General features: G+C 40.3%; 5 protein-coding genes and 2 pseudogenes across 7 annotated transcripts in view; 5 read left to right on the top strand and 2 right to left on the bottom strand.

Annotated features, from left to right (window-relative positions):
* The window catches only part of LOC111339164 (uncharacterized), a 4,637-nt gene extending 4,029 nt beyond the window's left edge, over positions 1 to 608 (top strand). The window contains exon 5 of the mRNA XM_088729270.1: positions 125 to 608. Coding sequence (XP_088585396.1) covers positions 125 to 313 — 189 coding nt within the window. The 3' untranslated portion in view covers positions 314 to 608. The remainder of the gene's footprint in view (positions 1 to 124) is intronic.
* An 11,412-nt stretch (positions 609 to 12,020) lies between these two features.
* Positions 12,021 to 16,264, bottom strand: LOC148724406 (uncharacterized; annotated as a pseudogene).
* A 1,707-nt stretch (positions 16,265 to 17,971) lies between these two features.
* Positions 17,972 to 28,659, top strand: LOC111339163 (uncharacterized). Of its 2 annotated transcripts, none has more exons than XM_088729254.1 (5): positions 17,972 to 18,298; positions 18,847 to 19,103; positions 19,311 to 19,425; positions 19,543 to 19,865; positions 27,465 to 28,659. In XM_088729254.1, the coding sequence occupies exons 1-5, from the start codon at positions 18,199 to 18,201 to the stop codon at positions 27,651 to 27,653; spliced, it is 984 nt and encodes a 327-aa protein (XP_088585380.1). In that variant the 5' UTR covers positions 17,972 to 18,198; the 3' UTR covers positions 27,654 to 28,659. The 2 variants fall into 2 exon arrangements, with proteins under 2 accessions (XP_088585380.1, XP_088585381.1); XM_088729255.1 differs by having other exon boundaries at positions 18,877 to 19,103; positions 27,465 to 28,658.
* Positions 28,660 to 34,221: 5,562 nt separating this feature from the next.
* LOC111339166 (uncharacterized) lies at positions 34,222 to 35,995 on the top strand. The gene is made up of 3 exons (XM_088730323.1): positions 34,222 to 34,528; positions 34,853 to 35,187; positions 35,662 to 35,995. The coding sequence occupies exons 1-3, from the start codon at positions 34,222 to 34,224 to the stop codon at positions 35,869 to 35,871; spliced, it is 852 nt and encodes a 283-aa protein (XP_088586449.1). The 3' UTR covers positions 35,872 to 35,995.
* Positions 35,996 to 36,011: 16 nt separating this feature from the next.
* Positions 36,012 to 38,384, bottom strand: LOC148724407 (histamine H2 receptor-like). Its single transcript, XM_088730324.1, has 2 exons — positions 38,227 to 38,384; positions 36,012 to 36,997 (listed from the first exon to the last, which is right to left on the bottom strand). The coding sequence occupies exons 1-2, from the start codon at positions 38,382 to 38,384 to the stop codon at positions 36,022 to 36,024; spliced, it is 1,134 nt and encodes a 377-aa protein (XP_088586450.1). The 3' UTR covers positions 36,012 to 36,021.
* A 65-nt stretch (positions 38,385 to 38,449) lies between these two features.
* Positions 38,450 to 39,503, top strand: LOC111339168 (histamine H2 receptor-like; annotated as a pseudogene).
* Positions 39,504 to 54,055: 14,552 nt separating this feature from the next.
* Positions 54,056 to 58,807, top strand: LOC111339165 (uncharacterized). 2 transcript variants are annotated; one of them, XM_088729252.1, is made up of 6 exons: positions 54,056 to 54,518; positions 54,883 to 55,268; positions 55,819 to 56,081; positions 56,289 to 56,403; positions 56,518 to 56,840; positions 57,374 to 58,807. In XM_088729252.1, exons 2-6 carry the CDS (start codon positions 55,169 to 55,171, stop codon positions 57,560 to 57,562), a joined length of 990 nt encoding a protein of 329 aa, XP_088585378.1. In that variant the 5' UTR covers positions 54,056 to 54,518; positions 54,883 to 55,168; the 3' UTR covers positions 57,563 to 58,807. The 2 variants fall into 2 exon arrangements, with proteins under 2 accessions (XP_088585378.1, XP_088585379.1); XM_088729253.1 differs by having other exon boundaries at positions 54,056 to 54,494.
* Positions 58,808 to 71,609: the final 12,802 nt, after the last annotated feature.

The raw sequence follows: 71,609 nt of genomic DNA on the forward strand, positions 1-71,609 counted from the left end.
GTTTTTTTTCCCCCTAAGTTTAAAGCATTGCAAGTGAATTAATGTACGATATAGTCATGTTAGATATGTCAGCAATCGTCGATACAAAGGTTTAAAAACTGTTTATGTTTGTCTTTACGTTCAGATCGTTAGAACTGAGACAGGAAACTGTAGGGAGAAAATGTACCGTAAGAGCTGGGACGTGGAGGAGTTTAGTGGTCAATATGCGCAAGTCAGACTAATAGATGAGTCTTCTGGTAGTTGGGGTCACATCAACTTTGATGACCTTAAAGGAGATATCATTTGTCCTCACGATTTTGACGGGAAAAACTGAAGAGGCACTGACTTTAAAAGTTTAACTTATCAGCTCAAGCCACCTTAAAAGTATGGTGAAGCAGCCCTTGACGTAGTATAGTACTTTCATTGTGCTAGCATAGATAGGCACAATCACTGTGTTTTTGGTCAACAGTAGAATAGCATTATAAAACAACTTTATGATCGTGATTGAGAAGGCTATAAATAGTCGGACGACCGACTATAGGTTTACCACCGGATTTCTCCACAAAACTCCGTCACGTGCAATGGGCAATACCGCAGACACGTAATAATAAAGGCGATACAACAAATAATCATTGGTACAAGCTATTTCTAACATTGTTACAAAGAAACTTAAAACAGGTATTATTCACTGCGAAAAGCAATTTTTGTCTTGCACATCTAACATGGACCTTCAGCAAATCAGACACATGCAAAAACACAGACGAAAATATAGTTATGGTAATTTGGAACCCACTCCAAAAATGAAAAGACTGCAACAGATATATTTTAGAAAAATAATCAAATTCAAAGTTAGACAGCAGCAAAAGAGTGAGACAATCCCAACTATTGATATATCTGCATTAATTAATTCAAAGAGAAAATCAGGGAAGGTCCTTACTGGTATGCTGCGTATACAATGTTTTCACGATGAAATATACTTCCTTGCTCTCAGACCATTACGATTACAATTTCATAATATATCTTTTTCAACACAAGCATCAATTGGAATGTACTAATCACCCTTGGGAAGGGGGACTCCTTAAATAAAAAGGACTGGGGTGCTTGTTGTACCCTTTAGGGGTTAAAAAAAGTGAGCTTGGTATCCCCTAGGCTGTTTAGCTTCAAAAGGTCCCCAGCAGCAGCTCCTACGATACATTTTAGGGTATTGCACCAAAAATATGTGACAGGGCGTTGTTGTAGAATTGGTGTCTTTCAGGGATGAAAAAAAAAATTTTGCTACGCCCACAAACCAGGGCTCTGGTACCTCTAAGTATTTCTTTTAGAACCTCTGCGCATCACGAATGGTCAACACTCATAACAGCACGTCGACATCTACTTGTAGCCCGACTTACGATCTTGGATCGTCTTGTTAGACAATACAATCGTTACATCGCGTTACTACTATAACGAGGATAGTCGTTTGCTTTAGATGCCAGCAATCGCATCATATTTACTTTTCTTAATATTTGCTTTACAAAATCCATATCTGTAAAAAATCTTCGCAGATTTTGCTCAGGATTAGGTACTGAAGTCATTTGTGAGTAACGGCATCCAAAACAGGTTCCAAAATAGCGGAATATTAGTGTTTTATTTGACTCTGGCAATGCTTAATCTTCGGTTATTATGCAGAAGCACCTTAAATTTATTAATACATATTATTTAGCTTAATAAACCCTCTCTCGTACTGAGAGATATCCAATAACTCTCTTTTGATATAAATATCATTTTACATTGTGGACAAAATAGTTTGATTTTAACCCTCAAATACCACATTAAAATTTGCAATTTAAATGGTCTTCAGAAATATTTACTCTGAACCTGTGGACACAGTGTCTGTTGTAAGAGAGAAAAGGTTCATTAGAATAGAGAAAATCACACACGACACCATTCACAAATTAAACTTAATTTATTTTCATTCGTGAAGTAATGCCTCATTCATTTTCCTTCTGCCGCGTGTTAGCAAGCATTTTTTCTTGAGCTCGAAATTTGAAATTCTCATATTTGTAATCTGAATTCCAGCTGTTCGTAAAGTAGCTCTTTATTCAGTTTCTACGTGTGCACACCATCTAAATGCGATTATTTCAAATTTTGAAGCTCATTTTTTTATCTTTTTAAAGAGTCAAAAAGCTTTTTTTAAAGTTTTAACATAGCTACCTATCGCCCAATCAGAGGAATTTATAAACAACCTTTAGACGTGGTCTTGGCGCCAACAAAATGTTGCTCCGGGATACATTCAAGAACAATAGCTTGAAACTTAACTTCGAAGAGTTTTACGTAAATATGGGCTAAATTAAAAAATATTTATAACTTCAATCTAACGGAACAAAACATGCGACTTGCCGCACGAAACGATGTCAAATGACAGGTTATGTGTTAATAAGGTTGATAGACATTCAAGAGGTTTATGTAAATTGAAGTTGTCTATGAAATCGTTGGCTTGTTCCTCCATGATATGTGCTCTTAGCCTTTATCTTGCGCCAAAATTTCTCAGATATACAAAATTTCTCGATGTTTCTGAAATAGAACAAAGTACTTCTAAACGCCAAAAGTTGGTTAAAAGTTGCCGAGCACAATCGGGACGGACCTTACAGGCATTGAATTTTACAAATGAACGTGCTAATAAAGGTCATGGGAAAAAAAAAGAAATGTATTACTCTTCTACAAATGTGACTCGATCTCCCAGAGGAAATGCCAAATATAAGAATATGTTATTTTTTGCGCACATCTCTCAGATATATAATAATTTCACGATATTGGTAGACTCACAAAAATTTCTTAAAAGTTGCCGGCACAGTCAGGAAAGGTAAAAATTTTACTAATGAAGACGCCCATAAAGGTCGTGGTCGTTCATTGATATTTTTTTTGGGTTCCTTGGAAAATCAGATCTCGAACTCCTATTGTAATGCAGAATAGTGAAAGCTAATATTGTTTTCGGTTTACAAAGGGGCTTCAGGTGATCTTTTTATGAGCCTGTTAACAGCTTATGATTTCATAGCATTACATTATCGTCAATCTAAACTGATCACGAGCGAATCATGCAACTAACTAAGAATCATTTAGCTTAAATATTTGGAGGATTGAAGCCAAGACAGCGATATTGTCCTGAGAAGTTAAGAAATTCCAGTGGAAGTGTAACAGGGCTGGCAAGTTTAGCGTCTACTGTTGAGCGGGTTTATGTAAATTGTTCATCATCTTTTCATTAATCAAGGCAGTATTGTCCCACACATTCTAGAAAAATTGTATGAATATGCAAAATTGCAATCATGCTGGATTAAAGCCATTTCTGCCAACTTCTAAAGGAATAAACAATGACAAAACAAAGTTTATGCATCACACTGATAATCGTAAACTATTTAAGGAGGCCTTAACCGAGTGTTCATCATTTTGGCTCCGTACTTTTGCCGAAATACAAAAAAATATCAGAGTACGTTCTGTAATTTAAAATACAGTCAAGGAAAAGTAATGATAATTTGTAGCGAGAAAAACGTTGGAGTTAACCAAACCTTGGTGAAGGAAATATTTATTAACTGTTCTAAATTTCTCAATGAATTTCTCTTTGAATTGAAACTATAACGCAGTACGTCTGTGAAGAATGAAGTAACAAAAAATGTTTCCAGATGCGTCCCAAGAGTAGAAAAAAATAAAGCCTCTCGAAAAGAAACATCTTTTTTTGCCGTCTAAAGTCATAAGGGATGTCAAACATCTAGTGGAAAGGCATGATATTTCAAGTTCGCGGGGTTCCGGGTTTCTGTCAAATTGTCATTCACCTGGTATTATCTTTTACAGTTAATTCACAATCATATTAGTATTAATCGAAGCTATATTGTATTCATTACACTTTTCCAAAAAGCAGAGGCTCAAGCTATCAGTCTAGCCTTTTAATAAAGCAGGGGGAAATAATTCAAATATAGGTTCGTAGTTCTTTTAGATTTAAACCATAGCTGTATAACGACAGCCAACAACTTTGAGATATGAACTTACCGGATGGTAGTCAGCATTAAAGAACACTCCAAAAGGCTGAGTGTTAGTATCCTCTTTAAAGGTAGGAGACCTCTCTTGTCTTCAGTTTTGATGTGAAGTCGAGGAAAAACTCTGGGAAACCCGGACATGATTTTATTATGAGCCATTCATGTGCTTCAATCTCACGACAATCTCTGCACAACAATGGATTCGAATAATTAAAAATGTTAACAACCGACAAATAAAGAGAAAAAGTAGATTCTCCCAATCTGTGACACCCATTTTTTGTTTTACCAGTAATTGTTTTGTAGTGTAGCAATTACTTGCATAGAACATTCTTAATTTTTCATACAATGCAACAGCTAGACAAGAAGCTTGAGCCAAAGGGCACTCTGATCTATCTTTCGTTTTCTCTAAACTCACAGTATACTTGATCTCTTAATAGACGTATACTGACGCACGAAGCAATTATTATTCTTACAGGAAAGATGCTACGGCCCAATTTTTGTTTCTTCATCTTACTTTTTATCGCGGACTGCGTATCTGCTAATGAACAGTGCAGGATAGAGATCAACATTTAAGGGAGGAGACTTGAAAAGTTCCTTTTAAAAAGGATGTAAGCATCAACTCCCCATATCTGTGATATCCAATATAAAAAATAAATCATCTGCCAAAGCTACAACTACAATAGAAAGGAGAAGATCTGCGAACTAAACAACCGCACCAAAGAGGCGAGGCCTGAGAACTTTCGCTCGGCCCCCAGTTGGTTTTATATCAAGCGTTTGAACGGAAGAGGTATGATTTTATTTGGAAAAATGTTGAAAAGAGGGATTTACGGACATTGTATTTTTAAGAGCGTTGTATCTAGTTGATGATGTAGTGAGAAGGCCTTACTTGTGCTACACATTTTTTTCGTCGAAAGCCCTCAAATGAGAATTTCTTGGAAGAAAATAGCGCGCGGGACCTATACACTCGGAAGTTTATGTATTTTCATAGGGAGCAACTTTCACAGGAGCATCTTTACGTAATCCAGAGTTTTTTTGGACAACTTCCATATTCAAGTTGCCAGATATGTGAGAATTTTTTAAACAAACCTAAGGTTAGGGATAGGGTTTGTCGGTGATATTATATAGAGTATTCTTTCAATGTTTTTCATAATGATGTAATTACCACTATACCTTTAGCTATCCATCATCAATCAATCAATCCTTTATTTAAACACGTGACACCTAGGAGTACAGAAGTTCTCGTTAAAACGTGTACGTGTATGTACAATTAGAAAGAAAACATAATTTCTGTATGAATACAAATTATAAGTTGGTCTATTAAATAACTAAATAGATCCGAGGAAGGTAATGGAAGAATTCAAAGGAAATAGTCCAGCACATTTAAGCTGATCCTCTTAAGTTTCTCACCTTTTCCGAGTAAAGATTTTAGGAAATGAACGAAGTAGTCATCTTCAGAATTTATTCTTTAACCTACTATCTACTGCAGCACCCTTGGGTTCCATTCTGCAATTACCAGCACTTTCTTGCTAAGGAATAAAGGCAAGTGAGGGAACAGATGCTAATAGCAACAAATACTGGTTAAATCCAACTGGTTATGGAAAGACACAGTCGATGTGCTGTGATATGATATTTGGAGCTGGAGGTTAGCCTACTTCATTTGATCTCAGCCTATTTCTATCAAATAAATAAAGGCTGAAAGTTTCTAAAGAACTGTGTTGCTGTGTCGGTAGGGGTAACAAGGTAATTTGGTTACATCAACTAAGTTGAAATTGTAAATTGGCCACCGTAACGAATAAAAAAGCTGATGTTTCGAGCGTTAGCCCTTCGTCAGACCAGATGTTTGAAGTGGTTACATCCTTTTTCAAACACGATCGGCCGTCGAGGAAATGAGAGATTAGGAAGAGTGAAACGAACGATTTCAAACGATACTAACCTACGAGCACCCGTGAATACAACAAAAGTAAAAATTTATTCCAATGGTCATTTGTAATTACATTTATTTTGGACTTTGGCGAACTGATATATAAACGTTGGCGGACTGACATTATACGTGGACGACTCAACCTCATACGGTGGCGAACTGACGTTTGTGAACTGACGTTTGTGAACTGACACGTTGGCGAAACGACTGTCATTCCTTTCAATAGTTCTTTCCATTGGGATCGGCTTTTAAAGGGATGTAAATCAATCGCTTTCCTCTTTGACGGGTAACTCACTTCTGGTTTTCCCAACTTGATTCAGTGGACTTTCAAATTCTAAGGGTAAAATCACAGAGATACCTGCTGAGACAAGTTCTTTCTTTCGTAAAAAAAACAAGCAGAAGTTTCAATCTCCTGGGACACCTTAGCAGGGAAAACTCACAGAGTACAGAACGGCAGCAACAAAACATCATCCAAAGTCTCTAGAGGCAAATCAATTTCTTGGGGATATTACCCTGCCATTATTATCTTATTCTAAATCAAAACTGTGCATGAACTTGTTTTGTTATTCGAAAACCAAATAGGTGAAGAACGCTGAATCATTGTTTTCAAAGAACCCATACAGGACAAAGTCATGAAAGTCCACCTGATGAGGCTTGTAGAGGTGCCCCATCAAGGCAGCTGTAGTATGCTGTGTTATTGACCACTTTCAAAAATGGCTGCCGGATTAATATCCTTTTGTTTAAATTTAAATTAGCCTTTCTGGCCTCGCTTGAGATAATGTATTCTTTTGAATTTTGTACTGGAGAACGAGGCCAGAAAGGCTAATTTAAATTTAAGCAAAAGAATATTAATCCGGCAGCCATTTATGAAAGTGGTCTATACGGAGCCCAATTGTGTGTCCATAAATGTTGGGCTTTCACAAAAAGGTAACTACATTTGTGACTTGAGCAATGCTTCGGATGAAAGTCCGGCTTGTCGACCGACCTTCAGAGTAAACAAGATTACACTCATCTCAGTATCGAGGTAAAGTGACCTATTTCAAACGATGAACAATTATTCTGGGCTATCAGTTTGACAGATTACTTCTTAAACTAGCTTTAAAATTCTTGTACAAGTATTGAATTGAAGTGATCTCTCAGTATTGCATTGCGCATCCTAAGGAACGTTTTGACCCGATTTCCGAAATCAAGTCAAAACGTTCCTCAGGATGTTCCTCATACTGTATGAGATGTTCTGAGCACCATTTCCGTTCTAGATTTTTTACTAATCTACCAAATGTTTTTCATTTTTAAGTATTACACAATGCACCAGATAAAACTATCGACAAGTACGTTGTGAAACGATGAAATAACTCTCGTGATTAGTATTAGTACGGGCATAAATAGTGCAAGATTGGCCTATCTATCTCTTTGGTGACCTTTCCTTTGTATGGTAGTTCTAGAAACAGAGATTGTTGGAAATGACTAAGATGAAGGGACCCATTCAATACTCAACAAACTCAATATTAAGTACCGCGATTGGTAGATTTTCCAGTTTAATGACAGATAAAGCGTAATTATTTCTTGCTTGCTCTTACTTTATCAAAAAGCCTCGGGGAGTTATAGTTCCAGCAAGAATGTGTGTCTTTGAGATTACGCGATAACCTGGAAAAGTAAATTAACCATGGATGCTTATGATACGCAGTCATTTTATCTTGAACAGAATCCCTGCGGCAGCAGCCCCTGTTTCAACAATGACACATGTCAAGTTGGATACACCGATAAAGGATTACGTTGTAAATGTCCCCTAGGATTCACTGGTGTATAATGCGAGAAAGGTACTCAAAGACAAAACTGTAAAGTGGAATCCATACCGAATGATAATTAAAGAGTATTAAGGGGGATAAAAACTTCGGTGTTTTTTTTTTTTTTTTTAATGTAGCCTGCAGCTTTGACTTTAAAGATTGAATCAGTGCGTGGGAAAAGACAGGAAGAGCTTTCATTTACCAACCAACATTTGGTGACAATTCGGTCGCGCGCAAAAGAAAAAGCGCCCAGCTGCAAGGGTACTGGTGGGTGGGGGAGCTGAGAAACGGCCCAAAGAGAGCGATCCCGCAGGATGGCAGCATCCAGATAGAGCCGACGTACCCCTAGGAACTCTCACCTCACCTTGTTTTGGTACCGTCGGCAAGAATATCTCGTTTCTCATTGGTGGGGGATGTAAAGTAAATGAAGTTCGTGCGGAGCTTATTACCAACAACCAGGTGAGGTTATATAGCACTTTGACCATTATATTTCTTTTAATTCTCGTAAAACAGCCTAAGTAGATGAGAGTATCAGAGACTTGTTCTTTGAAAATCGCGAAACCATTTTGAGCTTCGTGATGTCCATAAAGTTTGCTTATTTTGAGCTTCTTTAATGGAGGGTTCAACTATGCGTTTGCCACACTATATTTATTTTACTTTATTTGTATTTGGCTTACCCTCGTTCGAAACGACAGTGTTTTTATCCTAAGTTCAAAGCATTGCCAGTCAATGCATGATATAGTCATGTTAGATATATCAGCAATCGTCGAAACAAAGGTTTAAAAACTTTTTGTGTTTGTTGTTACGCTTAGGTCGTCATAAAAGAGACAGGAAACTGTTCTGAGACAATGTACCCCAGGAGCTGGGACGTAGAGGAGTTTATTGGTCAATACGCGAAAGTCAGACTCGTTGACGAGAAGAGCTGCTGTTAGGGTCACATTAACTTTGATGACCTTAAAGGAGATATGATTTGTCCTCACGATTTGGAAGAGCTAAACTGACGAAACAGCGGCTTTTAAAAGTAGCTTACCACCTCAAGTCAGCTTTTTTGCAAACAGTCACCTTGAAATTAGGATTCAACAGCTTTTGGCGTGGTATAGTACTTGCTTTGTGCTGGTATAAATAGGCACAAATCACTCTGTTTTCGTAGACAGCAGCAAAGCATTTTGAAACAATTTTATGCATATGTCTGTGAAGGCTATGGTCATATCATCCAACCGGTACATCTGTTTACAGCGATAGTTAGGAGGGTCTATTGCTTTAGATGCCCGCCATCACATATTAAAGTGCTTTTTCTCGCTGAAACGTCTGTTTAAAGCATTAAAGGACACACGATATTTACTTTCTAAAATCCATATCTAAAAGCTCCAAGCAGATTCTGTTCGGGATCAGATCGGTTGAATTAAGTCATTTGTCGGTTGACGGTAAATTTTTTTAATCGTCGTTTAGAAAACGAAATAAACGCGCGAATTTGGCTGTAGTTTTGCATAACCGGCTACAATTTTCCAATAATCTTCAGTCGAGTTAATCCTATAATTTGTGCGTTAAATACTACGTTTTTGGTCTTCAGCAATGTGTCTTATTAGCGTAATTACATTATATTTGCTATCGCTGGGCGTATTAATAGCCCGCTCAACCAAGTGGTGTACTTGTGTGAGGAATCGCATGAGGATCTCAAAATCCTTGCTTATCAGAGATCAAATCTCATTAATGCTTTTATCGGTCTCCCCGATTTTCTTCTGGCACTTTTTCATTCTTGTTCCCAGCTGACGGAAGAGCGCCTGCTTTGTCTTTCGTAGTCTTGCTTCGAACGGTTCTCTGCCTCCCTGGTCTGTAACTTTTTACCCATTCTTTCCGATTACCACCTCTTCTGGAATATTCTCTACTGTCAAAGAGGTCATAAATGTAGTGGCACTGAATGGCATACTAGAGGAACAGGGTAGTACGCCACAGGATGTGTAAAATAACTGGCTGTCCACTCTTTAATCCGTTTAAAGGACTCCTTTGAGATAGTTTCAAAGTCCTTAGGATACTGAAGTACACTAAACATCTTATGTTTGAAAATTGTGGATTTATGGTATTGATGTTTTCTATGAGACGATTAATGCCTCTAAGAAGAAGCTGAACAGACTGTTGCGTCTTTTGTGACACTATCCCCTGAGGACCATTTTTTTCTGCCATTTCTTCAGATTGTATTTCTTTGGAAATTGTTGATTTGAAATGTCCTTTTTTTTACTCATATTTTCCCGAATTTCTGTGCTCAGCAATGCGTTGATGAAGGTGTCGGGCTGTGTATCTGACATAATCTGCATCATACAGGTCACATGAAAAAAGATAAACAACACCCTGCCTATTCAGTAACAATTGAAGGCTTATTAATTTCTTTGGGTTTAAGATTTTGCCCAATTTCTTGCTGCGGAACGCCATATTGCGGATCATTCTTTATAGTATTATTGGACCAATCTATGTCAGAAACATTCATGTCACCAGCAATGATAATTCTAGGAAAGGATACATTAGCATGCAAACAATCCAATGGATGGTTGAGAGCATGAAGTGGTTGTACGTCGCTTCCTGGTGGACGATAAAAAGAAGCTATAGACAGAGGCTTCTGATTATCCATTTCAATTTTGATCCATAGAGCTTCAGCTTGACAATCAAGTTGGGTTTGACCTGCTGCAATAGAGACCTGTAGATTCGACGACGACTTCGAGGACGAGTATGAGATTTTCCGCGCGCGCATACTGAGCATGCGCACTAGCCATCATGCCGTCACGCAAATCTGTCAACTCGTCGCCGGCTTGTCGTCGACTACGAGATTTCTTGCAGAAGTCGTTCTCTCTAGGACGAGTTTCCAAAGGTGAGTTTTACATAACTCTTCAACCTTAGTTTTTATGAACAGCTTAGAGATAACCTAGTCTGTGATGTCCTTGGAAAAAAAGGTATTTTGTTAAGGTCAAAACAGGCTCAGGAGACCTAATTTTCTCCGTCTTGTTACCCAAACCCAAAACAAGTTTTGAGTGTAGTTTTTGGCTCCAAGCCAAACCTTAGCCAAAACCTTAGTACAATTAGCTTCACCTTTCGTTCTTATTTTCGTCACTTCATCTTAAATTTCTAATTTCCGATTTACCGATTACAAGCATAGTACATTAAAGCTGGAGGAAAGATAAAGATAATTCCTGTTTGTCCTCTCAATTTAGGCTTTGTGAGTAGCTCAATTCTTGGGTATTTACTTTCTCCAAAAGAGATGTTGTCTTTATTCAACTTAAGTTAGTCACCAAGGTTGTTGTTGTTGCCAGGAATTTCTTAAAATGGAGGGAATATAAGCTCAAGCTCAAGTTATATCAAAGCAACATTGTTAATCTTTTTCAAAATGATCTTTCAAATTTCTAACTTGAACCCATCCAAACCTGGAAAATTAAGCTTACATTATTGTATCTCTACAATATTTATGATGATAGGATTAGGTAGAAAGTTGGCAAATAACATGCATAAGATAGACCATGGAACACATTGCTGTTCAGAAGTTGAGAATAAAAGCTAGATAATCAAGTTAGCTTTCCTAGCACTGACAAGCTCCTTTTCAATTTATGAACCAAAATGTTTATTGTTATGCTTGAATAAGTGCCCCAGGAACTTTACAGAATTTCATTTGTTTGTTTTTAATAAGGAAAGGCCTCATATAAAGGGATGGGTGTTAAGGACCTTAATTACCAGATCTGAGCAATGTTTTAGTCAAGCACTGTGAGAGTAGGATCTTACCTAAAGAAATGACACCATGACCCCAGCCAGGGCTTTTATTTGTAGAAACCACTTAAAATTAATCTGTAAATAGCTTTCTTATGATAAGTTGTTGACCTGCAACAAATGGGAATGAAGTTTTACAAGTTTTCTTTGTTCGTCCAGATATGTCTACTAATCACTTAAAGCGAGAGATTTTCATCTGGAAAAAAGATGACTTGAAATTACTTAGAGAAGTCATCCATGAGGAGCCATACAAACTTCCTGTCGAGGACGAGCCATACAAATTTTCCTGTCCTAAGAGGGGAGCAGCATGGACCAATATTGCTGATAATCTGGTTCAACGTGGTCTTGTGAAAGCTACTCAAAGATCTGTTCGCGGTCGGGTTAATTCTTTAATGGAGGAGTACCATGCTAGAGAGAAAGAAGAAAAGAAAGCAAGTGGGGTTGAGGTAGAGTTTTATGAAGCATATCAAGCTCTAGCAGAGATAGATGAGCGAATGTCAGAGAAGGAGGAAATAATCACAGGAAAAAGAAGCAACATAAAAGGAGACTGCAGAGCATATGAGGAGGAAAGCTGTTGAAAGGCTGAGCAGTACAAAGAAGAGAAAGAGAGTTGGTACATATGATGCACGATCCTCGCAGTAGAAATATATGAATTTCATATATTTCATTGTATCTCAAAGAGAGTTGGTGTTGCAGGTGAAGGTGACAATAATTCTGATAATGGAGTATCGCCAATTAAGAAGAAATCAAGTCACACCAATTTGGTTTCAATGATGGAAGCCTCCACTGCAATGAAAAAAAATGAGCGAGAAGAGCATCGGCAGGTTCGCAACAGAAAGTTGGAGCTGAGAGCTGCTGAAATGCAGCAACAGCGACAATTCCAGACAATGTTACTTCATCAGCAACAGCATTATGAACAACAGCAAGAAGCCTTGAATATGGCTATGTTGAACACTATGAATGAACTTTTAAAACGTATCAAGAACCCCTAAAAACTGACATTGCCTGAAAGTAATTTTTGCAGGATTTTTGTGATAAGCGGTGTGTGTTATTTAATGAAATTTGACATGGTACATGTTTTTCCACAATGATTTTAAGACCATAATATACCTCTTACTAACTGAGTTGTAAACTTTTACTTGTTATGAACTTTGTAAATTAGTTTTAACCATGATACAGAGTATAAAACTGCTCATTACTTCAAGCCCATAAATATTTCTACAATACTAATACATGCACACATCCTTTTGTACATCTACAGTATTATATATCTTCGACTCTCAGAATTCCACAAGCTAGTGCCATAACCATGGGAATTACTGGAAACGAGCAAAGTTGTCATAGCAGACTGTTTTACAATTTAAGGAATTTTTCTAAGGTTTCCAATAAACCTTTTTACCAATGTCACGCAATCCCAAAGTTTTCACTCAAAGGAAAGATATGGCTCACTGCTTGGTTTATCATGCCAAATATAGTAAATATATGCCAATGTTCATAAGAATCTGTTGCAAACTCATGAAAATATGATGGCTCAAACTTGCCAATTTTTAAAAAGAACTGTATGCTGGCTACTTTAAATACTACTACTACTTTAAAACTGAAAGTATTCTTGGATAGTGGGTGGCAGCAAATCAAACAAAGCACTGGTGCTGGAGCCATAAAAACGGGTAAGGGCATTTCTCAACAGACCACTTGTTGAATACATGGTACCAACTGGACTAAGTCCAGTTTTAAGGTTTTTCTTAAAGTCTAGAAAGGCAAAATAGGATGTTATGTCATTAAACACCCACTCCACTGATGACCTCACTTTGCTCATGGAGGAATTAAATGCCTCTTCATCCGCAGTAAGGTGGCCTTTCTTAATAGGGGCCTGTAAGTGCATCCTCAAAGGGTAGGCTAGATTGCCATAAATGCATGATGGTTGGCCTGTTTGGTTAAAGGAGTACTGTTCCAGTTGACACAGCAGTCCTAACATCCATAACATTGCAGAGTCATGTCTTTTTCCTTCTGTTAACAAACCCAAATAATTAAAATCAACGTCAGAAAAGCAGATCTATTTGGTTAATAACTTGCCATAGTTTGATTTTGATTGAACATTATTCATGAACAGTCAACTTTTTAAGTATGGTATTGAATAAAGCATATTGAAATTGATTCAAACATTTTCAAAAGTAGTGCACACCGGGCTTCACAAAGACAAAGATGAACTCGCAAAGACAATGTTTGCAGAGCAAACTCATTGAAAGAAGGCTGATCCCTTCAAAGAAAAATATGATCCGTTTTTGTTATAAAAATGTCAAGAACTTACTTTCAAAGGTTTGTATTAAACCTTCTATGTCCTTTTGTCTTAACCAATAACCTACACCATACTCACTTCCAGCCTCGATTCTCTCACACATAAAAGACCAACATGAATTTTTAGGAGCAGGGGAGGGGTATATGAGCTAGTCTTCAATGGGTGAAATCTCAGGAAGAGAATTTACATCTCTCTTCTTTACACAGGGTTAATCCTTCTGATATTTAATAAAGCGGGCTTTTGTTTCTTTTCTTTAAAAAAGAACAGATATATAATTCTCTGTTTTTGATTACATTTTTAAATGCCCCACCTCAGCCAACCCTCTCTGATCAAATGCCCCATGGCGGGGACCTACAATATAATTTCTCCTGAGCTTTTAACAGTAATGTGACCATAAACTAATTCAGTAGTTCACGTTAGCTACTTCACAACATACCTATGGGAAAGTTAAGAAATAACACTTTATCCTGTGAATGGACACTTAGTCAATTGCAATTGTTACGCTTGAATGTTGAACCTGAATTTAAGAAATGTAGAACTCACCAAAGAGCTGTTTCCTCAGCGGTCCGCATAACTCCGATGACCGCACTCTGAAAATACCTTCACCACCCAGAGAAAATTGTACATTTAGACTGAAAACAGAGCTCCAAACTTCTACTATTCCCTTCAAGAAATACGCCTCGATCCCCATTTTCGCCCAGCGCACATTACTAATAGTTAGCACATTTCTCAGGTAGCATTTTCTTTGCATTTTCGATACCGTGATGATGTAATGAAACCAAAATATACGTACAGTACATGCATGAGCTTACCTACAGGACCAAACAAATTGGCGATCATGCCATTCGGAGCCACAACAGACTGGAACTTTAAGCAGTGCACTCGTTTGTGGCCATTATACATGACGCACTGGTTTTCTCTGGGCCGGCAGATCGGTCTAATCGTCCCATCGACGAAGCCCCAGCAGTTGCCTAAGGCTGCGCCTTTCTGGTTGATGGCTCGGGAAAATTCGTCCAGATGATGCGGCTGTAACCAAGGCTGGTTGAGATCTTGAAGAAGATGGCCTTGAGTATTGACAACGTGGTCAGTTACTTCTGCTAAAATTAAGCTGATTTCGGGAACCGAGCGACCGAAACGAAGAACAATGTCACTCAGTCGACACGGATACGCAAATCTCTTCAAAAGCATAAGAAGACCTTCCTCTCCAGAAACCACAGTTCCATTTGGGCAGGTGAATGTTTCTAGTATTCTGAGAGCTTGACTAAGAAGATGTATTTCAGAGGGAGAAAACCTGAATTCAGCTTTCACCTCAGCTTCTGACATGTTTTCCATTTGCAACTCAATTTTATCATATTTCTAATACGGAAACGGCGGGTTTTTTCTGGTGAGATCACTGAAAATACTTATTACTTGCTCTTCATCGAGTACGTCGTCGAGGTACAGCATCTGACATGCTGCTAACATATTTTTCCTCGAAAGCATTGCGCACGAAACTAAGTAAACAAAAAACTCGCACTCGTTGCGACATCTAAATGTTGCAATTTGACAAGAGCGCGTACGAGTGCCAGTCAATAGTGCCAATTCCGCACGGCCAAAACTTGCACTCGTCCTCGAAGTCGTCGTCGAATCTAAAGGTCTCTAATAATAGAATTATGTACAGCGATAAAAGCCCCACCTCCAGGATTGGCATCGATTCGATATTTACGAAATATATCGTAGTCGCTGGGGAAGACCTCAGAGTTTTTGATTGACTCATCAAGTTTAGATTAAGTTCCTATCATAATATGAAGTTTCTAGTTCTCGACCTTAGCTTTGAAGAGGCCACTTTTTGTTGACTCTTGATACTGTTGCAATTGAGATTTAAAACTTTCAGGTTTTTCAAGTTTTGTTTTCTCCCTCATTCTTCGAGTTGGGAGTGAAATGATCTGACAGGTTTGAATCAATGGATGAAAGCGAAGAGAAGGAGTTATTATTAAGGTTACTTTCCATGGACGAGTTAAATAGTGAATCAGAGAAGTTCGGTAGCCCGCAGTCGCAACATATCCACGAACACGACGAATTTGCCAGGATATCGTACATACGATCGCCAATTATACAGCAACGAGTGTGATACCATCGATCGCACGAATCACAGTAAATGCCCCTCTGGTTTATCTTAACAGGTTTGCTACAAATTCCACAAGGGAACTTTATCGGGCCAGGGTTTTGATGAATATCTCCGCCTAGGAGAAGGAGGAAGAAAAATACTCTTGTCGTCGTGACCTTTCTTGGCGAGCCCAAAATGGCGGCCAGGCAGCGAGTTGGACTTGTACTAGAGTAAAACGCTTCCAGGCCAGATTCAGGTGGCGGCTTGATGTTGTTTTCCAAGAACGAGTAACGTGGAAACTAATCATCTCCCAGTTCAGGTTAGCATGAGAGCCAAGAGTGAAAAAGGGAAGCAAACAGGAGAGGAAAAACTAGAGCATAATAAAAACGTGACCGCCATTACATGCATCTCAGGATGTAGTATTTCGAAAAAGAAAATTGTTGATAGCAGAACCAACGAGACTCATCGGAGAGCCAAGGTGGCTAAATATAGAGCGCAACGTAGCACATTCTGCATTGAAAGCTTCTGTTGTGGACGACAAGGCATAGGCACGATGTATCATCGTCTTTAATGAAGAGTCTTTATAGCGTTTATCAGTGTGACTTTGTTAATAGGCAGTGTGTTGTTTATCTTTTTTCAAGTGATCTGTGCGATGCAGATTATGTCGGATACACAGCCCGACACCTTCATCGACGCATTGCTGTTTACACAAAATTCGGCAATCGGTATACATTTCATAGAAACTCACGGCAACAAAAACCTCTTGAAAGAAAACCAATTCAAAGTTATAAGAAAGTGCCAGGGCAAATTCGATTCATTTGTATTTGAAATGCTCTTCGTGAAGAATCTTAATGAAGCCTAATTTAATTATCCAGGCAGACCCCATACCTGCGAAACTTTTTGTTTAATACTTTTAATCATCTTTTACTCACGTTACAGCTTTTGATCAGCTATTGTTTTGTAAGTATTTATAGACTGGAACTCACAAACATATTTTGACTTGATAATGACGTTTAGCTAACGTCGAAACGTCGTCTTTTAGCAATTTTTTTTAATTTTAAAATGTTTTTAAGAAATTTTTTATCGCAATTTGTTAGTGTCAGATTTCAAAAAAGGCTAAAAAGTGGAAATTCTCAAAGAACATGTTAATTGTTAACTCGGGTAACATAACGTGCCACGGTCACCCAATTATTCGTGTCTCAACAGTTACCTTAAAGAGAAACGACGCTAACTTTCAAGTGCGTGTTGAAGCGCGGAGCTGCAGAACTGGTATAGTGCTAAACTAGAAAATATTTGCCTTGTTAACAAGGGACATTTCTTTATTGGAAGTTGTTTTTTAGCTGCTTTATTGCCCCATGCAAATGAAACTCCTGTAAAACCAATAGAAAGCGACTCTCTTACGCTAGACTATACAAGCATCTATGCAAATTAATCTACCTGATCATGAGGGTTTGAGAGGCAACACTTCGATTTAATACGCTTCTTAGGCTTCTCAATATGGCTCGTTCATGCACAGAAGTTTAGTCGCTTGATAATAGTCAACAGCTCCTGTAAAAGTAACGTTTGCTTTAGTTGCATTATCATTTCGGATTCTAAATCTAGCCTCAAGTAAAACGCCGCAAGACACCTGCTCTCGCTAATTTTTATTTTGTGGACTCGACAAATTCGTGATCGTGAAAGCCTTGCTGTCAATGATATGTCATCATACTAACTTAATGATGCATCATTAATTAGATACGGCAGTATATCCAAGAAGTTTGGAATATTGTTAGCCTTTGCTAAAATTGCCCGTCAAAATAAAGAGTTCTTGTTTTACATTGGGCAATCTTCGTCATTCAATCGGAATAATAGCTTGGAACTTCATTAAGAATTAAGCCGCTAGTTAACTTTGGTACGTGACGCTATACCATAAGGTTATATGTTTTGTGAAATGATACTGTATTTAGAGAAACAGCCGCAGTTGAGCTTAACATCCTACCTCTCATGCGATAAAATAACAGAAAATGGTGTTCACGAATCCTCAAATAGAGCTATTTTGAAGGCAATAAAAATTTTTTACTCATTGCTTTCGTCTGATTGGCTAAATAGCTACTGGATATTCCCCGCTGGCATCTTTGTGACCAGAATCGTACGTACATAATCCATAATCTTTGAAGCAGCACCTGTCTTAGCCACGAACAACAGCACGAATATCTCCTTGAAAACATTTTGTTGAACAAGCCAACTGCAGTCAGTTCAAGTTTTCGAACATTTCGTAAACACATTGGCATGTACAGCAATTTTCCACCTTAAGCAGGACAGAGATGGCTGTTGTTAAAATAATACAAACTGCTCTTTCAAGTCTTGGCTGGTAACTTCTTATCCTAGGAAACAAACGAATGGCAGAAACGTGCAGAACGAAACTCGAAGCTGCCGTAATAATTTTAAGCTTCTTCTTTCAAAGCGGTATCATTATTCCGATTTCCTCTGAATGTTCCGGTAAGTCAATTTTGCAATTTGTAAACGATGGATTTGCTTTGTCTAGTTTTAGGAGAGTTCTGTGAAAATTAATGTCAATTATAATTGGTACATCTTCTCACTGAAAAATACCCATTAGTGCCGCTGTTGGCAAAACCCGACGCAGTGATTAAATTTCCAGTAGACTTATGAACCGACATATAGAGCATAGCATAGTTCTTTCTGCCAAGATCGACTATAGAAGGGATGTAGTTTAATTGCTTTCTTCTTTGTCGAATAGCTCCCCTCTGGTTTTTACAACTTGATTCAGTGTACACTCAATCTAACGGTAAAATCACAGAGATACCTGCTGAGACAAGTTCTTTCTTTAGTAAAAAGCCGACATGCAGAAGTTTCAAACTCCTAGGATGACGCTGCAGGGAAACCTCTCAGAGTACAATAAGGCAGCAACAAACCACTATCCAGTGTCTCTCGAGGCAAACTAATTTGTTAAGGATATTACCCTGCCATTATCTTATTCTAAACCAAAACTATACTTGAAGTTGTTTTGTCATTTGCAAACCAAAGAGGTGAAGAATGCCGATCCATTGTTTTCAAAGAACCCATAAAGGACAAAGTGATGATAGGCCACCTAATCAGGCTTGAAGAGGTGCCCCATCAAGGCAGCTGTAATGTACTGTGTTATATGGAGCCCAATTGTGTGTCCATAAATATTGGGCCTTCACAAGGAGGAAACTACATTTGTGAGTTGAACAATGCTTCGGACGAGAGTCCAGGCTTGTCCTATCCTCAGAGCAAAGAAGATTATAGCCATCTCAGTATCGAGGTAAAGTGACTTATTTAGACGATGAACAATTGTTATTGGTCTAATGAAAGATGAAGTGTAATTATTTCTTGCCCGCTCTTACTTTATCAAAAAACCACGAGAAGTTATCGTTCCAGCAAGAATGTGTCCCTTTGAGATTACATGATAACCCGAGAAGGTAAATTAGCCATGGGTGTTTATAATACGAGGTCATTTTGTCTTCACCAGAATCCCTGTAGTAGCAGTCCCTGTTTCAACAATGGCACATGTCGAGCTGGATACACTGATAAAGGATTTCGTTGTAAATGTCCTTTAGGATTCACTGGTATATACTGCGAGAAAGGTAATTAAACACAAAACTGTAAAGTGGAATGAATACCGAATGATAATCATCGGCAGGATGAAAATTTCTGTGTTTTTTGTTGTTGTTGTTGTTGTTTTTTTTTTTTTTTTAATGTAGCCTGCAGCCTTGACTTTGAAGATGGAATCGGCGGTTGGGAAATGACAGGCAGAGCTTTCATTTACCAGCCAACATTTGGTGACAATCCGGTCGCGCGCTATAGAGAAAGCGCCCAGCTGCAAGGGAACTGGTGGGTGGGAGGAGCTGAAAAACGGCCCAAAGAGAACGATCCCGCAGGATGGCAGCATCCAGATGGACCCGACGTACCCCAAGGAACTCTCACCTCACCTTGTTTTCGTATCGTTGGCAAGAGTATCTCGTTTCTCGTTGGTGGGGGATGTAAAGTAGATAAAGTTCGTGCGGAGCTTATTGTCAACAACCAGGTGAGATTATATGATAATAATAATAATAATAATAATAATAATAATAATAATAATAATAGTAACAACGACAAAGCTTTTTAGGATTAGTTAATGTACATTTAATTTTTACTCCATGGGTCACAGGTTACGGTTTTCGCCCTGTGCTACCTGATTAGAATGTAGCATTCAGTTGTTTTCTCGCGATAATAATAAAATATTTATATAGCGCCTATCCTTTTCAGTGCCAAGCACGTTACAATGCCTTAAAGAGGACTAAAATCGTAAACCTATATATATATATACTAACAAAATTACAAAATGCAGAAACTAGGATAGTTCATAAACTTGCTTAAAAAGAAAGGTCTTCAATCTAGATTTCAACTTGTTTACATCGTCGATTGATCTAATGTCAATAGGTAAATCGTTCCAAAGTATAGGGGCAATAACTGAGAAAGCCCTTAAACCATAAGTCTTTAAGTTATAGGGTTTGATAATAAGACGCCACTTGTCTGAAGATGAGCGAAGGTACCTCGTAGGTTCATAAACATGAATTAGGTCAACCAAATAATCAGGAGCTATATTGTTGAGTATTTTAAAACAAATAAAGATTACTCTTTGCTCCACCGGCAGCCAGTTCAGCTCCTTTAGAGTATCGCTTATGTTATCAAACTTACTTAAGCAAGCAATCGCACGTGCTGCAGCATTTTGGACACATTGCAGTTTGTTAATTTCATACTTGGGAAGACCATACTAAAGTGGGTTGCATAGATCCAGCTTCGAATTTACAAATTCGTGTACAAGAACTTTAGCTGTTATGACATTGATATATTTACGAATCTTAGCTATATTTCTTAGGTGGTGGAATGCCCCTTTAACTATGTTGTTAATATGAAAAGACATCATTACGGTGTTATCGAAAATGACGCCGATATTACGCGCCTTATTTGTAGGCTCCATGATATCAGTTCCTATTTTAATAGAAGGTAGTCGCGGGGGCTGTCTGAACTTAGAATGGAGAATAAGAAGTTCGGTTTTATCAGTATAGAGTTTCAGTTTGTTAGTAGTCATCCAGTTGGTGATATCAATAAGACAGCTTTCAATCCGGGAAATTGTAGTGGTAAGGTCATTCTTATCATCCCAACTGAAGGTGGTATATAATTGAGTGTTATCAGCATATAGATGGAAGTCTATGTTATGGCATCTTATTAGGTCACCTAGTGGGGTCGTGTACAAGAGATACAGTAACGGACCCAACACGGACCCTTGGGGCACGCCAAATCTGAGCGGACGAATTGAGGAAGTAAATCCATCAATCTGAGCAAACTGGGAACGATCCGTAATATAAGACTGAAACCACGAAAGTCCTTTACCTTTTATACCAAACCTGGAACGCAGTGTGTGTAATAGGATCTTATGGTCGACAGTGTCGAAGGCTGCTGATAGGTCTAACAGCAAGACAACAACACATTGTTTACCATAGATTGATCTCAGAATATCATTTTTAACACGTAGAAGCGCTGTTTCACAACTATGATGTTTCTTGTAAGCAGACTGGAGACTTTCATCCAGATCATTGTCAGACAGATAATTCGTCAGACGTCTGGCTGCAACTTTTTCAATAACTACGACAACTACACGACCAACTGAAACAACTGATACCAACTGACCTACTTGACACCGTTACGACAATTACCGACAAACGAGCCAACATGACGACTGAACGCGCCCGCACTGGACATCAACGACAAAGAAGAGAAACGAAGGAAACCAGACGACAACTGCGTAAGTAACATTTCTTCTCGTTCCTTAGACAAGACTGAAACTCAGGTAATATCATACAGACTAAAACACTCAGTAACACCTAAACGTATATCGACCGAGGCTATTGTATCTAGTGTTGAGGCGGCTCTGTCTCGGCAACAAGAACTATCTGAGCCGACCAAGGATAACATCAGAAGCAGAATTGCCTCCACCATACGATCAACGTCACTACATAACACCAACTTGACTAAACACGAACAACGCGCACTGAAACGACTGAGAAACGACGAGAACATAGTCATCCTACCAGCCGACAAAGGACGAGTTACTGTTGTAATGGACAAAACTGACTATCACAACAAAATGGACGCACTAGTTAGCGACAAACGAACCTACGAAGAACTCAAACGTGACCCAACTCCTGCACTTCAAAGTAAACTCAACAGTAAACTACTGACACTCAAGAAAACGAACGCCTTTGACACCCAACGATACTATCGACTGAAGTGCTCGGTACCACAGCCACCGAAACTATACGGTTTGCCGAAACTACACAAACCTGGTCTCCCGATGCGACCTATTGTTTCTTTCTGTGGCTCTCCCACATATCAACTATCCAAGTACCTGACGACAATACTACAACCGCTAACCCACAAATCCAGACATAAACTACAATCCACTGAAGACTTCATTAACGCTACCAAGACTGTTCAGATACCTGACGACTACAAATTAGTGTCATTTGATGTGAAATCACTGTTCACAAGTATTCCACTTCAATTGGCATTACAATGTACTGAGACTGCAATCCGGCAATCTACCGACCCCCTACCGCTACCGACAGACGACATCATGGACTTGCTAAACATTTTCCTAACGTCTACTTACTTTCAGTACAACGGTAAACACTACAATCAGTTAAACGGCACTGCCATGGGGTCTCCAGTTTCTGTTGTTATAGCAGATATTGTGATGCAGAACATCGAGGAACGCGCCCTCTCGACTTGCCGAAAAACGATACCGCTTTGGTTACGTTACGTTAACAACACATTCACCACCGTTCGACACGACGAAATCGACGCATTCCACAACCACCTTAACGAAAAAAACACTGACATACCGTTTATCAGAGAAGTCGAAGAAAATGGCAAACTTCCTTTTTTAGACTGCCTGGTAAGCCACAACGACAACTCATTACGGACGACAGTTTACAGGAAACCGACACACACCGACCGATTACTGGACGAGTCATCCTACAGCCCTACATCACACAAAGCCACAACTATCAGAACTCTAACATGACGCGCACAACTAGTATGCGACTCGACAGACAGCTTAGCCGACGAGAACAGATACCTTCACCGCGTTTTTTCGAAGAACAACTACAGGAACGACTTCATCCGACGAAACACTCACCGATCCACTACCATTACAGAAACAGACGACACCGCAACCCTTACGACTACAGCAACCATACCGTACATAAAAGGCATGTCTGAAAACATCTCGCGCACCTTACTACCCTTCAATATCCGCGTCGCCCACAAACATATCACCACACTACGTCAGTTACTAACCAGCGTTAAAGACAAAGAACCAAAGAACCAGCCTAAGAACCAGAGAACCAAAGAACCAGCGTTAAAGACGAACCTCGGAACAGACAGGGAACGATTTATAAGATCAATTGTTCCGACTGCCAAGCCTCCTACATCGGTGACACTGGCAGAAACCTCACAACAAGACTGACTGAACACAGACGGGCGACGAGGAAAGGTGATGTCAGTAATCACATTGCTGAACACCCTCGACTTATCAACCACAACATTGACTGGGACTCTGCGCAATGCCCAACCTACAGCACTGACTATTTTCAACGACTGACTCTGGAAAGCTGGTTTACTAACTTAGAACAGACTCCCCTAAACAGATGTCAACAACTACCCGCTCCATACAAACGACTCATTCACGACATAAACATCACAAACGACCGAAAAATAACGACCTAACTTTACTGACAGATGTAAACAGACCAATCACGACCGACTTACGTCACTTGAGTCTTACAGCCAATAACATCACGGCAAAACCAACCGATCATTTTACACGAACTGGAATAAGAACATTCTACTGGCAACAATCATTCACTTGACTCTGATGATGACTTCCGCACAGGTTGTCGAAACGTCAGTCACTACCACCGACAACAGTCCTTCTTAGGACTACAATCACCCGGACGATCAGACTACACCTTCACATTTTTCAATAACCTTAGACAAAAACTTCAGGCAGGTCGAAAGTTAAAAAAGAGTTCGAAGTCTAGGGACGGTTTCTTCAGCAGAGGAGACAACACTGCATTTTTTATGGAACTTGGCATTGAGGCTGAATTAAATGAAAGGTTTACGACATTTTTATTAATAGGTAGTAGATTTTCAATACAGTAACGTAAAATAGAAGCCGGTACAGGATCAAGAGAACACGATTTAGCGGCAATTTTTTCACGAGACCAGAAAGTTCATCCTCTGTGGTGGGAGAAAATTCGCTTAGACTATTATTTCCTTTGACTATTATTTATCTTTTGATTCTTTTAAAACAACTTACTTGATTGATCAAGGTATCACAGATTTGGCTTGCAAAATTGCGAAACCATTTTGAGCTTCGTGATATCCATAAAGTTCGCTTAGGTTTAAAATGATATATTTACAGGGAAAAAATATATTTAAAAAGTAAAATCTGAACATTTTCGACCCTTGGTCATCAGCTACGTAAGTGATGATGACCCTGATCACAACCAAGTGTCGAAAGCGTCTGATTTTACTTTCCAAATATTTTTTGACCTAGAGATGGCTTAATTTGAACTAAATTAAGGGAAATAATTTGGATATATCAACAAAGTTGAAATGATAAATTGGCCACCGTAACGATTACAAAAGCTGACGTTTGGAGCGTTAGCCCTTCGTCGGAGCGAATGGAGGAATTGTGGGTTGTGTGTGCTTTTAAATGCAGAAAATGGAGCTACGTTATTGGTGGGAACATGGCAACGAGAAAAACATGAATAAATTAGTGGAATGAAAAGCGTTCGTCGATCCCTGTGGGATTTAGACTGCCGGTTTGAAAGATGAGCTTTCGTTCAAGAGTTTTACGGCTTTCCGTGCTACCTAAGTGTAAGGAAAGACCGCAGACTGCCATATGTTGCTTAAAATGATTAGGTAAATTAAAATGTCCAGCGACTGGTTTTAATGTGTCCTTGTTATTCCATTCCACGTCTCGAAGGTGTTCTCGGAATCGGTCAACTAGTCTTCTGCCTGTTTCGCCGATGTATATATTTTTGCAAGAGGTGCAAGTTATGCAATATATTACATTGGCGGAGGTGCACGTGAAGTGATCGGTGATCTTAATGGATCGTTTGGGTCCCGATATTTTATCAGTGTTGTGAATGAAAGGAAACGTTTTGCATCGTGCACGAGCGCATTTAAAAGAGCCTGGCTGGTCATTAGTCTGAAAAGAACTTCTGACCAAAAATTTGCCTATGTTTTTGTCGCGTTTGAATGAAATGAGAGGAGGCTGCGAAAAGATACTGCTTGCCTCTGGATCGTTTTTAAGTAATTTAAACTTTTTAAGAATGATGGATTTAACTGAGTGGTTGTGAGGGTGAAACGTGAGAGTGAATGGAATGCGGTCGGAATCTTCCTTATGCGACGTTTGTGGTGCTGAAACTTTAATGTCTATTCTATTCTTGAATACGATCAACCAACTCATAACTAAACAAGAATTGCCGGCCACAGCAAAAAATCTAATCATAACCACTCCTAGAACTTCTTGTATTTACTTTTTATCTAAAATTCACAAACCTAACAACCCAGGTCGATCGGCCCGTTGTCTCGGCTTGCAGTTGCCCTACCGAACTTATCTCCAGCTATCTAGACAAAATTATGGCTCCCATCGACAAAACTTTACAATCATATATTAAAGACAGCCAACACGCTCTTCAAATATTTCGAGACTTTAATTTCCTTGGCCAAAACAAACTTCTTTTCACCATGGATATTACGTCTCTTTACACTGTCATTCCTAATGGCGAAGGCCTTCTGGCCCTTAAACATTTTTTTGATCAACGTACTGTTAAGGAACCTAAATCTGAAACACTACTACGCTTAGCCGAACTAGTGCTCACACTCAATTCTTTTTTTTATGCGGAAACAAGTTCTTCAAACAAACCAATGGTGTAGCCATGGACACCGAAATGGGACCTAGCTATACCAATCTATTTGTCGGTTTTGTCGAACATCAATTTTTCAGCCAATACAACGGCTCCAAACCTGAACTCTATGGTCGCTACATCGACGAATGTATCGGCGCTACCTCCTCTACCAGAGAGGAGCTCACTCAATTCATAACCGCAGTCAATTTTTTTCACCCGGCTCTGAAATATACCCCGGAAATTTCTGACAATTCTTTATCCTTTTTAGACATTAAAGTTTCAAATGAAGGCAACGGTTTATGCCCTAGTGTGTATTACAAACCTACAGACTCGCATAATTACTTGTTCTATTAGTCTTCGCATCCAACTCACGTTAAGAATTCCATTCCTTTTTCTCAGTTTCAAAGACTTCGTCGGTTATGTAGTGATGACTCTGATTTCCACCACAAATCAGAGTCAATGTGCTAGTTTTTCGATAAACGTGGTTACCCTGTTTCTGTCGTTCAAGCGGGTTACCACCGCGCCCAACTTATTGATCGACAATCAGCACTACAAACGCCACATAAGGAAGATTCCGACCGCATTCCATTCACTCTCACGTTTCACCCTCACAACCACTCAGTTAAATCCACCATTCTTAAAAAGTTTAAATTACTTCAAAACAATCCATAGTCAAGCATTGTCTTTTCGCAGCCTCTGTTAATTTCATTCAAACGCGACAAAAACATAGGCAATTTTTTTGTTCAGAAGTCCTTTTCAGACTAATGACCAACCAGGCACTTTTAAATGCGCTCGTGCACGATGTAAAACGTGTCCTTTCATTCACAACACTGATAAAATATCGGGACCCAAACGATCCATTAAGATCACCGATCACTTCACGTGCACCTCCGCCAATGTTATCTATTGCATAACTTGCACTTATTGCAAAAAGATATACATCGGCGAAACAGGCAGAAGACTAGGTGATCGATTCCGAGAACACCATCGCGACGTGGAAAGGAAAGTCAAGGCTAGGACACATCGAAACCAGTCGCTAGACATTTTAATTTACCTAATCATTCTAAGCAACATATGGCAATCTGCGGTCTTTCCTTACACTTAGGTAGCACGGAAAGCCGTAAAACTCTTGAACGAAAGCTCATCTTTCAAACCGGCAGTCTAAATCCCACAGGGATCAACGAACGCTTTTCATTCCACTAATTTATTCATGTTTTTCTCGTTGCCATGTTCCCACCAATAAGGTAGCTCCATTTTCTGCCTTTTAAAGCACACACAACCCACAATTCCTCTATTCGCTCCAACGAAGGGCTAACGCTCGAAACGTCAGCTTTTGTAATCGTTACGGTGGCCAATTTACTATTTCAACTTTGTTGATATATCCAAATTACTTCGTTACCCCCACCGACGAAGCCCCAAACAGTTTCTTTCGAAACTATCAGCCTTTATCAACTTAAGGGAGAGTCCGCGAGATAACCAATTTGGCGTCTGGCTCTCCACGTTTCACTTTATTAGTTTTTGGCTTACCCTCCTTCGAAATAGCATTTTCCCCCTAAGAAAAGCATTGCAAGTAAATTAATGTATGGTCAAGTCATGTTAGAGATGTCAGCAATCGTCGAAACAAAGGTTTAACAGCTGTTTATGTTTTTCGTTACGTTTAGGTCGTCAGAAATGAGACAGGAAACTGTTTGGAGATAATGCACCCCAAGAGCTGGGGCGTAGAGGAGTTCATTGGTCACTACGCGCAAGTCAGACTTGTAGATGAGAGTTCTGGTGGTTATGGTCACATCAACTTTGATGACCTTAAAGGAGATATCATTTGTCCTCACGATTTAGAAGAGAAAAACTGAAGAGAAAGCGGCTTTTAAAACTAACATATCAAGTCAAGACACCTCGAAAGTACGGTGAAACAGCTTTTGACGTAGCATAGTACCTGTTTTGTGCTATCGTAGATGGGCAAAATCACTGTTTTTTTTTTTTTTTGTCGAAAATCCGCATATGAAACAGTTTTATGCACGTGACTGAGAAGGCCTTAACCATATAATACAATCGTTAGGTCGGTTTAATGCGATGATGAGGATAGTCGATTGCTTTAGATGCTAGCAATCGCATCATATTTACTTTTCTTAATATTTGCTTTACAAAATCCATATCTGTAAAAACTCTTAGTAGATTCTGTTCGGGATTATATATTGAAATAATTTTTGAGTAACTGCTTCCAAACAGGTTCCAGAATGGAGGAATATTGATGTTTTATTTGACTCTTGCAATGCTTAATCTTTAGTTATTATACAGAAGGACTTTAAAATTTATTAATACATATTATTTAGCGTAATAAACGTTCTCGCGCACAGAGATATCCAATAATTCTCTTTTGATATAAATATCACTTTACGTTGCGGACAAAATAGTTTGGTTTTAACCCTTAAATACCACATTAAACTACCGCCAAACCCAAGGTCGTCTACAGAAAATAAAATGTTTCCAAGGCTCCTTCAACTAGGCAAACACAAACACTTGACTGATCATAAATCCCACAAATTCACTTTCGGTTTTAAAGCAAATCAAGTGATGAAGCCTGAGCTCTTCCCTATAAAATCTTACAGTAACTAGTGAATTGTATTGATGTAAGAGGCTAGTTGTGGCAGGTTGAAGATTTTTTGCGTAACTGTTGACGTTTGTGTAGAAGTAAGAAGTTTGCAAAGGTTTTTGATAATTCTTCTTTGCTCGAAAAGTCACTTTGAATTGAAAGTTTATATGTTTGCACGAATAAAGGCAGTTGTTCACCTCCAATGAATAATAAAGTGCCAAAAAATATTTTTAAGCTATGTTTAATCTCTTGGTGCTTGATAGAGAGGAGATTAAATAACGTTTGTTTGGAAAATTTTAATGTAGCCTCGTTAATGCTTATAATAAGTGAATGAAGCACTCGATTTGAAAAGCCACAGTGATGGGCTTGCAAAAGGAAGACAGTTGCAAGAAATACGAACAAAACGTTTTTGCTCAAATATATTTGGTTAACCAGCACAAGCAGGTTGGGAAAGAAAGATGTCTATCACCCTTTCTGTGACTCGATCTCCCAGGGAAACGCCAATTATTAGACATCCTTACAAGTAAACAGTGTACTCGGTTATTCATGCATTTATGTGTGTCTATCTGGGTGTAATCAGACGCTAATTCAAAGTAGAGTTTATTATTTCCTCGAAAATATTCATAATCGTGGGAATTATGACCATTTAGTATAGTGGTACATGAGAAAAACGAAAAATTTTAGAGGTCTGTTGACCATTTTTGCTTGAGCTCAAGTTATGCATTACTTATTTGTGATCTGAATTCCACCTTTTCTTAAAGTAGCTCTATATTTAGATTTATACGTGTGCACACCACCTGAATGCAAAATTTTCAAAGTCAAAACAAAAGAAAACCGTCAGACTCGTTGATGAGAAGAGCTGTTGTTGGGATCACATCAACTTTGATGACCTTAAAGGAGACATCATTTGTCCTCACGATTTAGACAAGAAAAACAGAAGACACAGCGGCTTTGGTAAGTAGCTTAAGTTAGTAAACCAGCTTTCCAGAGTCAGTCGTTGAAAATAGTCAGTGCTGTAGGTTAGGCATTGCGCAGGGTCCCAGTCAATGTTGTGGTTGGTAAGTCGATGGTTTTCAGCAATGTGATTGCTGACATAACCTTTCCTCGTCGCCCGTCTGTGTTCAGTCAGTCTTGTTGTGAGGTTTCTGCCAGTCTCACCGGTGTAGGAGGCTTGGCAGTCGGAACAATTGATCTTATAAATCGTTCCCTGTCTGTTCCTCGGTTCGTCTTTGTCTTTAACGTTGGTTAGTAACTGACGTAGTGTGGTGATGGGTTTGTAAGCGACGTCGATATTGAAGGGTAGTAAGATGCGCGAGATGTTTTCAGACATGCCTTTTATGTACGGTATGGTTGCTGTAGTCGTAGGGGTTGCGGTGTCGTTTGTTTCGGTAGTGGTAGTGGGTCGGTGAGTGTTTCGTCGGATGAAGTCGTTGTCGTAGTTGTTCTTCGTAAAAACACGGTGAAGGTATTTGTTCTCGTCGGATAAGCTGTCTGTCGAGTCACATATTAGTTGTGCGCCTCGTGTTAGAGTTCTGATAGTTGTGGCTTTGTGTGATGTAGGGTTGTAGGATGACTCGTCTAGTAATCTGTCGGTGTGTGTCGGTTTCCTGTAAACTGTCGTTCGTAATGAGTTGTCGTTGTGGCTTACCAGGTAGTCTAGAAAAGGAAGTTTCCCATTTTCTTCGACTCCTCTGGTAAACTGTATGTCAGTGTTTTGTTCGTATAGGTGGTTGTGGAATGCGTCAATTTCGTCGTGTCGAACGGCGTTGAATGTGTCGTCAACGTAACGTAACCAAAGCGATATAGTTTGTCGGCAAGTCGAAAGGGCGCGTTCCTCGATGTTCTGCATCACAATATCTGCTATAACAACAGAAACTGGAGACCCCATGGCAGTGCCGTGTAACTGTTTGTAGTGTTTACCGTTGTACTGAAAGGAAGTAGACGTTAGGCAAATGTTTAGGGTCGGTAGATTGTCGGATTGCAGTCTCAGTGCATTGTAATGCTAATTGAAGTGGAATACTTGTGAACAGTGATTTCACATCAAATGACACTAGTTTGTAGTCGTCAGGTATCTGAACAGTCTTGGTAGCGTCAATGAAGTCTTCAGTGGATTGTAGTTTATGTCTGGATTTGTCGGTTAGCGGTTGTGGTATCGTCGTCAGGTACTTGGATAGTTGGTATGTGGGAAAGCAACAGAAATGAAACAATAGGTCGCATCGGGAAACCAGGTTTGTGTAGTTTCGGCAAACCGTAGAGTTTCGGTGGCTGTGGTACCGAGCACCTCAGTCGATAGTACCGTTGGGTGTCAAAGGCGTTCGTTTTCTTGAGTGTCAGTAGTTTACTGTTGAGTTTACGTTGAAGTGCAGTTTACTAACTTAGAACAGACTCCCCTAAACAGATGTCAACAACTACCCGCTCCATACAAACGACTCATTCACGACATAAACATCACAAACGACCGAAAAAGAACGACATAACTTTATCGACAGATCGAAACAGACCAATCACGACCGACCTACGTCACTTGAGTCTTACAGCCAATAACATCACGGCAAAACCAACCGATCATTTCACACGAACTGGAATAAGAACATTCTACTGACAACAATCATTCACTTGACTCTGATGATGACTTCCGCACAGGTTGTCGAAACATCAGTCACTACCACCGACAACAGTCCTTCTCAGGACTACACTCACCCGGACGATCAGGCTACAACTTCACATGTTACCCCCGGGTTCAAGCCATTTACTGCAGTAGTATGTTATGTAGTATGTAACCGCCTCCCAGTTAGCTCAATGGATAGAGCGCTGGACTGTTGTGCGGGGGGTCGAGGATTCGAGCCCCGGCCGGAGCAATACTCAAGGTCTTAAAACAAGTGAGAAGAATATGCTACCTTTCTTCAACGTAAAAAAATGGTTAGATATTCTAGTCTTCTCGGATAGGGAAGAATAAATGAAGGTCCTGTCTCCTGCAGGGTTAGGGGTAGGAGACGTTAATTTCCCACACACGAGATCACTGTGTGATGGGTGTCCTCCCCTGGGGTGGTTGCTGGGTGGGAGCCGGCCATGAAAAGCCCCCATGGGGAGTGGTCAATTAATATATGTATGTATGTTATAAGAGGTTCTTTCATATTAGAATATAGATTCTCCCTCATTGTTCTTAACCTCGAAACTTCATCAGGTAATTTCTCGAAAGATTTTTAGAACTAGTGGAGAGTCTTACAATTATAGGTTTATTGCGGTTGGAGATCTCCTCTTTGTAAGAAAAATACTTAAGCTTAAAGTTGGAAAATTCTTAAAACTACTTTTGTAAAATTTTCAAAGGGATAAGTGCCTAGCAGTAGCTAGTTAGATCAACGAAAAGTGATTATGAAAATGACTGGCGTGGGTAAAAAAGGCCTTTTACAAATGTGGTGGAGGAGAACGATGAAGAACAAATGGTGTTTTAGTCTACAGAGGGAGAAATGAACTCGTGATTTGCAGAATGAAGTAAATCTGATTAGAGCGCCTCTAAAAACTTACATAGAAAACTTTATCCCATCCCATTGTTTGCCTCCTTGTCAGTGTCACATATATATCACAGATGTATTAGGAGCTATTGGCCATATCTTACTTGTACTTCCTAAGTTGCGCAAGCAATATACATATACTTAATTCATTTTCGTAACAGCGGCAACTCTGTAATACTCTTATACCCTTGAATCGAGGAAATACATGATTAGATAAAAATTTAAACATTTTTAACAGAATTTCACCTGCTCCACAAGTAGCTTTATTTTGAGGGGTATGGCTGGTTTTGCCTGCCAACTGTATGCAAATGCTTTAAATATTCCATAAAAGAGAGCGACTAGCCAAAAGGGTAAAAAACGTTTTGGTTTTTGTTTGTAGTCATTACAGAAAGCCAAACTCCAAAATAAGGGGTTCACTTTTGGCGGGCTCGTCAAGTTATCATTCACCTGGTAGGATCAATCATTGACAATGATGATAATGATAAAAACATACAAATTGTCTGCATTATCTTCTGATTATTTGATGTTGAATACTGCTATTTCAATACTTTTTGTTTAAAATTTACCTTTAAGCCATGATTAAAGCAGTGAATTTCTGCTTGTTCAGCATTTGAGGCAGGAGAAAGGAATTGAAGTGCACCTCAATGGGGAAAGAATTTTTTTTTCTCCAAGTACGTGATAATTTCTCAGAAAGGTAATTTAACTACAGCGGAAATTCAAACATTGATTTATTGCGTCAGCTAACGATTAAACAAAAAAAAAAAAAGGGGGAAAATATCTTTCGACATGCAGCTGCTCCATGCAAAACAGCACATGTGGAATGTGGGTTGCCTTTCATATGGTAAGAACCTCTTTTTCTTATTATGAAATAATATTCGAGCAACAGTGTTTTTTATCATGCACCGGTGAGCTTTAAATCCTTATAATTATTGTGGTTTAGCCGACAATTGAACAGTGGCTGGGCAAGAGAAAAATCAAGAAAAGGGCTTCAAATGCCAATCACTCGGGGTTTTGAAAATTTCTTCGACTCCGTTGATCTGTGCAACAAATTATTTCCCTGAGAAGTGCATAATAAGGTGGAATTGCTCGTATAATAAAGATTTCTATAACTACTCTTGCAAAGGAAATGAGAGCATGATTGCCCTAATTTTAGGATTTTTGCAATTCCCTGGCCTTCCCCATGACAAATGCCATCCTCCATGGCAAATGCCATCCTCTCCAGCCATAAATCAACGATTTCAGTTTTTCAAACGTACACGCTTTGGTAGTTCCTCGAGGTAACATGGAAAATTGATCGATGATTTTTTAGACAATAATTTACCAATCCAACTCCTTTCAAGTCCGTGAAATGTACCGTAGATTTAAAACGTTAGAAGCCTTGAAAATCAAATCATAAAGCAACTTGAACTTCCATTGGAAAGAGGAGAGAAAGTGCTAGTCAGGAATCAGCCAACTTCGAAGCAATGTACGTGAGTAATATCGAAATCACCAAATGGAAAGCGTCACCAGCTTTCACATGAAGACGGCCATGACAAGATGAAGGACGTCATGTTTACATAAAATTTCACATTTCCCCGACTTCTTTCAAAGATGTAAATTTTTTGAGTGAAAGTAAATTCTCTATTCCTTGACGTCCATGGGGTAATTCGTTTTTCCTTGTCATATTACTGATCTGTGGAAACCATGGAGGGACTAGAAATTTTTAAAAATGCTGCAAGGGAACGCAATGCAGATTTACGGTTTTATATAGTTGAAACTGCACGAATTGTATAGAGTCAAACATCTTAACCAATGGAGGTGTTTTTAAAGTGAAATGTTCATTCTTAAGTGTATTTTAATGCACGAAAATAATCGAATGATCTAAAGTTTGATATCGAGTTATGCACAAGTAGCCTTTTATCTCAGATTTGTAACACACAAACGGTAAATGGTGTCACTAAACTCAGAGACTAACCAAAATTCAAGTGCAAAAGAAGGAGCGAGTGGGGGGGACTCGCATTTTCTTTTAAATCTTCTTTTCTTTTTTTAATCGAATAAAGCTGGCCGGGAATTACTACAAGACTAAAACGATCTTACTTTTTTCAGAAAACAGCTCAACTATATAATTGGCAGATACAAGTCCTTCGTTAATCCTTTAATTTCAAAGGGTGACTAGTTTCTAATTTCTTTCCGAAGGTATCGCTACGTTGTTGCCGGACCAAACGCATAAGGAACAGCAAGGAGCAGATACATACTGATGCTGAGTTGTAAAGGGTTAAAAGAAAGCATATCTCATCATTTCGTTGAGTATTCTTAAAATTTTTTTCCTCAGAAAAAATGCAGGGTGACATGATTCGTCTCGTAATCTTCGCTTCAATTCTGGACTACGCATCTGCCAATGGCCAGTGCAGGACAGCGATCAACATTCAAGGTATGAGACTTGAAGGATTCGTGTTTTCAAGGATGTCCGCATCAGCTCCCCATATCTGTGATGTCCGATGCGAACGAGAAATCGCCTGCCAAAGCTATAACTACAACAGGAAGGAGAAGATCTGCGAATTGAACAACCGCACCAAAGAGGCCAGGTCTGGACGTTTACGCTTAGATCCTGCTTGGTTCTATATTAAGCGTTTGAACGAAAGAGGTTTGTAGTCATTTGGGAGTGGAATTTTTTGTTGAGATTTCTTTTATTCTTTCTTGCACAAGCACCCACGAAAGCTGCTGTCTAATTATATCCAAAAAAAGTGAAGAAAGTTTTAACCAGCCTAATAATCCTTCTTTTATTTTTTGAGGTGTTCTTGCAGCTTTAACTAGATCAAAAGTTTTCATCGAAGTGTGTTCGTTGAAGTTTTAAGTTATAAAACCAGCAGTTAATAGCATGATTAAAAAATTCGATTTAGTTTGATTTTGGCTTTTTCCTTCTAATTGTTTTCGTTTATTTTTAATTACTGTAATTGTTTTTTCTTTTTATATCCCGCAGCCTGCAACTTTGACTTTGAAGATGGAATCGGCGGATGGGAAACGACAGGCACAGCTTTCATTTACCAGCCAACATTTGGTGACAATCCCATCGCACGAGGTAGAGAAAGCGCCAAGCTGCAAGGGGACTGGTGGGTAGGTGGAGCTGAGAATCGGCCCAGGAAAGGTTCTCCTCCAGGAGGACAACACCCAGACGGAAGCGACCCACCTCGGGGAACTCTGACTTCTCCTTGTTTCCGTATCGTTGGCAAAAATATCTCGTTTCTCATTGGTGGGGGCTGTAACGTAAGCGTTATTCGGGTGGAGCTTATTGTCAACAACCAGGTGAGTACGATTAGATTATGTAGAAGTAGTTCTTTCCACCTCTTTTAGCTTTGTTTTCTTCGTTTTGTTGTTGCTGTTTTCTTAACTTTTGGCCTTCTTTGGCCTTCACTGCAAATCCTTTAAGATCAAAACTTTGTTTGTGTTCTTTATAGGTGTGGCCTATATGGACTAAAATTAATTTAAGAAGAAGTGATCTTTTCGTCTCGTCCAAAAAAAGCATGAAGATACCGTATATCCTCGAATAAACGTCCATATTCTGATAAGCGACATTTCTTGACTAAGTGCCCATCCCATGGGCCGTAATGTCAAACAACCGCCCCTCTTTTTCCCTCACTCTCTTAAATAGCAAGTATACAAGGAAAACCTATATATTTTACTACTTTATTTGTACATTTTTAAGCTTCGGTTTCACAGTAGCTGAAACAAGATTAATTCCCTGCTTTCACCTTTGAAGCTGCTTGTGTTTTTTGCTAGACCGTCAGAAAAGAGACAGGCAACTGTGAGGAGACAATGCACCGCAAGAGCTGGCACGTGGAAGAATATATTGGTCAAATAGCTCGCGTCAGACTATTGGACGAGACGGCTTGTTGTTGGGGCCACATCAACTTTGATGACCTTAAAGGAGATATTATTTGTCCGCATGATTTAGACAAAGAAAAGTGTGAAGAGGTAGAAAGAGCATGAAGGATCATCGGCTCTTAAAACCTAACTTCCCTCTGGTTGTTCTCCAACGTTTCTGTAGCAAATCCTTTCCAAATAAACCATGGAGATTCGAATCTATTTAATGACGTCACAATTGACTGCGGGGAGCTCAGGGACCGCGTACCTGTAAGATCAATTGTGACGATGTTCATTTTTCGTCGAGCTCCAGTTGAAAGTTATAACAGCGAACCAATCAGGGCTGCTATGTTTCTTTTGGAAGGCGAACAAAAACGAATTAAGCGCCGAGTTAAGATAGCCAAGCATCAGCAGCACCAGGAAAACTTCGTAAGAAATTGGATTCAAAGCACCCAAGGTGACCACCATGCTGAAATACGCGTATGGCTGCCAGCAGAAGAAAATGGCCAAGACGAACATCGAAGTACTCTTGGTTGCTTTGATATTCTTCAAATAGATCTTGTGTCCTTCTTTAGTAGTCTGTTTGGTTGACGGCGAGCTAGCGCCGTTGTTACCCTTGGTTCCATGGTTGCGGGCAATGTGATAAATCAGGATATAAAACAAACATGTGACCAGCAATGGGAGTATACAATTTAAGAGAGAAATGAGCATGAAGTAAACCATAGTGTATGGTATCATACATGCTTCCTGGAAGATCGGCCCTTCAGTTCTATCTCGCCACCCAATGATGGGAAGCAGAGACCATAAAATACAGTAAATCCACACAAGGAAGGGGATTGTTGCAGCTCTTTTCTTGGTCATGAAATGTGAACGTCGAAACCGAGCGAGAGGACCACGAAGGGTATTGTATCGATCCATGCTGATGACTAAAAGCGTAAAAACCGAGCTAGTTAAAGTGATGAGGTACATTGTAAGCCAAGTTAGGCAGAAGGCTTCTCCGTGTTTCCACAGTCCATGTCGAAAAAGCGATTCGATATCAAATGGCACGACAAGGGTTACTGTGAGAAGGTCCGAGATGGCCAAAAACAACAACAACAAGAGGTTTGTAGGATTGTCGCGGAGTTTTCTGTCCGTGACGATAGCGTAACAGACAGAGAAGTTGCCTACGATAGCTACTAGTGTGATAACAATGTAGCAAGTGGCAACTGGATACAAAAAGGTGGGTTCCAATTCAAATGGAGTCGCCTTATTCCTGGAATTGTTTATTATCCGCACTGCTCGGCTCTATCTACTTCAAACTTTCCTTGATGATTTTTTGCGACCCTCTGCAACTTACATGGGCTGACCTCAACCTGTCTAAGAGGATTGAGGGTTTGGGCAGGCACACAATAATTATACTCGAAAATATACTAATTTACCTAACCGATCTAGCAGGAATTGTCCAAATCAAATCAATCACGAGATTAAATCGAAAATGATGGGAAACGTTTTCTATAGTGCATATTGCCTTCTAAGTAAAAGATGAAATACCCCACTGATATTTCTACCCCTCTAATATTACAAGTATCATCACTCTAGTAAATTGTTTTCGTCACGGACCCTCCTCGACAAGATTGTCTTCAGAACAACCAAAGTCAGGGTCGAATGCTTCAGCCAACTTGTCAAAATCTAGAAATCGAATTGAAGTTTAATTCAAATTGGCAACAGCTTTTACTTCTCATAAATTCTCCGAGCTTATGGTAGAAGAACGGAATAAATTAATTTAGTGAGTTGTATATGAGTAGTATGTTGCAGTTGGCAACTTCACCTTGGCTGATGAGCAGTATTACAATGCCAGCGACAAATAAGAATTTAACACCTTTGTATTGTATAAGGGTCAACAAAAGATAAATATTACAATAATTTACTCATTTAAAATAACCTCCTCATCTGTTTAGTTTTTTATCATCTAATGGAACATCGTCCGTTTTGGGCTTTTCCGTGATTTAACCGAAATGCTAAGATAAAAAAACTACGTCATTTGATATTGACCTGCAAAACGCGATGACAATATGACCGAGTGCGACGTCAATTCTGAAATACTGCCTTAGTAGGTGCTTCTAAAAATCGAAAGTTGAAAATCAAAACCGCTAAAAATTCACCCTTGACGAAGAATTTGTGCCCCGAGGGAAACACCTCAAGGTTACTTAGCAGTGTTCTAAATGTAGTTACTTTCCGTGAGGTGATGTGGAAGGAACATTCGGTTACCAGCTTTTTCACTGAAAAAGAGCCTGAAATAAGTAACTTGTGATGAATTAGGTTAGATAAGGTATTTTAATTACAATTACCACAATTAATATAATGTCATGCATTAACCCGTTTTGATATTCGAATACGTATTCCTTTGTGACTACCTGAGGCTGAAACATATTCAAAAACAATCAGTTTGTCCTTTAGAAAGGTTGGTAAGACCGAGAAGCATTAATAATGAACAATTCCAACCTTGGAGCGACTCCACTTGATTTAGAACCCACATTTTCGTATCCAGTTGCCACCCGCTCTATACATGGACTGTGGAAACACGGAGAAGCTTTGTGCATAACTTGACATACATTGTATCTTATCACTGTACCTACCTCGGTTTTGACGCGTTTAGCCATCAGTGTGGATCGATCATAGTAACACCCTTCGTGATCCTCTCGCTCGGTTTCGTCGTTAACATTTCATGACCAAGAAGAGAGCTGTAACAAAATTAATCTCCCTTCTTGTGTGGGCTCAGGGAGGCGCGGTGGCCTCATGGTTGGTGCGCTCGACTCCAGATCGAGTGGTCCGGGTTCGAGCCCCAGCCGGGACATCGTGTTGCGTTCTAAGGCAAGACACTTTACTCTCAGAGTGCCTCTCTCTACCCAGGTGTTTAAATGGGTACCGGAAAATTAATGCTGGGGATAACCCTGCGATGGACTGGCATCCCGTCAAGGGGGAAGTACAAATACTCCTAGTGGCTTCATGCTACAGAAACCGGAATTAAGCACCGGCCTGATGGGCTACTAGGCTCGTAAACAGACTTTACCTTTACCTTGTGTGGGTTTATTGCATTTTATGGTCTCTGCTTCCCATCCTTGGGTGGCGAGATAGAACTGAAGAGCCGATCTTCGAGGGAGCATGTATGATACTATACACTAAGGTTTACTCCATGCTCAGTTCTCATACTCCAATTGCTGGTCATTTGTTTGTTTTATATCCTGATTTATCGCATCGCCCGTAAGCATGGGCTGAAGGTGAGCAACAGTGGTGGCCTGCCGTCAACCAAAAAGCCTACTACAGAAGAAAACAAGATGTACTTGAAGAACATAAAAGCAGCCAAGACTACTTCCATGTTCGTCGTGGCCATTTGCTTCTGCTGACAGCTATTCTCGTGTTTCAGCACTGTCACAACTCGATCGGTTAGAGGCCATATTCTTACGAACTTTCTATGGTACTGTTTATGCTACGCTACCTTAACTCAGCGCTAAATCCGTTTTTGTTCGCCTTCCGAAACAAGCACTTTAAATCTGTATTTTCAAAGCTGTGTACATCCCCAGAACTTGTGTAGTCCGTATGCTTGCCGCGGCTCGACTATCTCAGTGTTGTATCTTTGTTTTCTTGAGCGAAATGTGTTCCAGAAAGGCTTAAGAATTCTGTGTTCATTGTGAGTATTTCTGTTACAGCTGGGCAGTCTTCGAAAGCAAAGGTGAAGACAAATGTAGTATCTAATGCAATAAATTGTGAATTTCGACAATACCCCAGACCGTGTATCTATTGAAAGTTTTTTTTATCCCAAATTCCAGAATCAGTCTGATTTCAAGTTCGAATTGTACACCTGGGTCTGGAGCAATAGTGTTTGTTTTGGGTTTTTGAAGAACGAAATCTCTTCTAACATAAGGTTAACTGCACATCAAAATAAATAAAGACATAGATATGAGAACTGTACCGCGCGAGATTGACTCTGACGAGTGTTGACGCAAGTAAAGAATCGCCAATACTCCCTGAAAATTACAGCTAAAAAAAACTACTAGATATCGAACTTTGCAGGAAATTTATACAAGTTGGCAGATATGCACTGTAAGCTTTCCGTCACAATCACACAATGTTGCATCAAGCAAGCTGATAATAAGTTTAAAGGCTGATAGTTTCTAAAGAAACTGTTAGGGGCTGCGTCGGTGGGAGTAACGAAATAATTTGGATATATCAACAAAGTTGAAATGGTAAATTGGCCACCGTAACGATTACAAAAGCTGACGTTTCGAGCGTTAGCCCTTTGTCGGAGCCAATAGAGGAATTGTGGGTTGTGTGTGCTTTTAATGGCAGAAAATGGAGCTACGTTATTGGTGGGAACATGGCAACGAGAAAAACAGGAATAAATTAGTGGAATGAAAAGCGTTCGTTGATCCCTGTGGGATTTATACTGCCGGTTTGAAAGATGAGCTTTTGCTCAAGAGTTTTACGGCTTTCCGTGCTACCTAAGTGTAAGGAAAGACCGCAGATTGCCATATGTTACCATATGGCAATCTGCGGTCTTTCCTTTGTAGTGATGCAGGAAAACCAGCCTGGACAGCTCAACAGATTCACGGCATAATGAACATTCAGACTAGAAACAAAGAATAAATAAAGAAAAGAAATTCAAGCAGGAGTTTTCTTTGCTTCTTCTTCTTTCGACTTCTTGTCCAGTATATTACTTGGCATCTTCAAAGGTTTCAGTCACGTTTCCCGGCCACAAGCGGCTGCCGATGGTGTCATGCGCAGCTACGCCATAAGGCGAAACCAAAACACCAGAGCCAGTTCGCTGGCTCAACAGACGGCAGTGAATAGTCTTATTGGCAGCGGTAGACCGACCGCGTTCGGATTTGAATGAAACCCCTATATTTTCATTGTCAGGTGGATCAAACCAGTGGGGTAGCGCCTCGATCAGCAAAGAAGGATTAAATTTGACTTGAAGGAAATTTTTGGGCGAAATATCGAACGCAAAGCAGAATTCTCTCTATAGAAAAGTTTGCAAAAAATCAACTCCAGAACTTTTTGCTAGTTTACATAAAATAGCCAACAATAGGATAAATTCGGGCCGAAGGATTTGACAGTAGATCATTTCTGATAGTATTGCTTGCCATCATCTCTTGTATTCAAGATAATATTATCTCTTGTTGCTGGTTTAAGATCGTATTGGTAGTCAGCGAAATCGACGTTTTGATACGAACCTTGCTAGCGTACCATTCTGTTATGCATTTCCAAGAGAACAGATGACCACATGGAGTCGCCGTCTTATCTCGGAGTCTCTCCAAACACAGAGCACACTTCATACTGCTACTGGAAGTGATGTTTGTGGACGCTGACTTTTCCTGTGACATAAGGCGTTCTAATTTTTGCCAGATTTCAGATGCTGTTCAGACAGAGATGATCCAATGTTTAGTGCGCGTGACTCATCAACAAAGTAATGAAAGACACTGCAATTCACTCAAGGATAAGGATTTCATGCAACCAGAAGAATTCTACTTCCGATGTGCTTAACTCTTTGAACACTAAGAGTGACCAGCATCTAATTTCTCCTGACAATATCACCCCTGAATCAAACATTAAGGACACGAGATTAAAGGAAACGATCATTAACGAAAGAAGCCCTTAATTGTTAAACAAACTATCCTTGCCAGCACCTTAGATAATGTATAGAGAACACTACGGACAATATGCAAGATGATGTAAGGGTGTAAAGGGGGGCAACGTAACCAGATACACTGTACTAATATTCATGACGGAGCTTTTTAGTCTCCAGTTTACAGTGTGGCAATTTCGTTCGGTGCAATTGCTACCCCAATGTGACCATTGATGTCAAGAGGCTTTTACACAATCCAGTGACACATCCTTTGTGCAATAGGACCCCTTCCTGTATGCAATAGGACCCTCCACCTCTGTGCAGTAGGCCCCCCCCCACCCCCTCCCCCCCAAAAAGAGGAGCATCCAGAGGTGGTCGCGGTAGAGTGACAAATGACGCGCTGACCTCCTACAGCTCTTCTTTTGCTTTTACTTCCCTTTCTTGCAACGCAATCGCTAGAAAAAGTTTGACATTGAGAATAATATCCTGACACACATCCTCAGGTGTTTTCACTCTCAACACCCCCCTAGGAGAAACAATTCAGCTAAGATTGCAGTTGTAACTACCCAGACCATTTTTGTCTCGTTTTTGGTAACCTTTTCTATGCGACATTTGGATCATTTTTTTTCAAAAAGAGGATCACAATTGTGTAAGTGGAACACACAGCTGTGTCATGATATTACCTGATACATTGTCAGAATAAGGGTGATAATCAGTTTTACGACGGACAGATAGCCAAGAAAGCGATAAGTTGGTCTGGAAGCGTCATTTCGGAGACTGTTTCGAACAAGCAGCTGCAGGATATTAATGGTCGAAATGACATCACAACTATTTCAACTATTACACCGATCAGTGGTCAGTGCGCAGAGTGGATGTTCTTTTTGACTTGCAGTGGTAATTTCAACCTTTGCATGCCAGTTTTTTCTCAAGTAGTTTACTTGTTATTGTTGTTGTTGTTTTAATCGTTTACCTCTCAGTAAATTTCCTAACAGTAAACCGGTATCCATTCATACGCCGATGTAGACAAAGGAACTGCTAGAGTAAAGTGTCTTACGCAAGAGCACAAAAAACGAACTTTAGCAGGCTTGGAACCCAAACTTTCCAATTTAAATTTCAGCTCGCCGTATACAACTTTTTGCTTTCGAACGAACGATAAAGAAAAATTGCATGAAAAAATCTTAGTTCCTGTGATCATTTGACTTCCATGACTTTGAAGCGGGAATCGACTGATGGGAAATGACAGACACAGCTATTATCTACCAGGCAACCTTTGGTGACAGTCCAGTCGCGCGCGGTAGAGAAAGCGCCCAGCAGCAAGGGAACTGGCGGGTAGGTGGAGCTGAGAATCGACCCAGCAAAAGCTTTCCTCCAGGAGAGCAGCACACAGACTGAACGGAAGCCACTCACCCCGTGGAACTCGAGGAACTCTCCTTGTTTCCATACGGCTTGGCAAAAGTATCTCGTTTCTTATTGTTGATGGCTGTGATGTAAACGATATTCGGGAGGAGCTTATTGTCAACAACCGGGTGAGTACAATCAAAGTCGTCACTTCCTTTCTTTTCTAATATTCCCTTTTTTTCTTTTTTTAACAGCCTGTCATAATTAGTTTTGATCTGATTTTTTACAAGTAATTATTTCCGCCTTTTTTGGCTTTGTTTTCTTTCTTTATTGTTATTGTTTTCTCTGCTGTTGTTTTTAAGATCAAAATTTTTGTTTACCACCTTTACAAACGTGGCCCGAGACTAAAATTAATCTAGGAAAAAGTAGTACTTTCGTCTCGTGTAAAATCATGAAGATATCGTATTTCTTCGAGTATAAGCGCCCGCGCTCTGATTATAAGCGCCCTTCCCCGATTAAGCCCCTACCCCATCAGCCATAATGTCAAACACCTCCCCCCCCCGTTCTCCCTCACTCTCTTAAATAGCAAGGAAAACCTGTTTCTGTTGCTATTTTATTTGTAAACTTTAAGCTTCGATTAGAGGAGGATCAGTGTAGTAGTTCCAAGAATCAGGTTTCACAGTAGCTGAGACAAGATGAATCCCCTGCTTTAACCTTTGAAACTGTTTGTGTTTGTTAATAGACCGTCAGAAAAGGGACAGGTAATTAACTGTGAGGAGACGATGTACCATAAGAGTTGGGACATGGAAGGATATATTGGTGAAAAGGCTCGTGTCAGACTAGACGGCTTGTTGTTGGGGCCACATCTACTTAGATGACCTCAAAGAAGATATAAATTGTCCTCATGATCTAGACAAAGGAAAGCGTGAGAAGATAGACAGAACATGAAGGATCATCGGCTCTTGAAACCTAAATTCCTTCTAGTTCTACTCCCATGTTTCTACGGCAAACCCTTTTCAAATAAACCATGGAGATTCGAATTTATTTAATGACATGATTGCGGGGAGTTCAGTGACCGCGTATCTATAAGATCAATAGTGACGTTGTTCAATCCTTGAGTTCTAGTTGAACGCACTTGGGGAGAGCTCCAAACAAAACATCAGCATATAGAGCAGCGAACCAATCCCGACGACTTTGATGAAGAAAACGGCTTTAGCATTACAGCTTTGAAGTTTTTGCTTTGGAAGGCGAACAAAAACGGATTTAGTGCCGAGTTGAGATAGCCAAGCATTAGCAACACCAGGTAAATTCGTAAGGGGTGGATTCAAAGCACCCATATTCATTAGAGTGCTGCAAAAGGAAGATGGTTGCCAACAGAGGAAAATGACCACGACGAACATCGAAGTATTCTTTGCTGCTTTGACATTCTTCAAATACATCTTGTTTTCGTCTTTAGAAGGTTGCTTGGTTGACAGCGAGCCACCCCTGTTGCTAACCCTCGGCCCATGGTTCCGGGCAATTCGATAGATTAGGATATAAAACAAACATGTGACCAGCAATAGGAGTATAAAATTTAAGAGAGACTGAGCATACGGCAAACCTTAGTGTATGGTATTATTCATGCTGCCTTCAAGATCGGCTCTCTAGTTCGATCTCGCCACCCAATGGTGGGAAGCAGAGACGATAAAAAGCAGCAAATCCAGTTAATAGCCTGCTCAACCAAGTGGTGTACTTGTGTTAGGAGTCGCATGAGGATCTCAAACTCCTTGCTTATCAGAGATCAAATCTCATCGATGCTTTTATCGGTCTTCCCGATCTTGTTATGGAACTTTTTCATTCTTGTACCCAGCTGACGGAAAAGCGCCTGCTTTGTCTTTCGTAGTCTTGCTTCGAACGGCTCTCTGCCTCTCTGGTCTGTAATTTTTTACCCATTCATTCCGATTTCCACCTATTTTGGAATATTCTCTACTGTCAAAGAGGTCAAAAATTTAGCGGCACTAAATGGCATACTAGAGGAACAGGGTAGTATGCCACAGGATGTGTAAAATAACTGGCTGTCCACTTTGTAATCCGTTTAAAGGACTCCTTTGAGATATTTTCAAAGTCCATAGCATACTGAGGTACACTAAACATCTTATGTTTAAAAATTCTGGATTTATGATATTGATGTTTTCTATAAGATAATTAATTCTTCTAAAAAGAAGCTGAACAGATTGTTGCGTCTTTTGTGACACTATCCCCTGAGGACTATTTGTGTTTGCCATTTCCTCAGATTGTACTTCTTTGGAAACTGTTGATTTGAAATTTTTTTTTTTTTACTCATATTTTCCCGAATTTCTGTGCTCAGCAATGCGTTGATGGAGGTGTCGAGCTGTGTATCTGATATAATCTGCATCATACAGATCACATGATTAAAGACAAACAACACACTGCCTATTAACAATTGACGGCTTATTAATTTCTTTGGGTTTAAGATCTTGCCCCAATTTCTTGCTCACGAAAACTGGCTGCAAAGTAGGGCCAATCTTATACCTAAGATCGCGTAGCTGCTTCCGAAGCGCATTAGTGGCCGCTTGATCTTTAAATGGAAGACTAATTCTTACTATGCTACTTTCGTCATTGTTTCTTTCTGCTTTGTTCGCTGAAGTCTACGTCTACATCTACTTTATTACTCTTCAACGCTATTACACATCAAGAAGAGATAACAGAATAGAAATATAAACATAGCTAATAAAAATAATAAATAAATAAATAAATAAATAAAATATGTAATTAACAATATCGCTATACTTAGAAATAAAAAAATTTTGTACTGCAAAGAGCTGAATAATTAAGTGATCTAGTTCCAGGTTATAAACAGTTCCAGTCCCTTATAGTTCTCGGAAAGAAACTATACTTGTAGTAATCATGATGTACAGGTGGTTGAATAAATGAATTCGTCGAGTAATTTCGAGTTTTCCTAAAACAATAAGACGGGATAGGCAACGCAATACTATTGTTCACAGATTTATGGAAAATTTGTAGACGATAGGATTTTCTTCTCTCGCTTAATAAATCCAAAGATAGGAATCTCTTCAAATTGGACAGGCTGGTGTTATAACTATAATCATGTTTCATAAATCTCGCTGCGCGATTTTGGATAGCTTCTAGTTTCTCCACTTGATTTTGTCTATAAGGATCCCATACTGCTGACGCATACTCTAAATTTGGCCTGACAAGTGATACATAAGCTGAACGTTTAGTTTCTTCAGAGCAGGCATACAAGTTCCTTTCCACAAACGCAAGTGAAGAGTTCCCCTTTTTAGCAATCTTGTCCACACGAGAGTTCCACCGCAGATCACTAGACAGCAAAACACCTAAATAAGGATGTTGTCGATCAGATACCAGGGTTTGGTTGTAAAGGGTGTAATCTTTAACTACCGGGGATCTACTACGGAAAACAGACATTTTGTAGCATTTAGAAGGATTGAACACCATGTGCCACCTATTAGCTCATTGGCCTAGCTTGTCAAGGTCTCGCTGTAAAGCCAAGGTGTCATCATGATGAGTGATTTTATGATACAATAAAGCATCATCAGAAAACAATCTTAGTGTACATCCTAGCCCATTTTGCATATCATTAATGCATAATAAAAACATTAATGGACCAAGTACTGTGCCTTGAGGTACCCCTGAAGTCAAATCAACAGATTTTGAACACACGCCATCAACTATGACACTCTGAGATCTACTAGTGAGCCTAGATTTAATCCAAGTAAGGGTACTTCCCTGAATGCCATAAAACTGCAATTTGCTGACGAGGCGTTGATGGGGAACTTTCTCAAAAGCTTTACTGAAATCCAAAATGATCATATCTATTTGATCTCCATGATCTAAGTTCTTGGCCAGGTATTCAACAGTCAGAATCAATTGAGATTCACATGAATGATTTTTTTCGAAATCCATGTTAGTTCGCAAATAAGATGTCATTGTCTTCAAGATGGTGCATAGTGTGCCTATAGATAATGTGTTCCATGATTTTACATAATACAGTAGTAAGGGAAACAGGTCTATAATTAAATGGGTCCTGTTTTTCACCTTTCTTAAAAACTGGCACTACATGAACATTTTTCCAGTCATTAGGGAGTTGACCTGACTCATATGACTGGAAGAAAAGGAAAGAAACAGCTTCAGCTATTTCTGATGCTGATTTGCATGTTCGGTGGAGCGCGTAGTAAAAGAACTAGAATTAATTATCGTAATTACGAATTCGCCTAGACTACGCGCGGCGGGAAAATTAGGTCATGTGACATAATTTAAAAAGAACAATTTATGCTGTAACAACATTCGAAGCTGGTCATCAACGGTCGTAAAAACGCAAACCTCAAGATAAAGCATCGAGATAGCGAATCAAGGGATCCGACCACGCAGAAACACAAATTGTAAGTTACGAAACCGTTTATCGCTTGGACTAAGAATATTGTAGATAATAATGTATCCCGAAATTATTTAATTTTCAGTTGACTACGACGTAACCACGGATGTAGTGAGCCGTGTCTCACTCTAGTACAAATAAAACCTGAAAACGTTGATCCCTGGTGTGCTAATCTTCAGAATAAGTAGCCCCTTCAACCATAGGAGCGAATCAGATGCAGTTATCTTAAGTAGAGTAGTGGGCGATTTATCTGGGCCATTGGCTTTCTTGCTATCTAAGTTCCTAAGAAAATTATTTATACCCTCTCTGTTAAAAATTATTGACTCCCTACCTGGAATGTCACTGCAGCCTATGTTCAGCATGGAGGGAGAATCCTCTTCAGTGAAAATCTGTTGAAAATGTTTGATTAAAGCTTCAGCTTTACTTGTACTGTCAGTCAACACTTTACCATTAGCATATAATGGAGGAATGCCAATTTGATCCTGTTTTTTAGATTTAACATAGGACCAAAATTTCTTTGGTTTCTCCTTCATGGCACTATGAAGAGTATTTGCTATGTATTGATCTGGCGCTGATCTAAATAGGTTTATAATGCTTTATGGAAACTCCGATATTTCAGCTTATCATTAGCTTTCCCTGATTTCTTATAGATGTTATAAATTAAGCCTCTTCTTTTTTCTCAATAGTTTCTTGGGATCCCTAGTAATCCAAGGGGAATCATTCATGATCCGATCTTTTTTTTTTTGGGACTCTACTATGGAGAATTGACAATAATCCTGACTTGAAGAACTGCCAGTTATCCTCGACGCTTATATTCTCTGGGTCTCTTTTGAAGAAGTTCTTACAGAGGGTTTCTGCATCATGGCGTATATCCTCAAGATTTGCTTAACAAACTTGTATACTGTTCTAGGTTTCTTCTTGCTAATTTTGACTGTAAGATTAAACTCAATGGTCACAGCGACGTGATCATTAATACCATTGATGCCATCAGAACTCATTAAGTTGCTCACCAGATCTGGATGGCTGGTAACCACTAAGTCAAGCACGGATGCCTGCCTTGTAGGAAAGGACACAAGTTGAGTGAGACCATGATCGTCAATAATGTCGAGGAATGTCTAACTCACTAAAACACCATATTGTGCATCATTCTTTACAGTATTATTGGACCAATCTATGTCAGGAACATTCATGTCACCAGCAATGATAATTCTAGGAAAGGATCCATTAGCATGCAAACAATCCAATGGATGGTTGAGAGCATGAAGTGGTTGTGCGTCGCTTCCTGGTGGACGATTAAAAGAAGCTATATACAGGGCTTCTGATTAGCCATTTCAATCTTGATCCATAGACCTTCAGCTTGACAATCAAGTTGGGCTTGACGTGTTGTAATAATAGAATTATGGTCAGCGATAAAAACCCCACCTCCAGGATTGACATCGATTCGTTACGAAATATATCGTAGTCGCAGGGGAGGACCTCAGAGTTTTTGATTGACTCATCAAGTTTAGATTCCGCAGTTCCTATGATAATATGAAGTTTCTCGTCCTCGACCTTAGCTTTGAAGAGGCCACTTTTTGTTGACTCTTGTTACTTTTGCAATTGAGATTTAAAACTTTCAGTTTTCTCAAGTTAGTTCTCTCCCTCGTCGAGAAGAGATATAATCATTCTTCGAGTTGGGAGTGAAATGATCTGACAGGTTTGAATCGATGGATGAAAGCGAAGAGAAGGAGTTATTATTAAGGTTACTTTCCATGGACGAGTTAAATAGTGAATCAGAGAAGTTCGGTAGCCCGCATCCGCAACATATCCACAAACACGACGAATTTGCCAGGATATCGTACATATGATCGCCAATTAGACAACAACGAGTGTGATACCATCGCTCGCACGAATCACAGCAAATGCCCTGTTGAATTCGAACCTTTAATAGGCCTTACTTCACTTAGAACCTAACTAAAGACTAAATACAAGATGGCGGTTACGATAATAAATAGCCATAAAGTGAAACCGCTGGTCATGCAAAATGCGGGCAGGGCACAGGGAGCCCAGCCTTAACAACAGAACGGCAATATTACAACATTCTCCCTCCCTTAAAACGTAGCTAACTAACAGGGGGAGACAGTGTTCAATGTTCCAAGCTTATAGTCGGCAGTGTTCTACCATCCATACCGGGATGGTGGCTTAATCACACGAGTAGAGCGTCTTACAGCAGGTGGCGTGACCGAATCATGATTAACTGCTCCATCTTGGCACTCAGTTGGCAAATCTTTGCTTTCGGTTGGTTGTTGGTCCAAAGGTATCGGAGCAGGGCACTGTGGTTCATTAACAGTTGGCACGATGACTGGAGGGCTTTGTGCCGAGGCTTGTGGGCACGGTGCTAAATCTCTGATGGATACAGTTGACTCTGACCATCCATGTATTTTACGCGTGCATATGTAGGGTTTGCTTCTTTTAGTTCCACTTGGTCAACGATGGGATCATTCTTGCTTGTCCTCACATATCGACGAAGCAGCACTGGTCCAGCTGATTGTAGCCAGGTAGGAAGTGAGGTGCCATGTGACGAACGACGCTGGAAGTTGAAGAACCTGTCATGTGGAGTTGAGTTGGTAGCAGTGGAGAGGAGGGATCTTATTGAATGAAGTACGTCTGGGAGTATCATCTCCCATTTGCTGTCAGGCAGGTTTGCTGACTTTAGGGACAGACGGACGGCCTTCCATATTATGCCGTTATAGCGTTCTTCTTGGCCATTACCTATTGGGTGGTAAGGTGTTGTCCTGCTCGTAGCAATGCCTCGCTGTGATAGGTATTCTTTGAGTTCCTGGGACATAAAAGAGGGACCTCTGTCTGAGTGGATAAACCCTGGTGTTCCACAAAGAGTAAATATCTGGTCCAGGCACTTGATGACAGTTGATGAATTCATGTTTGGGCAGGAAAAAGCAAAAGGGAAGCGTGAATATTCGTCCACAACTGTCAGCATGTAGGGGTTATTAGTGGTTGTGGGTAGTGGGTCCTTGAAGTCAATGCTCAGTCTCTCCATTGGTTGGGTAGCCTTAATGAGGACTCCTTGCTCTGGTCGATAAAATTGTGGTTTAAGCTCAGCACAGGCTTTACAGTTAGAGCACACCTTCTTGACATCCACAGTAGAGTAAGGTAGGTTCTTTGACCTTATAAAGTGCAACATCCGTGTGACACCAGGATGGCATAGTGCAACATGAATTTCGCTGAGGCTCGTTGTCGGCATAGAAGCTGTGAATGCTCGGGTAAATGAATCCGGAGCAACATTGTCCTTCCCAGGTCTGTACTCCACTGTATAACTAAAGGAGGCCAGCTCAAGTCTCCAGTCCTGAATCTTATTGTTCTTTACTTTGGTACGTTTTCGATTGTCAAACATGAATGCTACTGACTGTTGATCTGTCTTTAGTGTAAAGTGTCTACCTGCAAGGAAATGGCGCCATTTTCGGACCGCCTCGATAATGGCCATGGTTTCTTTCTCCACAGCAGGATAGTGTAGTTCACTTCCTTGGAGTGTCCGGGACATGAACGCAACAGGTCGGCCACCTTGATTTAGTGTAGCTGACAGAGCGGTTTCTGATGCGTCGGTCTCCACTATGAAGGGCAGACTTTCATCAATTGAGTGAAGGGAAGCTTTCTCCAGCTCCTTTTTCAGTGTTGTGAATGCACTTAGGGCATTGCCATCAAGGGGAAATGTAGTTGCTTGCGACAAAGGCTGTATCTTTTCAGAAAAGTTTGGTACCCATTTTGCGTAATATGCAAACATCCCAACAACTCTTTTGAGAGATTGGAGGTTTTCTGGATGAGGAAATTCTCTAAGGGGACGAAGTCTTTCTTGGTCTGGGGCGATGAGGCCATTGCCAACGCAGTAACCGAGTAGGTTGATGGACGTCTTAGACTCTACTGTCTTGCTCTTATTCAAAGTGAGCTGTCGTCGTTGTACAGCTTCTCTGAATTTCTTGACATTCTCATCATGCTCTCGCTGGTCATGCCCTGCAACAGTTATGTTCTCCAGGTATGGGAATGTATCCTTCAAGCTTTCTTCCTCTACAAACTTGTCCATTGCTCTCTGGAAGACTGCAAGGCCATTTGTGACCCCAAATTGAATGCGGCAGAACTGATAGAGTCTACCATTGGCCTCAAACCCAGTATATTTCCGATCGGCATCTTTGATTGGCACCTGGTAATAAGCGCTTTTTAGATCAAAAGTTGAAAACACCTTATACAAAGCCAAATTGTTGACCATGTCGTCGATACGGGGCAGGGGATAAGCATCAAGTTCTGTGTACAGGTTAACAGTTTGTGAATAATCAATGCACAGGCGTTTCTTATGGCGCTGTAGGGGGTCTTTTGAGATGACAACTTGAGCCCTCCACGGAGAGGTGCTAGGTTCAATAATGCCTTCGGAGAGTAGGCGGTTAGTTTCTTGATGTATGAATTCTTGGTCCTCCTTGCTGAACCGACGTGACTTACTTGCGATTGGTTTGCATCCTGGAAGGAGATTTGCAAAAAGGGATGCTTCCTCAATTGAAGCTTTCGCGAAAGCACACACTGGTGTTGAGTTGGGAATTTTGAGTTCAGGTTTTTTACCTCCATACTCTATGACAACACTTTTATGCTTCTTTTGGAAATCCTGGCCGAGGATGATATCACTGCAGAGATCCTTTAGTACCCCCAGGCGCACAGATGGGTAGAATTGGTGGCCTATCTTGATATTTACATAACAGTGGCCAAGGACTTTCGTTGTGAGAGAGGTGAGAGCCATAGATAGGTCCTGATCAGACTGATGTAACTCAAGATCCATTTGCGTAGCCACCTTTTCATTTATGTAGCTGTCTGAGCTCCCAGAGTCAACGAGAGCAGTCAGAGTGACATCACAGATAGTGGCCTTAAGGGATGCTTGCGTGAGACTTTGTGGGCAAGCAGCGCTTATTGAGCAGAGAGATGGTGAGATTATTGAAGCCGTTGTTTTATTTATTCTTGACTGGCATACTTTAGCATAGTGACCACTTTTATCACAGTTGGTACAGGTACAGTTACGTGCAGGGCAGTCTTTCCTATTATGAAGAGGGCCTCCGCAGAAATAGCATTTCCTTGAGGGACTGACAGCAGCAGTCATGTGATTATCGTTTGGTGTGGACATTCCAGCACTATTTTCGAGAGCCGAAATTAACGCCGCTGAACTGCCAGGTATGACATAAGCTTCGGAATTCTTCTGGGCTAAGTCCAACGCGCTAGCTTGGTCGAATGCAGACTTCAGGTCAAGTTGTCTATTCTCCAGAAGTCGTTGTCGGATTAATGGAGATAGCAGACCATTGATAAAAGAGTCACGAATCAGTTCTTCTCTGTATTGTTCGGCGGTCACGTTCTTTACATTGCAATCCGTACTTAACCTCCGAAGTTCCTGTAGAAACTCGGAGAGTGACTCCCCAGGGTTTTGACGTCTGATGTCTGGAGCCAATGCTTCCATTCTTTCGTTGCTGACGGCGAATTCGGATCCAAGTCGAGACGTTGTGGCTTTAGCAGGGTTTCCATGTTGCTGATATGAGAATTAAGTGAAGTAAATTGTTGAATTCGAACCTTTAATAGGCCTTACTTCACTTAGAACCTAACTAAAGACTAAATACAAGATGACGGTTACGATAATAAATAGCCATAAAGTGAAACCGCTGGTCATGCAAAATGTGGGCAGGGCACAGGGAGCCCAGCCTTAACAACAGAACGGCAATATTACAACATGCCCCTCTAGTTTATCTTAACATTTTTGCCACAAATTCCACAAGGGAACTTTATCGGGCCTGGGTTTAGATGAATATCTCTGCCTAGGAGAAGGAGGAAGAAAAATACTCTTGTCGTCGTAACCTTTCTTGGCGAGCCCAAAATGGCGGCTAGGCGGCGATTTGGACTTGTACTAGAGTAAAACGCTTCCAGGCCAGATTCAGGTGGCGGCTTGATGTTTTTTCCCAAGAACGAGTCACGTGGAGACTAATCATCTCCCAGTTCAGGGTAGCATGAGAGCCAAGAGTGAAAAAGGGAAGCAAACAGGAAAGGAAAAACGAGAGCATAATAAAACGAGACCGCCATTACATGCACCTTAGGATGTAGTATTTCAAAAAAGAAAATTGTTGATAGCAGAATCAACAAGACTCATCGAAGAGTCAAGGTGACTAAATAGAGAGCGCAACTTAGCGCATTCTGCATTGAAAGCTTCTGTTGTGGACGACAATGCATAAGCACGATGCATCATTGTCTTTAATGAAGAGTCTTTATAGCGTTTATCAGTGTGACTTTGTTAATAGGCAGTGTGTTGTTTATCTTTTTTCACGTGATCTGTGCGATGAAGATTATGTCGGATACACAGCCCGACACCTTCATTAATGCAACGCATTGCTGAACACAAAAAATTCGGCAATCGGTGGACGTTTCATAGAAACTCACGGTAACAACAACTTCTTGAAAGAAAACCAAATCAAAATTTTAAGAAAGTGCCAGGGCAAATTCGATTCTTTCGTATTTGAAATGCTCTTCATCAAGAATCTTAATGAAGCCTAATTTAAATATCCAGACGGACTCCATACGTGCGAAAATTTTTGTTTAATATTTGTAATCATCTTTTACTCACGTTACAGCTTTTAATCAGGTATTGATTTTAAAGAACTTATAGACTGGAACTCACAAACATATTTTGACTTAATAACGACGTTTAGCTAACGTCGAAACGTCGTCTTTTGGCAATTTTTTAATCTTAAAATGATTTTAAGAAATGTTTTTATCGTCAGATTTCAAAAAAGGCTAAAAAATGGAAAATCTCATATAACATGTTTTAAACTGTTAACTCGGGTAACACAACGTGCCACGGTCACGCAATTATTCGTGTCTCAACAGTTACCTTAAAGAGAAACGACGCAAACTTTGAAGTGCGTGTTGAAGCGCGGAGCTGCAGAACTGGTACAGTTCTAAACTAGAAAATATTTCCCATGTTAACAAGGGACATTTCTTTATTGGAAGTTGTTTTTTAGCTGCTTTATTGCCCCATGCATATGAAACTTCTGTTAAACCAATAGAAAGCGACTTTCTTACGCTAGATTATACAAGAATCTATGCAAATTAATCTACCTGATCATAAGGGTTTGAGAAGCAACACTTCGATTTAATACGCTTCTAACGCTTCCAACGCTTTTCAATATGGCTCGTTCATGCACAGAAGTTTCGTCGCTTGATAATAGTCAACAGCTCCTGTAAAAGTGACGTTTGCTTTACTTGCATTATCATTTCGCATTCTAAATCTAGCCTCAAGTAAAACGCCGCAAGACACCTGCTCTCGCTAATTTTTATTTTGTCGACTCGACAAATTCGTGATCGTGAAAAGCCTTGCTGTCAACGGTATGTCATCATACTAACTTAACGGTGAGTCATTAATTACATACTTGAGTATTTCCAAGAAGTTTGTTGTTAGCCTTTGCTAAAATTGCCCGTCAAAATAAAGAGTTCTTGTTTTACATTGGGAAATCTTCGTCTTTCAATCGGAATAATAGCTTGGAACATCATTAAGAGATAAGCCGCTATTTAACTTTGGTACGTGACGCTATGCCATAATGTTATATGTTTTGTGGAATGATACTGTATTTAGAGAAACAGCCGCATTTGAGCTTAACATCCTACCTCTCATGCGATAAAATAACAGAAAATGGTGTTCACGGATCCTCAATAGAGCTATTTTGAAGGTAATAAAATTGTTTTACTCCTTGCTTTCGTCTTATTGGCTAAATAGCTACTGGATATTCCCCGCTGGCATCTTTGTGACCAGAATCGTACATAAACCACAATATTTGAAGCAGCACCTGTCTTAGCCACGGACAACAGCGCGAATATCTCCTTGAAAACATCCTGTTGAACAAGCCAACTGCAGTCAGTTCAAGTTTTCGAACATTTCGTAAACACATTGGCATATACAGCAATTTTCCTCCTCACGCAGGATAGAGATAGTTGTTGTTAAAATAATGCAAACTACTGTTTCAAGACTTGGCTGGTAACTTCTTATCCTAGAAAACAAACGAATGGCAGAAACGTGCAGAACGAAACTCGAAGCTGCCGTTTTAATTTTAAGCTTCTTCTTTCAAAGCGGTATCATTATTCCGATTTCCTCTGAATGTTCCGGTAAGTCAATTTTGCAATTTGTAAACGATAGATTTGCTTTGTCTAGTTATAGGAGAGTTCTGTGAACATTAATGTCAATTATAATTGTTACATCTTCTCAATGAAAAATACCCATTAGTGTCGCTGTTGGCAAAACTCGACGCAGTGGTTCAATTTCCAGTAGACTTATGAACCGACACATAGAGCATAGCATAGTTCTTTCTGCCAAGATCGACTATAGAAGGAATGTAGATTAATTGCTTTCTTCTTTGACGAGTGGCTCACCTCTGGTTTTTAAAACTTGGTTCAGTGTACATTCAAAATCTAACGGTGAAATCACAGATATACCTGCTAAGACAAGTTCTTTCTTCAGTACAAAGCTGACATGCAGAAGTTTCAAACTCCTAGGATAACGTTGCAGGGAAACCTCTCAGAGCACAATAAGGCAGCAACAAACCATTATCCAGTGTTTCTCGAGGCAAATTAATTTGTTAAGGATGTTACCCTGACATTATCTTATTCTAAACCAAAACTGTGCTTGAACTTGTTTTGTCATTTGCAAACCAAATAGGTGAAGAATGCCGATCCATTGTTTTCAAAGAACCCATACAGGACAAAGTCATAAAGGGTCACTTGATCAGGCTTGAAGAGGTGCCCCATCAAGGCAGCTGTAATGTGCTGTGTTATATGGAGCCAAGTTGTGTGTCCATAAATGTTGGGCCTTCACAAGCCAAAGGAGGGAACTACATTTGTGAGTTGAACAATGCTTCAGACGAAATTCCAGGCTCGTCCTACCTTCAGAGTAAGGAAGATTATAGCCATCTCAGTATCGAGGTAAAGTGACTTATTTAGACAATGAACAATTGTTGTTGGTCTAATGACAGATAAAGTGTAATTATTTCTTGCCCGCTCTTACTTTGTCAAAAAGCCACGAGAAGTTATCGTTCCAACAAGAATGTGTCCCTTTGAGATTACATGATAACCCGGGAAACTAAACTAGCCATGGATGTTTATGATACGAGGTCATTTTTTCTTCAACAGAATCCCTGTAGTAGCAGTCCCTGTTTCAACAATGGCACATGTCGAGCTGGATACACTGATAAAGGATTTCGTTGTAAATGTCCTTTAGGATTCACTGGTGTACACTGCGAGAAAGGTAATTAAACACAAAACTGTAAAGTGGAATGAGTACCGAATGATAATCATCGGCAGGATGAAACTTTCTGTGTTTTTTGTTGTTGTTGTTGTTGTTGTTTTTTTTTTTATGTAGCCTGCAGCCTTGACTTTGAAGATGGAATCGGCAGGTGGAAAATGACAGGCAGAGCTTTCATTTACCAGCCAACATTTGGTGACAATCCAGTCGCGCGCAAAAGAGAAAGCGCCCAGCTGCAAGGGAACTGGTGGGTGGGGGGAGCTGAGAAACGGACTAGTGAGAGCGATCCCGCAGGTGAGCAGCATCCAGATGAAGCAGACGTACCCCTAGGAACCCTCACCTCACCTTGTTTTCGTATCGTTGGCAAGAGTATCTCGTTTCTCATTGGTGGGGGATGTAAAGTAAATAAAGTTCGTGCGGAGCTTATTGTCAACAACCAAGTGAGATTATTCACTTTGACTATTATTTATCTTTTGATTCTTTTAAAACAACTTACTTGATTGATCAAGGTATCACAGATTTGGCTTTCAAAATTGCGAAACCATTTTGAGCTTCGTGATATCCATAAAGTTCGCTTAGGTTTAAAATGATATATTTACAGGGAAAAAATATATTTAAAAAGTAAAATCTAAACATTTTCGACCCTTGGTCATCAGCTGCGTAAGTGATGATGACCCTGATGACAACCAAGTGTCGAAAGCGTTTGGGTTTACTTTCCAAATATTTTTTTACCTAGAAATGGCTTATTTTGAACTAACTTAGGGGAGAGTCCGCGAGATAACCAATTTGGAGTCTGGCTCTCCACTTTTCACTTTTTTAGTTCAGTTTTTGGCTTACCCTCCTTCGAAATAGCATTTTCCCCCTAAGATTAAAGCATTGCAAGTAAATTAATGTATGATATAGTCATGTTAGATATGTCAGTAATCGTCGAAAAAAAGGTTTAAAAACTTTTTATGTTTGTCGTCACGTTCAGGTCGTCAGAAAAGCGACAGGAAACTGTTGGGAGACAATGTACCGTAAGAGCTGGGACGTAGAGGAGTTTATCGGTCAATACGCCCAAGTCAGACTTGTTGACAAGAGTGATTGTTGTTGGGGTCACATCAACTTTGATGACCTTAGAGGAGATATTATTTGTCCACACGATTTAGAAGAGAAAAACTGAAGAGAAAGCGGCTTTAAAAAATAACTTATCAAGTCAATTCCCCTTGAAAGTACGGTGAAACAGCTTTTGACGTAGCATAGCACTTTCTTTGTGCTATCGTAGATGGGCACATTCACTGTGTTTTTTTTTTCTTGTTGAAAATCCGAATATGAAATAGTTTTATGCACGTGACTGAGAAGGCTATAATCATATCATACAATCGTAAGGTCGGTTTAATGCGATGATAAGGACGGTCGATTGCTTTAGATGGTAGCAATCGCATCATATTTCCTTTTCTTAATATTTGCTTTACAAAATCCATATCTGTAAAAACTCTTTGTAGATTCTGTTCGGGATTAGATATTGAAGTCAGTTTTGAGTAACTGCTTCCAAAACAGGTTCCAGAATAGTGGAATATCGATGTTTTATTTGACTCTTGCAATGCTTAATCTTGAGTTATTATACAGAAGGACTTTAAAATTTACTAATACATATTATTTAGCTTAACAAACGTTCTCGCGCACAGAGACATCCAATAATTCTCTTTTGATATAAATATCATTTTATGTTGCGGACAAAATAGTTTAGTTTTAACCCTCAAATATCACATTAACCTAACGCCAAACCCAAGGTCGTCTACAGAAAATAAAATGTTTCCAAGGCTTTTTCAACTAGGCAAACACAAACACTTGACTGATTATAAATTCCACAAATTCACTTTCGGTTTTAAAGCAAATCAAGTGATGAAGTCTGAGCTCTTCCCTATAAAATCTTACTGTAACTAGTGAATCGTATTGATGTAAGAGGTTAGCTGTGGCAGGCTGAAGATTTTTTGCGTAACTGTTGACGTTTGTGTAGAAGTAAGAAGTTTGCAAAGGTTTCTGATAATTCTTCTTTGCTCGAGAAGTCACTTGTGATTGAAAGTTTATATGTTTGCACGAATAAAGGCAGTTGTTCACATCCAATGACACATAAAGTGCCAAAAAGATATTTTTAAGCTTTGTTTAATCTCTTGGTGCTTGATAGAGGAGAGATTACATAACCTTTGTCTGGAAAATCTTAATGTAGCCTCGTTAATGCTTATAATAAGTGAATAAAGCACTCGATTCGAAAAGCTATAGGGATGGGCTTGCAAAAGGAAGACAGTTGCAATAAATACGAACAAAACGTTTTCGCTCAAGTTTCTTTGGTTAACCAGCACAAGCAGGTTGGGAAAGGAAGATGTCTATCACCCTTTCTGTGACTTGATCTCCCAGGGGAAGTGCTAAATATGAGACATCCTTACAAGTAAACAGCGTACTCGGTTAGTCATGTATTCATGTGTGTTTATCTGGGAGTAGTCAGGCGCTAATTCAAAGTAGAGTTTATTATTTCCTCGAAAATGGTCATAATTGTGGAGATTATGACCATTTAGTATAGTGGTATATGAGCAAAACGAAAATTTTTAGAGGTCTGTTGACCATTTTTCCTTGAGCTCAAATTATGTATTTCTTATTTGTGATATGAATTCCAACTTTTCTAAAGTAGTTCTATATTTAGATTTATACGTGTGCACACCACCTGAATGCAAATTTTTCAAATAAGTCAAAACAAAAGAAAACCGTCAGACTCGTTGATGAGAAGAGCTGTTGTTGGGGTCACATCAACTTTGATGACCTTAAAGGAGATATTATTTGTCCTCACGATTTAGACAAGAAAAACAGAACACACAGCGGCTTGGGTAAGTAGCTTACCACCTCAAGTCAGGTTTTCCACAAATAGTTACTTTGAAAGTATGGTTAAACAGCTTTTGACCTTGTATAGTACTCGCTTTGTGTTAGCAAAGATACGCACAATCACTGTGTCAGACTCGTTGATGAATTTTGTTATTGTAGTATGTAATGTAGTATGTAACTGCCTCCCAGTTAGCTCAATGGATAGTGCGCTGGACTGTTGTGCGGGAGGTCGAGGGTTCGAGCCCTGGCAGGACCAACACTCAAGGTCTCAAAACAGACTCGTTGATGAATTTTGTTATTGTAGTATGAAATACAATGTAATATATGAAGTTCATATATTTTGTATTGCGGTATTAGATACATATGATGCACGATCCTCGCACTCGATAGCGCTATTTAAGCAATAGCGAAAATCAGACCTGAAAAAAGAAAAAAAAAAAAAATCAGGCCTGTACGGGATTCGAACCAGCTCAATGGATAGAGCGCTGGACTGTTATGCGGGAGGTCGAGGGTTCGAGCCCCGGCCGGACAAACACTCAAGGTCTCAAAACAGACTCGTTGATGAATATTTTTATTGTAGTATGTTATGTGAAGGTGTAGTCTGACCGTCCGGGTGAGTGTAGTCCTGAGAAGGACTGTTGTCGGTGGTAGTGACTGACGTTTCGACAACCTGTGCGGAAGTCATCATCAGAGTCAAGTGAATGATTGTTGTCAGTAGAATGTTCTTATTCCAGTTCGTGTGAAATGATCGGTTGGTTTTGCCGTGATGTTATTGGCTGTAAGACTCAAGTGACGTAGGTCGGTCGTGATTGGTCAGTTTCGATCTGTCGGTAAAGTTAGGTCGTTCTTTTTCGGTCGTTTGTGATGTTTATGTCGTGAATGAGTCGTTTGTATGGAGCGGGTAGTTGTTGACATCTGTTTAGGGGAGTCTGTGTCAGGTGGATTGATCAAGGTACCACGGATTTAATCTTGCGAAACCATGTTAAACTTCGTAATATCCATTAAGTTCGTCTAGGTTTAAAATGAGATACTTATGGGAAAAATATCTTTAAAAAGTAAAATTTAAACATTTTCGACCCTTGGTCATCATCTGGGTAAGTGATGATGACCCTTATAACGAACAAGTGTCAAAAAAATTTGGCTTTACTTTTGAATTATTTTTTGACTTGAAATGGCTTATTTTGAGCTTACTCAAGGAACGTCCGCAATATGACCAACTTGGTGTCTGGCACACTATATTTCACTTGTTTAGTCTTTGATTCCCCCCCCCCCCCACCTTTTCGAAAGAACAGGTTTTTATTCCCCTAAGTTTGAAGCATTGCATGTAAATGAAAGTATGATACGGTCATGTTAGATATGTCAGCAATCGTCGAAACAAAGGTTTAAAAACTGTTTATGTTTGTCGTTACTTTTAGGTCATCAGAAGTGAGACAGGAAACTGTTGGGAGACAATGTACCGTAAGAGCTGGGACGTAGAGGAGTTTATTAGTCAATACGCCCAGGTCAGACTCGTAGACAAGAGTGATCGTTCTTGGGGTCACATCAACTTTGATGACCTTAAAGGAGATATCATTTGTCCTCACGATTTTGACGGGAAAAACTGAAGAGATAGCGGCTTTGAAATCTAACTTATCAACTCAAGTCACCTTGAAAGTATGGTGAAGCAGCCTTTTACGCAGTATAGTACTTTCAATGTGCTAGCATAGATAGGCACAATCACAGTGTTTTTGGTCAACAGTAGAATAGTATTATGAAACAAGTTTATGCACGTGATTGAGAAGGCAATAGTTATACAATACAATCGTTAGATCGCTTTACTACTATGACGAGGATAGTCGATTGTTTTAGATGCTAGCAATCGCATCATATTTACTTTTCTTAATATTTGCATTACAGAATCCATATCTGTGAAAACTCTTCGAACAGCCTGTTCAAGATTAGGTATTGAAGTTATTTGTGAGTAACTGCATCCAAAGCAGGTTCAAAAATAGCGGAATATTAGTGTTTTATTTGACTCTGGCAATGCTTAATCTTCTGTTATTATGCAGAAGCACTTTAGAATTTATTAATACATATTATTTAAGTTAACAAACCCTCTCTCGTAAAGAGTTATCCAATAACTCCCTTTTGATATAAATATCATTTTACGTTGTGGACAAAATAGTTTGGTTTTAACCCTCAAATACCACATGAAAATTTGCAATTTAAATGTTGTTCAGAAATATTTACTCTAAACTTGCGAACACAGTGTCTGGTGTTAGAGAGAAAAAGTTAACTAGAATAGAAAATATCACACTCGAAACAGTTAATTTTTCTTCTGCCGCGTGTTAGCAAGCATTTTTTCTTGAGCTAGAATTTTGAAATTCTCATATTTGTAATCTGACTTCCAGCTGTTCGTAAAGTAGCTGTATATTTAGGTTTCTACGTGAGCACACCATCTCAATGCGATTATTTCAAATTGTGAAGCTCATTTTCGATCTTTTTAAAGATTTAAAAAGCTTTTTTTAAAGTTATCTATTGCCCAATCAGAGGAATTTATAAGCAACCTCCAGACGAGGTCTCGGCGCCAACGAAATGTTCCTCTGGGATACATGGAGGACAGATATTGGGCATCTACCGACGGTGCTCGTAAAATGTTGGAAATATGCCAAATGGAATTCTTAAAAGATTGCCAAAAATTGCTAAAATCCAAAAAAAAAATACTGCCCAAAGTCTTAAAGCTGCCACCTAGATTTCTTAGCTTTTTTTTTAATAAAAGTAAATGAAAAGTTTCAATTTTTCGTTCTTCGCAATAATCACTCATATCACTCAAGAAAAATAGCTTGAAACTTAGCTTCGAAGAGTTTCACCTAAATATGGGTTAAATTTAAAAATATTCATAACTTGAATCTAACGGAGCAAAACACAAGCTTCATTAGGCGACTTGCCGCACGAAACGATGTCAAATGACAGATTATGTGCTAAAAAGGTTGATAGACATTCAAGAAGTTTATCTGAATTGAAGTTTTCTATGAAATCGTTGGCTTGTTCGTCCGTGATATGTGCTCTTAGCCTTTATCCAGCGCCAACATTTCTCAGACATAAAAATGTCTCTCGATGTTTCTAAAATAGAAGAAAATACTTCGAAACGCCAAAAGTTGCTGAAAAGTTGCATAGCACAATTGGGACGGACCTTGCAGGCGTTAAATTTTACTAATGAACGCGCTAATAAAGGTCATGGGAAAGAAAGAAATCTATTACTGTTCTAAAAATGTGACTCGATATCCCAGAGGAAATGCCAAATATAAGAATATATTATTTCTCAGATAGATAATAATTTCGCGACGTTGCTAGACTCACAAAATTTGCTTAAAAGTTGCCTGCACACTCAGGAAAGGTATTAAATTTTACTAATGAAGACGCCCATAAAGGCCGTGTCGTTCATTGATATCGTTTCCTTGGAAAAACAGATCTCGAACTCCTATTTTGAATGCAGAATAGTTAAAGCTAATAGTGTTTCGGATTACAAAGGGGGCTTCAGGTGACCTTTTTATGAGCCTGTTAACAGTTTATGATGTCGTGGTATTACATTAACGTCAATCTAAACTGATCACGGGCGAATCATGCAACCAACTAAGAATCACTTAGCTTAAATATTTGGAGGATTGTGGCCAAGACAATGATATTCCCTGAGAAGTTAAGAAATCCCAGTGGAAGTGTAACAGGGCTGGCAACTTTAGCGTCTACTGTTGAGCGTGTTTATGTAAATTACTCATCATCTTGTCATTAATCAAGGCAGTATTGTCCTACACATTCTAGAAGAATTGTATGAATATGCAAAATTGGAATCATGCTGTTTTAAAGCCATTTCTGCCAACTTCTAAAAGAATAAACAATGACAAAACAAAGTTTATGCATCACACAGATAATCATAAACTATTTATGGAGGCCTTAACCGAGTGTTCATCATTTTCGCTCTGTCGATTGAAGTATGATCAAGGAAAAGTAATGATAATTTGTAGCAAGAAATACGTTAGAGTTAACTAAGCCTTGGTCAAGGAAATATTTATTAACTGTTCTAAATATCTACATGAATTCTCTTTAAATTGAAACTATAACGCAGTACGTCTGTGAAGAATGAAGTAACAAAAAATGTTTTCGGATGCGTCTCAAGAGTAGAAAAAAATAAAGCCTCTTGAAAAGAAAAATCTTTTTTTTGTTGTCAAAAAGCATAGGGGATATTGAACACCTAGTGGAAAGGCATGATATTTTAAGTTCGCGGGTTTCCGGGCTTCTTTCAAATTGTAATTTACCTGGTCTTATCTTTTACAATTCACAATGATGGCTAAATGTAAATCTAAATATCGTTATGTCGGCAAAATCGTTTAGGACATAACGCCAACTCTAAGATAATTATAAGTGAGGCTATACTAAATATACAACACTATTAAAAACCATCGAAAATTATTTAAAACTATTTAAAACTACCGATAAATAAAATGAAGTTAGTTTGCTTTTAAAAGTGCGGAGGGATTGGCTGGAAACAATTTCTTTTGGAAGTTTGTTCCTTTCAGTTATTGTCCTGGGGAAAAAAGAAAATCTAAAAATATCTTTATGTCCTTTCGGTACCATAAATTTAAAATCATGGCTTCCTCGGGTTCTCCTTTCTTTATTAGAATTAATCGAAGCTATATTGTATTCATTACAGTTTCCAAAAAAGCAGAGGCTCAAGCTGTCAGTCAAGCCTTTTAGTCTAGATCTCTCAGATCTAAGTAACCAATAAGCTCGCCAGTTGTTTTGTCAAACACTATGTTTGAACTGACTTTCATCTCGTCAAACAAATTTAAAGTACTATGTACCTTTGTACATCAACGTAACTATTGGTCATCTCTTTCAACTCCTCAATAAATTCCTCTTGAAATCCTGCCTTTGGACGAATACAGTTCCTGTAGTATTTGAGGGTTCTTTGACTTGGAAGCACCAGGATGCAGCTTCGCCACAGTTCTTTGTAACATGTTGGAGATTTTGTAGCAAGCGACAAACAATATCGTATTATCATCGCATGGAATCTTACACCGGCAGAGCTGCGACCCATCAACTTTTTTTTGTTGCCGCCAGAACAGCTCCATGAATGGTTTTAATTTTTTTGCCTGATTTACTTAGAATGTCAGCCAAGTCCTCATTCAGCTGATGATCTACCTCTGTGCTTGATTTCTTTATTTCAGCCTCCATTTCTACAATATTTCGTTCGAGCTCCGCACACCCAGGCCGTTGCCTCTGTAGAGTGAGTTAAATACGCCGTGGGGCTGTCTGAGATATTGGATAAAATAAATGGGCAGGCTCATTTAGCTTCTTTTCTTCAGCCTTGTGATTTAGCTCTGACTTGTGAGTATTGGTGACAGCTGGAACATTGCGAATCATTATGTTCATACAAGACAGAGCAGTTCTTTGTTCTCCAATATTCTTGATGCGGAAATGAGCTATCACTGTCAGCTAACAATGAATAGACAGGCTTGGGAATCGAGTGATGAACTGTTTTGCTAGATAATTCATAAGGCTCACCACCAGGACAGATTCGCAGGCTATTTATAGACTTGATAAGATCTGAGACAGTTATATTGCAAATTGATCTCAAGTTTGTAGTATATATATATATATATATATATATATATATATATATATATATATATATATATAACTAACTGCAGACAGTACTGTTTCGGCCTTCTGGGCCTCATCAGTGCAGCTTTTTTTTTTATGTTTAAGGTGGACGGCCGGGCCCCCGATGAAGGGCGTGTGCAATGCCCGCCGACCAACAGGACTAATCCCACCCATGGCTTGCGTGCAATGCCTTAGGGTTAAGGTCCACCAGAAACGAGGGTCACCAGACGCCAAACTCGCTGGGGAATCGAACCCCACCTCACAGAAACAAAAATTGGGTACACAGAACTAAAACGAACAAGGACAAACAGACCAGTGCAGTACACCAACAAAGGAGACCAGCACATGGACAACAAAACAAATACTCACGAAAGGCTACTGTGCAGTGCACCAACAAAGGAGACCCAGCACAAGCAGCGGACAGACACACTTACAAAGTAGACAGAACGAACGATACTAGCCCAGTGCAGTGCACCAACGAAGGAGACCCAGCCCATGGGTTACGAAACAGATACTAACAATTTGGCTACTGTGCAGTACACCAATGAAGGAGACCCAGCACAAGCAGCACAAAGACACGCTCACTCAAGCAAAAGATCACACGTCACTCAAGCAAAAGAAGAACGAGGCTACTGTGCAGTACACCAATAAAGGAGACCCAGCACGAGCCTAACCGAGACACACTCATTCGAGCAAAAAAGGAAACTAAATAACTACGGGGAGCAGGACTAAATGGAAAAGACAAGGGAGTCGTTTACCACTGAAGCTATGATGCCACGGGCGCCCCACTGACGATGGAAGACGCGACGACGCCTGTCAGACTTGCACCGCCTGAAGGAAATTGGTAAATAAAACTTCAGGCGGGCCTTGATAGAAGCAATCACCGCCACAGCGCCAGGACGAACGTTACGGAAACGGAAATCGTTCCTACTCCGCCAAATACAAAACTTAGAAACATTGAGCAGATAGACAAAGACACGCGGGACAGAAACCAGTTCACTAGAGTTGAAACCAAAGAGGACATGACGTAAAGAGATGGCAGGACACATAGGAGAGAAGGAAAACAGCAAGGACTGGACCCAGGCGAGAACACTCTGAGCAAGTGGACAGTAGAAGAACAAATGCTTGAGTGACTCGACCGTGGGTCCACAAAAACACGAGAGAGGAACAGATAAACCAAAAGAGGAGAGACGCCGGGCGGTGTACAGGACGCCGTGCGCAATCTTCCAATTTAGGTCGATGACACGACGGTCAAGATAAAAGAAGGATAGGGCACGCCACGTGGCAGGCCAGTCAAGGTTGGGATAGATGAATAGAAACTTAAGGACACAATAAGGCTGGACCATGTTCTCAGAGAGAAGATATAGGTAGCAAGACTTGGTAGACATAGTAAGAACGGGAGAACAAACAAGAGGGCATGAAGAGCCGTAGACTAAAGAGTTTTTTGACGTGGCGAAGACCCCGTCGAGCTTACGCCAAGCCAAAACCAGAGCTTGATAGAAGGGCGGCAAGACCCTGAAGTCGAAACTAAAAGGACGAGAAAACACAACAAGAGGAGAGACACCAAACAAAGAGTTAAACCAAAAGGACATGAGAGCGACCCAACTGGATGGGGAGGAGACGAATCTCCTCACCCATTGACCAAGGAGGGCCCTCACCTTGGACTGAATATTAACCACAGAAAAACCACCAAAAAGGGGAGATTGAACCACGGCCGAACGGGAGACAAGCTCAACCTTGCCAGACCAGAAAAACGAGAAAACAAGACGGGAAAGCTTCGCCTCCACCCAGGCCGGCATGTGGATAAGAGAGGCCACATACCAAACCCGGGAGAGGGCGAGAGCGTTAATGACTAGGGCCTTGCCATGAAAAGAGAGAACACGAGGACGCCAAGACTTGAGAACACGGTCCACCGCATTAATGCGAGGACGCCAGTTGTCTTCATCAAGGTTACCGGGGCCGACAAACACCCCCAGCACCTTGAGCTTAGCAGGAGACCAGTCAAAAGGAACCGGGGGGTCCGTACGACCCCGCCAACCACCCAACCAGAGACCCTTGGACTTAGAAAGGTTGATCTTAGATCCAGAAGCTAGTTCAAAAAGCTTGTAAGTCTCAAGGGCAGCCAGAATGCCAGAATCAGTGGTAAGGATTAAAGATGTATCGTCCGCGTACTGCGATATGGGAGACAGTACGGGACACCCAGGGAGAGACAGACCCTTGATACGGGGGTCTGCACGGATACTACACGCAAGAACCTCAGACACAAGAACATATAGGAGGGGAGAAAGAGGGCACCCCTGCCGGACACCACGAGAAAGGCTAAAGAAAGGAGTCAGGAACCCATTCACATTGACCGCGCTTTGAACATGAGTATAGAACAAGTCGACCCACGCGACAAAGGAAGGGCCAAAGCCCATGGTGACAAGAGTGGACCGCATGAAGCCCCAATCCACACGGTCAAAAGCCTTCTCTTGATCGAGGGACAGGATGGCAACGTCTCTAAGCAGAGCAACGCATGTTTGATCTCGGCTGACAACGAAGTGTATTACCCGGAGGAGACGCCCAGCTATGGCACGAGAAGCAAGTTTATAATCCACGTTTAGAAGAGATATGGGCCGCCAATTTTTGGGGTCAAGGCGGTCCCCCTTCTTGAAAGACAGAGTGATGATACCTCTGCGCTGAGAGAGGGAGAGAAAACCAGAGGAAGAGCATTCATTAAGAACAGAAACAAGATCAGAGCCAACCACGTCCCAGAAACGGAGATAGAATTCCATAGGCAGGCCGTCTAAACCAGGTGCCTTGTTACGAGCCATGCCCTTGAGAGCGACGAGGACCTCTGATGATGTAAGAGGGCCCTCACAACTGTTGGCCTGATCTTGAGAGAGAACAGAAGACAAATTTTCAAGAAGAGAAGATTGAACATGAGGGTCAGTAGGTGAGGCTGTATAAAGACTAGAATAGAAGGAACCAAGAGACGCACAGAGATCGGCAGAAGACGAGACGATAGAGCCATCAGGCTCTCTCAGCGCAGAGATATGACGGTCAGCGGAACGTTTTTTCTCGAGACGAAGAAAATACTGCGAGGAAGACTCACCCTCCTCAACCCATCGGACTCTCGCACGCACCTGAGCCCCCCTCGCAGCATGGGAATCAAGCCGGGCAAGCTCAGAACAAGCAGACCGCCAAGGGTCAATGCAGGAAGTAATTCCAGAATCAACTTTGGCCTGAAGATGCTGGACAAGACGTACCAGGGCATCTCTGGATGAAGATGTTGTGCGGGCTTTATTTGCACAAAAGCGGATAGTAAGCCCCTTGATTTTACTTTTCCCACGATCCCACCACTTAGCTAGAGAAGGAAAGCGGGGGATGGCAAGGCGCCAAGCAGACCATTCATCACGGACTAGTTGCCGATAGTCCGGATCGTCGAGGATGGAAGTATTCAGCTTCCAGTAGCCTGGGCCAGGTGGAACGGCATCGGGAACAGACAGAGATAAACACAAACCGCGATGGTCCGAGAACGGACACACATACACGGAACAAGACGACACTGATGGGACCCACGCAAATGGGACCCCAAAAAGGTCAATACGCGACGCTAAACTGCCATTCCACCTGGTCCAGGTGAACCCAGGAGTAGTGGGGTTGAGATAACGCCAGATGTCAATGACGCAGGACGCCTCAAAAGATGGTTTAGTGTGGGAGAACTATCTCCAGACAAGGAGGCGGGGTCTGGGCCACGCCTATCTCGAGCCCTATCAAATACAGCATTGAAATCTCCAGCAAGGACCGTAGGGATGGAAGGGTCGATCCTTGAATGAAGGCCATCGAAAAACAGGTCTCGTGCAGGGTTGCAATTAGGAGCATAGACACAGACAACTCGGAAAATTTTATCATGAAACGAGAATTCACATTGTAAGAAACGACCATCAGCAGACCAAGACTTTAGAAGGGAGATAGAGGGACGATAGAGAACAACACACCCACAAGAGTGAATAGAACCCGGGGCTAGCACAGACAAGAAACCAGACGAGGAAAACCACGATGAACATTCAGTTAAGGAAACACAATGAGTCTCCTGAAGGCAGATAACATCCACCTTCACCGGGAGAGAGCGCAACCATTGCACGAGACCATCACGCTTCGACCGGTCCCTGATGCCATTGACATTCAAAGTAAGGAGAGACAAAGCCATGAGGAAGAGATGGATGACCCTCATGAAAGCCAGGGCTGGGGCTGGGGTTTCCCCTTCCTACTGGGAAGATTGGGGACAGCCCTCGTACGCTTAGAGACCGTACTCGCCAACTGAGTATGAGAAGGAACCATGACACGTTTCTTAGAGCGTTTCCTGGAGACAACTTCAAAACCGTCCGATGACATGCTCCTCGTGAGAGGAGAGGAGAATTCAGAAATATCAGGAGACTCTGAGCCCTGAACAAGGGTAGAGTCCTGAGAGGAGAATTCGGTGATATCATCATTGACATTAGTGACACTTTGGCCAACACTAGTATTAGTGGTACTTTGACCAGACTTAACTATTTTACTGGTACTTTGACCAAACTTAACTAATTTACTGGTACTTTGACCAGACTTAACTATTTCACCGGTACTTTGACCAGACTTAACTAAAGAACTGGTACTTTGACCAGACTTAACATTATCAATAAATAATTCACTGGAATTAACTAAAGTACTGGTACTTTGACCAGACCTAACATTATCAATAACTATAGGACTGGTACTTTGACCAGACATAACACTATCATTAACTAAAGGACCGGTACTTTGACCGGACTCACTATTATTAACTAAACTGGTGTTTTGACCAGCGATACTATTATTAGGAACACTATTTATTTCTGAGGCCTCAGATTGTTTAGGAACGTTATTTAGATTACTGATTTCATTATTACTGGCTTCGCCAGGAGCAGAGATAACCATTTCTTCAGACGGAAGATCAACAGATTCGTTGGGTGGACAAGGAACGTTACCCGGCAGATTTGCCACATCTCCAGAAGAAATGGGCGGGAAATCAGCGGCCGGGGGAACAACATAGGGCGTAGAGCCCCAGACATTTCCGGTACGGCGGGAAGGGCAGTGACCAGCTTCCCCACATTCCCTGCATTTTCCATTGAAGGGACAGTCAGCAGCTTTATGACCCATGGTTTTGCAGATAGAGCAGAATGGCTTGATACCACGATACCAAATGCGCACAGGGTAACCGTCAATGGTGATTTGTGCGGGGATAGGTTTCTCCATGGACATGGTCAGAATTCGTGATCCAGTAAGAAGATGTGGACGCCCCATGAAAGCCTGACGTTTGCAGAAGAAAACTTTGCCAAAGGTCTTGAAGTCCTCGCACAGGATCGCGTCATCCCCTTCAGCGGGGTAGTGATGGATATAGACGAGCGTGTGTGGACGATCGGAATTGGTGACACTACATTCCACACCATCGAGATTTATAAAACCGGACTCAACAAGACTCGCCATATCGTCAGGATCTTTGAAAGTGAGGCGAATAAGGCCTCCCGGAACGAACTGAACCGCAGATAGTCTATTAAGGTCGATTTCCTTTTCCAACATTTTAAGAACAGCTGGTCTAGGGTGGACCGTAACTGCCGCCGTAGCATGGACAACACAAGTTCTAGCACATATTAACATTTTGAAAAGGAATAGGAAGAGAGAAAAAAAACAAAAAGGAAAGAAAGGAGAGAAAAAGGACTACAACAATTGCCAAAAAAGGCAAAAAAGGCAAAAAACCCACCAAGTTCAGCAAAGCTGAAACCTGGATGGGTTCCCAACAAAGTTCGGCCCCACCAAAAAAAACCAAAAACGAGATGGGTGACCGAAAACAACAAGACAAAAAAGACTGGCGTTCCACTCCCGGCAGGTACTTAGCACAGTCGAATAAATTGAAAAATGAGAGAATACTCACGAATCCTTTGCCCACGATGTGGTTTCGGACCAACACTTTACCTTGCAAAGATGAAATCCCGCGTCAGGTAAGTAGGGCGCACACTGTTTCGACCTATGTGGGTCTCATCAGTGCAGTGCAGGCACTGGGCCAAGCTCTGGAATAAACCATTGCCTGGGCGCTACACTTGTGGGACCAAGTGCAGACACGTTGCCATGCGAGAGTGCTCAAATCACAACTAAGGTGATGAGCTTCGCCCGAAGGCTAAGTGCATGGCAACCCCAGTGTAGAGTGCTCAATCGCAAGGTAGCCAAAAGGCAAAGCCAAGCGAGAGCTATCGCTATATATATAGTATATATATAGTTAGATATAGCTCTTTGGCATACAAAGCTTTGCTTTCATGTCCAAATTGAGCACTCTATCTAGGATGAGTCATTGCCGTTGCAATTGCGCATGCTTGCTGGTTTACTCTAGTTTGAGCACTCTGGCATGGCTTAGACGATACCACAAAGGTTGGGTCGTTTGGGGTGACCGTCTCGGTTCTCCCCCATCCTAGCGTTAGCACTGCACTGATGAGGCCCACATAGGTCGAAACAGTGTGCGCCCTACTTACCTGACGCGGGATTTCATCTTTGCAAGGTAAAGTGTTGGTCCGAAACCTCATCGTGGGCAAAGGATTTGTAAGCACTGCACTGACTCGACTTTTGCTTGTTGGTAAGTGTTCGCTCCTTTCCCTAGTGGTTGGGAGTTTGTTTTGGTTTGTTTTTGTGGTTTCTGAGGATTTTTGTTGGATAAGTGAGTA

The sequence above is a fragment of the Stylophora pistillata genome, chromosome 8, assembly GCF_964205215.1.
Source record: "Stylophora pistillata chromosome 8, jaStyPist1.2, whole genome shotgun sequence".
Taxonomy (NCBI): Eukaryota; Metazoa; Cnidaria; class Anthozoa; order Scleractinia; family Pocilloporidae; genus Stylophora; species Stylophora pistillata.

Coding starts and splice junctions, on each gene's coding strand:
- LOC111339166 (XM_088730323.1), top strand. CDS start 34,222: ATGCAGGGTGACATGATTCGTCTCGTAATCTTCGCTTCAATTCTGGAC. Junction 34,529..34,852: donor TAAGCGTTTGAACGAAAGAG/GTTTGTAGTCAT, acceptor GTTTTTTCTTTT/TATATCCCGCAGCCTGCAAC. Junction 35,188..35,661: donor AGCTTATTGTCAACAACCAG/GTGAGTACGATT, acceptor GTTTTTTGCTAG/ACCGTCAGAAAAGAGACAGG.
- LOC111339163 (XM_088729254.1), top strand. CDS start 18,199: ATGGCAGAAACGTGCAGAACGAAACTCGAAGCTGCCGTAATAATTTTA. Junction 19,104..19,310: donor ATAGCCATCTCAGTATCGAG/GTAAAGTGACTT, acceptor TGTCTTCACCAG/AATCCCTGTAGTAGCAGTCC. Junction 19,426..19,542: donor TGGTATATACTGCGAGAAAG/GTAATTAAACAC, acceptor TTTTTAATGTAG/CCTGCAGCCTTGACTTTGAA.
- LOC111339165 (XM_088729252.1), top strand. CDS start 55,169: ATGGCAGAAACGTGCAGAACGAAACTCGAAGCTGCCGTTTTAATTTTA. Junction 55,269..55,818: donor GATTTCCTCTGAATGTTCCG/GTAAGTCAATTT, acceptor CAAACCAAATAG/GTGAAGAATGCCGATCCATT. Junction 56,841..57,373: donor AGCTTATTGTCAACAACCAA/GTGAGATTATTC, acceptor CGTCACGTTCAG/GTCGTCAGAAAAGCGACAGG.
- LOC148724407 (XM_088730324.1), bottom strand. CDS start 38,384: ATGGCTAAACGCGTCAAAACCGAGGTAGGTACAGTGATAAGATACAAT. Junction 36,998..38,226: donor TCAAGTGGAGTCGCTCCAAG/GTTGGAATTGTT, acceptor AAACAATTCCAG/GAATAAGGCGACTCCATTTG.